Source organism: Dasypus novemcinctus, chromosome 5, assembly GCF_030445035.2.
Source record: "Dasypus novemcinctus isolate mDasNov1 chromosome 5, mDasNov1.1.hap2, whole genome shotgun sequence".
NCBI lineage: Eukaryota > Metazoa > Chordata > Mammalia > Cingulata > Dasypodidae > Dasypus > Dasypus novemcinctus.
The window spans coordinates 108,536,722-108,597,669 of NC_080677.1; the positions used below are offsets into that span (position 1 = coordinate 108,536,722).

General features: G+C 41.4%; 1 protein-coding gene across 1 annotated transcript; it reads right to left on the reverse strand.

Moving 5' to 3' along the window:
- Nucleotides 1–28,631: 28,631 nt before the first annotated feature.
- Nucleotides 28,632–60,372, reverse strand: ZC3HC1 (zinc finger C3HC-type containing 1). The gene is made up of 10 exons (XM_004463244.5): nt 60,155–60,372; nt 58,581–58,692; nt 53,474–53,624; nt 52,829–52,912; nt 35,501–35,628; nt 34,351–34,505; nt 33,382–33,625; nt 31,561–31,773; nt 30,895–31,101; nt 28,632–28,780 (listed from the first exon to the last, which is right to left on the reverse strand). Exons 1-10 carry the CDS (start codon nt 60,298–60,300, stop codon nt 28,712–28,714), a joined length of 1,509 nt encoding a protein of 502 aa, XP_004463301.2. The 5' UTR covers nt 60,301–60,372; the 3' UTR covers nt 28,632–28,711.
- Between the last annotated feature and the right edge of the window lie 576 nt (nt 60,373–60,948).

Below are 60,948 nucleotides of genomic sequence, written 5' to 3' on the forward strand. Positions count from 1 at the left end.
TGGCTGTGGAACTGCGCAGGCAGGTCACGCCCGAAGAGCGCGCCGTCGGCTCAGGCCGGGACCCGCCTCCCCTGGGGCAGCCCGACCTGTGACCGGCCACCCTTTCTGAGAACTTTACCGTTTGTGCCATTTGATCTGTTGCGGGGACAGACGTGGCCTAAGCCTCCGAAAATGCTGTCTGGTGGCTTGGGAGTACGCTCAGGGCTGGAGATAATCCAACCTACTACGGGGAGCTAAAAACAGAACAAGCCGAAAGCCAGCGGGTCAGGGATGCGGGGGGCCCCCCGCGCGGAAGGGCCTCTGAGGCCTCGTTCCCGGGCGCAGCCGCCTTCTCAGCCCCTCCCCTGGCACCCGGGCCGTCCCCAGCACCAGGAAGCCGCGACTCGACCCCAACACGAAGCTGCTCTTGTTCGGGGCTGCCGGGCTCCAGGCCACTGCGCCTGGAGTCAGCTGGCCCCGCGGCTCCCGCTCCCGGGGGGGCGCTATTTCAAGTCCTGAAGGTGGTCCCCATGGAACAGCTGAAGCAAGCGCTCAAAATAGAGGGCCCCCCTTTCCCGCCCCACCCCGCCCCTCACTCACTGCGGCTGCCTGCGCGGAGGCGGGAGGAGCACCTCCCAGTCACTGAGCTTCCACAGCTGCCCAGGGGGAAGAGGAGACGCTGCCCCGAGAAAGCACCGGGAGGGAGGGCGTGGGCAAGGGGCTGGTGTCTGTTTACACACACGGGTGTGCTGGGCCACACGCTCTGGGAGGGGGGGTGTGCGCGCTTTATTTTGGAATACATTTTTATTGAGCTGTACCATCTTTGTAGCTCAATACTAGGTACCCTGAGAAACAAAAGAGGTGCATCCTTGCTCTAGGCTCCCGAAGAACTAAAAATATGGTTGGAAAATTACTGATTCGCTTACTGAGGCTTACCATACAATTTCTTAATCCATTTAAATTTTTTATGGATTTTTTTTTCCTTTAGCAGGCACCAGGAATGGAATCCAGGACCTCCTGTGTGGGAGGTGGGTGCTCAACTGCTTGAGCCATATCCACTCCCCTCCATTAAAAAAAAAAAAGATTTATTTATTTCTCTCTCCCCGCCCCCTCATTGCTTGCACTTGCTGTGTCTGTTCGTTTTGTTTCTTTAGGAGGCACCAGGAACTGAACTGGGGACCTCTAATGTGGGAGGGAGGCACCTAATCACTTAAGCCACCTTCATCCCCTGCTTTGTTGTGTCTCTCGTTATGTTTTTCCTCTTGTGTCTCTTGTTGTATCATCTTGTCAGCTCACTGCGCCTTCCCATTGTGCCAGCTTGCCGTCCTGCTTGTCCTCTTTAGGAGGCACTGGGAACCTCTGCTCCCTGCTGTATTGATCTCTCATTATGTTTTTTCTTCTTGTGTCTCTTGTTGCATCAGTTTGCTGCACCTGCCTGTTGCATCAACTCCAGACGCTGAACCACCTCCCATGTGGTTGGCAAGAGCCCAATCACTTGAGCCACATCCACTTCCCTCCATTTAATTTTCATGACTATCTTAGGAGGTGGTTAAAAGGTAGTTACAAACAATTATTAGTATTCCTATTCTAAAGTGAGGAAACAGAGGCTAAGTCATTTCCCTAGTTCACAGCTAGTGAGGGGCAGAGCTGGGATTTGAATCTAGGTGACTGAGGCCAGAAATTGTGCTGTTCACCAAGGCACTATCCTGCCCCTCAAATATGACTGGCTCAGAATGAGGACTGATAGGGAGTGGATGTGGCTCAAGCAGTGGAGCGCCTGCTTCCCATATGGGAGGTCCCGGGTTCGGTCCCCAGTACTTCCTAAAAACAAAAAATAAGCAACAAGCAAACAAATGAAAAAACCAACTCAGGAGAGCCAAAGTGGCTCAATGTTTGAGTGCTGGCTTCCCACATACAAGTTCCAGGTTTAAAAAAAAAAATAAAGAGGATTGATAAAGTGCTAAGACCCCTTTCTCCTCCAGGGAATTTATAACTATGAAGTGGGAAGATTGTTGTTGTTTTTTCAAAATACAAAAATAGAACCAAAGGCTCTCAAGTTTAAAAGGAACGCAAAGGGTAGAATATAACAACCCAACCATTCTCTGGAACTTGACATTCAAATAACTGTTGTCCTCTTCAACTTTGGGAGGCTAAATAGTGATAGTGTATGGTTCAAAACATTCTTGGCTATCTACTTTTGGGGTTGCTTCCAGAGACAGTTTTTGAGCAAGATAAGAATCAGTCTTCAGAGTCACATTTATTTTACTTTTTACCTAAAATGTTATTAACTAGTTTCATCACACAAATGATCTGCAGACTAATTTTTCAAAGTCAGATCTGCTTCAAACAACTCACAGTTCTGCCACTGAGGTAATCAAAAGATTATGCCTAAGGCTCTATCTAGAAGATGTTTCCCAAGAAAAATGAAAACAAGCAGGGAAATGGATGTGGCTCAAGCAAGTGAGCTCCTGCCTAACATATGGGAGGTCCCTGGTTTAATTCCTGGTGCCTCATAAAGAAGACAGTGAACAGGCATGACAGGCAGGCATGATGAACTGGCACAACAAGATGACACAACAAGAGACATAAGAAGAAAAAACATAATGGGAGACACAACAAACCTAGGAATGGAGGTGGCTCAAGCAATTAAGCATCTCCCTCCCACATTGGAGATCCCACATTCAGTTCCTGGTGCCACCTAAAGAAACAAGGAATGGGAAGCAGACTTGGCCCAATGGATAGGGCGTCTGCCTACCACATGGGAGGTCCGCGGTTCAAACCCTGGACCTCCTTGACCTGGGTGGAGCTGGCCCATGGGCAGTGCTGATGCACGCAAGGAGTGCCCTGCCACGCAGGGGTGTCCCCACGTAGGGGAGCCCCATGTGCAAGGAGTGAGCTCCGTAAGGAGAGCTGCCCAGCGTGAAAGAAAGTGCAGCCTGTCCAGGAATGGTGCCACACACACGGAGAGCTGACAAAACAAGATGACGCAACAAAAAGAAACACAGATTCCCGGTGTGGCTGATAAGGATAGAAGCAGTCACAGAAGAACACGCAGCAAATGGACACAGAGCCAAACAACTGGGGGGGGGGGGGGGGGAGGGGAGAGAAATAAATAAAAAATAAATCTTAAAAAAAGAAAGAAAGAAACAAGGAAGACGAACCAGGCAGAACAAGTGTAAAACAATTAGTGGGGCGGGGGAGGGGAGAGAAATAAGTATATAAAAATAAATCTTAAAAAAAACAAAGTCCTCTAAGAAATGACAAACTTGTTAGAATGGTATGTGTGTGTGTGTGTGTGTGTGTATGTGGAGTCATCTCTTGTTTTGACTTTTTTTTTGTTTAAGATTTATTTCTCTTCCCCCGTTGTCTGCTCTTTGTGTCCATTCACTGTGTGTTCTTCTGCATCCACTAGCATTATCCATTGGAACTGGGAAACTGAGTCTCTTTTGGTGCATCATCTTGCTGCGTCAGCTATCCGTGTGTGCAGTGCCACTCCTGGGCAGGCTGCGCTTTTTTCATGTGGGGCGGCTCTCCTTGTGGGGCACACTCCTTGCACGTGGGGTACTCCTATGCGGGGACACCCCTGCATGGCACAGCACTACTTGTGCTCATCAGCACTGTGCTTGGGCCAGCTCCACATGGGTCAGGAGGCCCTGGGGATCAAACCCTGGGCCCTCCATATGGTAGGCAGATGCTCTTATCAGTTGAGCCATGTCCACTTCCCTGTTTTGCCTTTTGAAGGAGAGTGCTGATTTGGACATTTTTATTCTTTCTGTTAGAAAAATCAGTCTCACTGCCTTATGGTCATTTCTTCCATTAGGCTGTAAGCTATGGAGTGCAGGTGTTTCTCTTGCCCACGTTCCATCTCTAGCACCTAGAAAATGCCTGACTCAGTCATTGCTCAGTAAATCCTTGTTGAATGAATGAATGAAATGACATACTAAGTAATAATAGAAGCAAGGACCAGTAGTCAGAGACTCTAGGCTCTTTTTCCCAGAGTTAGGGTACTCTCAGAACTTGGAGGATGCAAATGAACACATCTAGCCAGATGAAAGAGTATTCCCCCTTGAAATAGGTTTGCAAATGTGTTGCTGATGAAGACTGGGGAACCATCAAGACCATTCAGTTAGTTCAGGTAGATCTGCAACTAAGGGGCTTATAAGCAAACTAATGATTTTGAAATTTGGCTAAAGAAAGAATGTCTTGTCAGGGTATGGAAATAGTGGACTAGACCTGGGGTTTGAAAAAAGGGAACTTGAAGAGCAAAACCCGTCTGGGTGCTCTCCGGTGCTAGGTTCCAGGGAGAGGGTGCTCCGAGCAGGGTATCCAGCAGGGAAGCCATCCCTGCGGAGGGCGAGGGAACCCTAAACCACCAGCCCCTAACAGCACCCACATTTGAGCATCCCCTAGTCCCTGGCCTCTGATTCCACACTCCCTATGGAAACTTTGGTCTACAGTTTGGTTTTCCATGACACTTTCCAAAAATGTGCTTTTGGAATTCTGTTGGATCAGTCTCCAATCAGTCTGATTAACTGGAGTTGATTCCCTTGAGTCTGGTCAACTCCACATGCGCTGACAATGTCATGCTTCTGGATCGCCGTGGTCCAGACCTTGGACCACCCTCCCCTTCTGACATCTATTAAACTTTAACAAAGACAGCAATATGAGAGATATAATAATAGCTAACAACTATTGAGCACTTACTATACATCAGGCATTGTTGTAATCACTTTTTACGTATATAAGTCACTTGATCATCCCATCAAATCCTATATGGTAAATACTATTACTATCCTCATCTAATGGATGAGACTATGAAGTTAGGTAAAATTCCCAAGGTCACATAGCTAGTAAATGGCAGAGCTAGGATTTGAACTCAGAGAATCTGGCTTCAGACCCACATTCTTTTTTTTTTTCCACCAGAGTCTACAGTCATTGTTAATCACTATGGCAGAGTAGAGACATTACAAGATCGTACACGTATATCAAGCAGTGAACGCTGTAGAAGTCCACAGTAATGAATCATCTGATCCATGGTTTGAAGCTGGGATTAGAGCTGCGTCTTGAAGGGTAAATATGGTCTAGTTAGGGAGAGATGCAAGGAAGGACTCTCTATGCCTGGAGGTAGGGCAAGGAGGCTGGGCTGGGTATGGTTTGTTCAGGAAATATATATGTGGACCATCCTGACTGGAGCTGACAACTTATGGGATTTAAACTTACAAAGGTTGGTTGAAATCAGACTGGGAAAGGCCCAATGCCAAAAATAATGGGAAATCATTTGAGAATGCCAATGGCTTGATTAAGCAGCGTTTTAGAGTGGTTAGTCTGGCAGGAGTGTGTGCGGGATGAGCAAGGTGAGGTAAAGTTTGGAGATGGAGCCATCGAACCAGGAGGCCAGGAAGGCCTGGGATAGGGGAGATGCAAGTGCAGAAGGAAACGAGCAAAGCTGGGAAAGATGCAGGAGGAATGAGGCAAGGGTTTAGAGAGGAGACTGCTGGTGATGATGGGGAGGGAGACAACACACATCAAGGATGACTCTGAGGCGGCAGACTTGGCCCAGTGGTTAGGGCATCTGTCTACCACATGGGAGGTCCATGGTTCAAACCCCGGGCCTCCTTGACCCATGTGGAGCTGGCCCACGCGCAGTGCTGATGCGCGCAAGGAGTGCCCTGCCACACAGGGGTGTCCCCTGTGTAGGGGAGCCCCATGTTCAAGGAGTGAGCCCCGTAAGGAGAGCCGCCCAGTGCCAAAGAAAGTGCAGCCTGCCCAGGAAGGTGCCACACACATGGAGAGCTGACACAACAAGATGATGCAACAAAAAGAAACACAGATTCCTGTGCTGCTGACAACAACAGAAGCGGACAAAGAAGACGCAGCAAATAGACACAGAGAACAGACAACTGGGGTGGGGTGGGAGGGTAGAGAAATTTAAAAAAAAAAAAAGGATGACTCTGAGGGGGAAAGGATGGTCTCAAGCAGTTGAGCACCCACCTCCCAAAAGGGAGGCCCCAGGTTTGGTCCCCAGTCCCTCCTAGAAAAAACAAAAACAAAAAAACAAGCAAAACAAATGAAAAAAAACAACTCAGGGAAGCCAATGTGGCCCAGTGGTTGAGTGCCAGTTTCCCACATACATGGTCCTGGGTTCAATCCCTGGCCCCCAGTACCTAAAAAAAACCAACAACAATGATGACTCTGAGGTTTCCAGCCAGAATGACTGGGATAACTATGACAACACTGATAGAAACAGGAAGTGACTTTTGGTCATGCTGCATTTGAGATGACAATAGGCCATCCAAGTGGAAACATCCAGCAAGCTGTTGGAAATATAGGGGAAGAGCTGGGCAAAAAGGCTGGGCTAGAGAGAAAGAAATAGGAAAAATTCTTTTTACAGAGAAAATAAGAGCTCATCAGGGGGAGCCCGTCCTGAGTCCCCACCTGCTGCTCCCATTCGATGCCCCGGGTCTGCCAGCCAAGAATCATCTGTGGATGCACTCTCAGGCCCTCCACATGCCAGCCAAGAATCATCTGTGGATGCTAAATTGGGTGGGAAGTTTGATGAGGAAAAGGATATTTATGTAGTCTCAAAAGATACGTGTGTTACCCTGAGAAGGACACCACATCACTGACATAACAATCCAGTCAAATATGCAACCTTGAAGACAACTGGGACTCAGTACTGATGTTCATATGTGCATTTCCTCACATTATATGTCTATCTTATGCCAGCACTCTTTTAGGCACTGGCTATTCACCAGTGAATAAAAATAATAAAACTTGAAAAAAAAAAAAAAGGGTAACCTGAATTTAATCATAAGGAAACATCAGATCTATCCAAATCGAGGGACATTCTGTAAAATAACCGGCCTGTTAAAAAATGTCAGGGAAAAAAAAAGACTGAAAACAGTTACAGATCAAAGGAAAGTAAATAGGTATGACAACTAAATGTAATATGTCACCCTTGATTCGATCCTGTGCTAGGAAAAAAAAAAGGGTGTCATGGGGACTATTGAAAAAGTTATAGGGTATGTGCTATAGATTAAGTAAAAGTATTACCTCAGTGTTAAATTTCCTGAATTTGATAAGTGTACTGTGATGATGTTAAGAGGATATCCTTGGGAAGTGGATGTGGCTTAACTGATAGAGCATCCACCTACCATATAGGAGGTCCAGGGTTCAAACCCAGGGCCACTTGGCCCATATAGTGAGCTGGCCCATGCACAGTACTGCTGTGTGCAAGGAGTGCCATGCCACACAGGGGAATCCCCCGTTTGGGGGCCCCCATGTGCAAGGAGTGTGCCCTGCAAGGAGAGCTGTCCTGTGCAAAAAAAGCACCACCCGCCCAGGAGTGGCACGGCACACACAGAGAGCTGATGCAGCAAGACGACACAATGAAAAAGAGACACAGATTCTGGGTCCTGCAAGAATGCAAGCAGACACGGAAGAACACACAGCGAATGGACACAGAGCAGACAACGGGTGGGAGGGGTGGGGGAAGGGGAGAAAAATAAAAAAAATAACAAAATAAAAAAATCTTTAAAAAAAGAGGATATCCTTGTTCTTTGGAAATACCCTAAAGTATTAAGGGGTATAAAGTATAAAGGGGCATGAGATATGTAGTCCACTCTCAAATGATTCAGAAAGAAAAAAGTGCGTATGTGTGTGTATAAAAAGAAAGATTATGAAACAAATGTGGCAAAATGTTAAAAGCTGGTGACTCTGGGTAGAGCATATGGGTGTTTTCTTGACTATTCTCATAAGTTTTTTGTAAGTGAAATCACTTCAAAATAAAATTAAAAGAAAAACCCAACCTGACCTGAACTGGTTTAAACAATGAGGTATTTTATTATTGCACATAACAGTGAGTCCCGGGCTGGGCAGGCTTCAGGTGGGTCGACCCAGCGGCTCCAAAATACCAGAGAAGTTACGTTCTATCTGTCTCTTCATTCTGCAGTCCTCAGCAGACGTTACCCTCAGGCTGGTAGCAAACAGGCCCTGCACGTCCAGGGCTCATACCCAGACATGAGCTAACTGAAGGTAGAGGGATTGGTTGCCTCCTGTGAGCAAGACCAACCTCCTCACCAGTCCTTCTTTCTACTCAAACACATTGCTCCTGCAGTTAAATCCCCCTCCTTTGCATCATCACTTTTTCCACCCCTACTGGATCATTCCCATCAGCATAAAAACATGTGGTAATACCTTTTTATCTTGAAACAACAAAGTCCTCTCCTAGCTATCACTCCATTTCTCTGACGCCTCTTATAGCAAAAAACCATCAATGGTAGTACCCATACAGGCCTCTTCTGGAGCTCCAGATTTATTTTCTGAACTGCTTTCTTTTTTTAGTTTTTAATTTTTATTATGGAGATCTTCAAATATATTAAGAAATAGAACAGAAGGATTAACCCCCTGGGCCTACATGCTTTCTTAATGTCTTGCCATGGTTTTCTAATGATATCTCCAATTTAACGACGATTGGAATTAAAACTCTTGACTCCCCCTCAGATATGTGCCTCCCTTCATCTTTCTCCTCTCAATGAAGGGTACAAATGTTCACCCAGCTGCTTGGACCCAAACCCAACAGTTATCCTTTGTTGAATGAAGGGTAAGCAAGGTCCAGAATGTGTAGGTACCCTGATACCCATCCTGCAAAATCCCAGCCCAGAAGCCCACGTGTGGGATGCCTGTTCATCTCTGCCTCTTCTGTCTCAGTCCCTCTTCTTCAATCTCTGTTCCCCAACCCCCAACCAAACAACACTGGTCACACATTGATTGCTAGTAATCTGAGAGCAAGCCACACAGGGTAATATGTATTCTCAATAGATATGAGACCATATAACCCTTACCTTCCAATGCTGGTGAGCAGGATAAACAAGCCTACCCCTGGAGCCAAGAAAATCTAGGTCCTGATGGGAAGAATTGAAAATGGATGCTAGGTGGATGATGAATAGTCCACTATACTTGAAAACTTAGAGAAATATGTCCACTATCAAACACCCTCCAAATACTTACACACAACTCAAATCTTCCCACCAGAAGACAAAATAAGAACAAAAAGCGAAGAAACCAGTTAGGGTTCAGATGAACTGTATCTATCTACTGTGCTATGGAGGAGATGACCTAGATTTGAGCTCTGGCTAAGCCAATTACTGACTATGACTTTGGGCAAACCTTTCCTCATCTGTTAAACAATAACATTCATATAGTATCTCACTTCACTTAAATCCCACAAGGCTGTGATGAAGGTAACAGCAAGATGATCATCTAACTTTTATGGACGTACAAACAGGTTCATTGAGACTAAATGATTTGCTTAACACTGAAAAGCTTAATGGGGCAGAACTGGAACTAAACCCCGGATGTTATGACTTCAAATCTCATGCTATGTTCCCCCCTTCCTCTACTCTCAAGGACTCATTATATACAGCTGGGCACATTGTTGACTACACAAGCAGCCCATGCTCTCCTAGATGGACTACATATGGACCAACAGTAGTCCTGCCTCTATGCTACATCTCAGTGTTTTTTTTTTTAAGATTTATTTTTTATTTCTTTCCCCTTCCCCATCCCTCCCCCCCAGTTGTCTGCTCTCTCTGTCCATTTGCTGTGTGTTCTTCTGTGACGGCTTGTAGTCTTGTCAGTGGTACCCGGAATCTGTGTCTCGTTTTGTTGCATCATCTTGCTGTGTCACCTCTCCTTGTGTGCAGCACCATTGCTGGGCAGGCTGCACTTTCTTTCGTGCCGGGTGGCTCTCCTTACGGAGTGCACTCCTTGCACGTGGGGCTCCCCTACGCGGGGGACACCCCTGTGTGGCACGGCACTCCTTGCACCCATCAGCACTACGCGTGGGGCAGCTCAGCACATGGGTCAGGAGGCCCTGGCTTTGAACCTTGGACCTCCCATGTGGTAGGCGGATGCCCTATCCATTGGGCCAAATCCGCTTCCCTATAACTCAGTTTTAAAAATATTTTATGTATACATCAAGCTCTATGTTTTACAAGGAGCTTTCAATACTACCTTTTCCTTTAAGTCCCTGTTGCAGTGTTATAATAGTGTTAACTCATTTAATAAAAAGTAAAATATAGGTGAGCAGACATGTTTCCTTAAAAAAAATAGCAGAAAGAGTATCCCTGAGTGTGCTAGACCTGGGTTAGAGACCTGCCTCCATTTACTCTCTCAGCAATTCTGAGCCTTAATTTATTCATCTGTAAAAGGAATTTTATTTTTATTTATTTATGTTTATTTTAAAAGATTTTTATTTGTTTATTTTTTTATTTCTCTCCCCTTCCTCCCCAACCCCCCCATTGTCTGCTCTCTGTGTCCACTTGCTGTGTGTTCTTCTGTGACCGCTTCTATCCTTATCAGCGGCACAGGAATCTCTGTTTCTTTTTGTTGCATCATCTTGTTGTGTCAGCTCGCCATGTGTGTGGCGCCATTCCTGGGTAGACTGCACTTTTTTTCGAGCTGGGTGGCTCTCCTTACGGGGCGCACTTCTTGAAAATGGGGCTCCCCTACGCAGGGGACACCCCTGCATGGCAGGGCACTCCTTGTGCTCATCAGTGCTGTGCATGGGCCAGCTCCACACAGGTCAAGGAGGCCCGGGGTTTGAACTGCGGACCTCCCATGTGGTAGGTGGATGCCCTAACCACTGGGCCAATCCGCTTCCCTTATATTTTTATTTCTCTCCCCTTCCTCCCTTGTTGACTGCTCTCTGTGTCCATTCGCTGTGTGTGTTCTTCTGTGTCTGCTCGGATTCTTGTCAGTGGCACTGGGACTCTGTGTTTCTTTTTGCTGCATCATCTTGCTGTGTCAGTTCTCCGTGTGCATGGCGCCACTCCTGGGCAGGTTGTACTTTTTGTGGCTCTTATGCAGCACACTCCTTGCATGTGGGGCTCCCCTACGTGGGGGAAACCCGTGTGGCATGGCGCTCTTTGCACACATCAGCACCGTGCAAGGGCCAGCTCACTACACATGTCAGGAGACCCTGGGTTTGAACCCTGGACTTCCCATGTGGTAGGAGGACGCTCTATCCATTGAACCAAATCCATTTCCCTGTAAAAGGAATTTTAGATGGTCTGTTTACCTACCTCTCTGGGGGCTGGTGATAGGATCAGAAGAGTCACTGGATATGTGTTTTGTGAATGATAAAGCACCATACAAGGTTATTTACCCTTATTTTAATAAAAAATAAACCCAAGCACTTGCACCTAAGTTATCTCATTTACCTGCCCCATGTTGAGAATATCAAGTGAAGTAGAAATGCATGTTATATCAATATTTTCCTGATGTTACCGAAGTCAGGCCACAGACTTGCTGAGGGCACATGGTCCCCGTCTTCATTTCTTTGGCTAAACATAGCCCCAACTTCCTCTTTCAAGGCCTTATAAGTTCCCCTTCCATTCAGGTCTCCCAGATCCCTTCTCAAGGGTCCTTCAAAGGACCAGAATCAGAATAGACCACCTCATTCCTGTGCCAGGGTTGCAAGACAGTTAGCTCTGCCTCTAAACTCCAACACCAACTATAAACAAGTATTAGTTCATTCATGCAAAAAAGATTTCCTGTGCACCTTTCTGGGCCAGGCACTGTGCTGAGTCCTGGGGATACGGTAACAGGAAAAATGCACGTGGGGCAGCGGGGAGTAGGGGGAGCGGGAGATGAAGCAGTAGAAATCCTGAGAGATCAGAGATTCTTTTATGTGGTTTCACACCTTTCAAAGCTCAATTGCAAGCTTCCTATCATTTATTGGTCATACCTTTATGTAACGTGCTTTGCTGAAACTGGGTCCCAAGATTTTCAGTGAGTTCAAGGGAACAATCAAAGCAACTTCTCACAGGAAAGTTTTCAGTATTTCTTTAGGATGGGGCACCCTCTTCCTTTGTTTCAGAAAACAGCACTGAAAGAGCTCCTGTAGCTATGCAAACATAAAAGAAACAGCTTCTTCTGAAACGGAGATATTTGATGTCTCATGGCTCCAAGGAGCAAGAAGTGCCTTAGCGTGCCAAAGGAGAAGGGCAGAAGGAGGATCTTGGTGGCAAGAAGGAGGGCTGAACAGGTATCGCCCATCCCTTCGGATCCTTGGTCTCAATTCAAGCCTCCAAGGCTTGAGGGGTAAGGACCAGAAGTTAACCAAGTGTTGGTAAAAGGCCTTAGGAGGTTGGGACCATGCACTGCAGCTTTGGGACAACATCTGGCACTGAATTGGGGAGGGTGGTTATTGGTCCCACAAAGATAGGAACCCCACTTTCTCAAGGTATCCAGAGCAATGGTGGCTTTGGCTCCCCCGAGTGGCTTCAGGGTGTGTGATGTCAGCCAGTGGGAGTCGAAACCTGATGTACGATGGCCCAGGGTGACTGCTTGCGGCAGTTTGAACTTATTTTATGAATGTCCAAAAGAGAAATATTGTTTTAAATTAATCCCTTCCTATGGGTGTGAGACCCAGTGGGGCATGATTCATGCTGAGTCTCGGCCCTCTTGCTGGGTCCGATACAGAGGGAGACAGAGACTCCGAGGAAAAAGGGAGCTGGCATACTTGATTCTGCAATGGGAGAGAGAACCCGGAGCCCCCAAGAGGCTGGGCATACGCAGCAGCTCAAGAGGAGACCAGTCCTGCTCAGTGCCTGAGAGCTCACAGCTGAACTTGGGAAGAGAGTGGAACAGCTGAGACTGATGCAGGAGGCCTGGAAAGAGACAAGCGCTACACCTGGCTGCTCAAAGCTGAGGTCCAAGCGACCTCTACCGAGACTGACGGCCGTTCTTGCTTCACCAGGCAACAGCAATGCCAGGGTCAACAGTAGCTGACTTTGGTGAGAAAACATGTCTTATGGTGCCTTGAGTTGGACTGTTCATAGTCTTGGAACTATGGGCTTTTACCCCACATAAATCCCCTTTATAAAAGCTATACATTTCTGGTACTTTGCATCAACAGCCCTTGGGCAAACTGAAACACTGCTCATGGTAGACTGGCTTGTGGGCATATATGAATCATCCCTTTGGAACTCCCCAAAAGACCTGGGGATCTTGGGTGTCACTAAACTTCCGCTTGAGCAGTTGATGGGACAAGAAGCAGAAAGGATTCTCAAAGGCTTGTCTTAGTTGCCCAGGATGGGGCAAAAACCTTGAAGTAGTGGCCTGTTCTGCAGAGGTAGTGCCAGTCCTGGCTATCGTCACAGACTGCTTACTTGTGGCTCAGCAGGCCGCTCTTGAGATGGGACACAGCCCTGGAGCCCAAACACCCTTCCTTACTTGGAAGTCCCTGGCACTGATGGCAGGCCTGCAGGAGTCATACAAGGGGAAATGTAAGTGGCTGAGGGAAAGAACTTTCTTTGCCCAGGCCACCACCTGGTCCCCCTCTCTCTTCTAGCCCACAGCCCCAGGAGTTCCTTGTCCTGATTTCTGGGGGATTTTTTCCTTCATCCTTGACTTTTTTCTGCTCTTAGTTGATAGAATTTTAAACTTTTTCCGAAATCTCCCTGGTATGTATCTTGGATTCTGAGCTGCTAAAACAAATACAAGTTGGCTTAAAAATGGGAATTTAGTGGCTCTTGATTTGAAGCTTAGGTGAAGCAAGTTGGTGCTTCCTCCCTGATGACGATGGCATTCTGGGGCTGTCAGCTATCCTTGGGTCCTTGGCTTTGCTGTCACATGGTAATGCACACAGTGACATCTCCTTTCTCATCCAGGTTCTGTTGACTTCCAGCTTCTTCTGATGGATTTCTCTCTCTCAGCCTGAATTTCATTCTGCTTATAAATGCAATAATCTGGACTAAAGCCTAACCTGATTCACTTGGCCACACCTTAACTAAAAATTACATCTTCAAAGGTCCTATTCATAATGACTGCACACTCACGGGAATGGATTAAGAACATGTTTTTTTCTGGGGTACATAAGTCAATTTAATACGACATGTTCTGAACATCAGTGAGTTGTTCTGAATGATAAGTTGAGATATGAGATATTATTACTCCCACTGGGCAGAGAGACTTGCCCAAGCTCACCAAGGTGGCTGAGCCCGAGCTGGGGCACTGGGACAAGCAGGCACTCGATTCCGGCACCACGCACCTCCTGTGTGCTGAGCACTGGGCACACTGGACATAGATATGTGTCCCCAGTTTTCTAGGACAGTACCATTTCTAAACTGTCATATCATCTTCCTGACCTCAGTTCTACCTCTTAGACCACATGTCCCAATTTCCCCTCAGATTATATGGTGATGAGTCTTCTGGAATCCATTCAACTGACATTTACAAATTTAAAATGAGAGTCACTAAGTATACACGTTGAATGGATTTAACAGGGCTATTTAACACAGAGAATCCAGTGGTGGAAGATGAACTATAGTTAACAGGACAAATATGAGAATGTTCTCTATTGAACTATAACAAATAATGTAGTACTAATACAGGGTGTTAATAATCAGGTGGGTTGGGAGAAAAACACCAACTGTAAGATATGGGTTATAATTAGTAGTCATATTTTGATGATGTTCTTTCATAGTTTGTAACAATTGTTTCACAACAATGCAAGGTGCTGGTGGTGGCAATATGTATGGGACCCTGTATGATGATACGTATGTTTCTTTTGTAAGTTTACAACTCTTACTATACACTTATTGTTTACGTATGTTCACGTACGAATGATATACTTCAATAAAATTTTCTTTTAAAAAGTCTTCTGGAGTCACAGGATCAGGTTCTGTCCCAGGGGAATCAAACCATGAGGACTTGTTGAATGGATGGAGAGTGCCAGGCCCACTCCTGGTTACATGAATTCCATGATTGCAGCCTGCCCGCCAAGATCCACAATATCCTTTATAAGGTCATCTTACAGATTGGGGTTGGGAGTTACCCTGGGTTGGCAGGTTAACCAGAAAGCCAGCCTTTATGACACTGAGGTCATGTTTTAGTCAGCAAGGCCAGAACTCGGTCTTCCTCCATCCTCCAGCCTCTCCCTTCCCTTTGGGGATATTCTGTCATCAGCCTTAACCTCCTGCCAAACCAAAAGTTGTGAGGGGTAAAGGGTGGCAGCAGGAGGGCTGAGGCTTTTAATGGGGCACGTATCGCTGGCAGAGGGTGCCAGAGCCATCACCTTTCATTACTTGGGGAGCTCCAGGGGGAACGAGACAAGCAATACCTCCAGCTGCAGGGAGGCAGGGCCTGCTGCAATTCCCCGCTCAGGTCACCCACACCTTCCGGGAAGCAGGCCTCTTGGTAGCAGTTAGTTTCATGGGATTCTTTAGCTCTCTTTCTTGGAGGAGGAGAGAGCCACACTGCCATGACCATAGGAGTAATGCTTTGAAATACAGCTTTCTGTGGCTCTGGTCCCACCCACAGGTGTCCCCAGTCGGGGTCTATCAGGTCCCCTCTTACCAATTGTGCCACAGATGGTCTCTACTGTGGAAATCACCTCTAGGATGTAGACTTCCTTCCATCCCACAGAAGGCACCCCTTTTTTTCCTCACATTTATGTTTTTCTCACCCCGAGTCAGAAAAAGAGCAGGGGATTTTCATTCTCACTTTTTAATACCTTTTAACAAAAGTATTTTCTAATTGTATTTTAAAAACTTTTTACTGTGATATACAGCACCTATTTTCTCCCTTATTTTACTTTTGAAAAACTCAGGTTGAGTTGGTGGAATCTAAGCCCAGGTCACTGCTGACCCATGGGGCTCATCTGGGGAGGGGTGGGCCTTGGCAGGAGTGCCGGGGACACTCTGACGGCCAGGGTAATGCGGGAAGTGGCATGGTGGTGTGGGGATGGAATGGAGGAGGTGAGCAAGTTAAGCCTTTTCCCTTCTCTACCTTTCAGCTTTATCTCTGGGGAAGGGACTTTTCCAGATTCTGAGGACTCGGCTCTCATTCTGCTCACCCCAGAATGGGACTTGGGGCCTTCAGCCTGACAGGTTCTCCACCTAGTTGGGAGCTATTTTTATGGAGCCAAACTGCCTCCACTCACTTTCTGAAGGAAGAACAAGCAGGAATTGCTGGCACTAGCCAGGTTCAGTGTGCAGGTGTTCCAGACTCCTGGCAGCCTGTTTGTCCAGCTCCAGGCCCAGGTGGCTTCAGACTATAGGATGGATGACTCAGGTAAACTGTGCTGGACAAACAAGCCTGTATTCTCAACCCAGCAGGGTGATGACTGTAATTAGCTTTCCTGTCCTCACTGTACCACCACCTTCTGAGGGTGGGCACTCCAGGCCCAAAGCCAAGGCCCAAGGAGACTGGCAGGAATGTGGTTATCTTGGTTTGTGTCTTGTTGCCCAAGATGCTTCCTGATGTTTCTAAAGCTGGGCTTGGAGCCCAGCCAAGGGCCCTGTACTGACTGATGATGTCACTGAGGCTGCTGGACTGAAAGAGCTCCACCCGGATCAAGGAAAAGCCAGTGAAGACATTCTAGCATGTGGTTCTTTCTCCTGATCCTAACATTGTTTCGGTGCTCCCTCCCCTCAGGAGAGTCAGTAGTTCTTAGGACGTGTACATGGAAGTATTATGTGTTCAAGGAGCATGAGATTAGACATGAGGTACACTCAGGTGTTTAGAAGACAGAGAGAGATGGACAGATAACTAGACAGAGAGATGGACTGATGGATGGATGGATAGAATGATATGGAAAACGTGGCAAAATGTTAAAATTGGTGGGTCTGGGTATTGCAGGGCAGTATACTGGAGTTCTTTGTGTGGGGTTTTTGTGTGTTTTTTTGGCAAAATTTTTTAAATTCTTTTTTTTTTAAAGATACATAGACTACAAAAAATGTTACATTAAAAAATAAAAGAGGGGGGGCGGCGGACTTGGCCCAGTGGTTAGGGCGTCCGTCTACCACATGGGAGGTCCGCGGTTCAAACCCTGGGCCTCCTTGACCTGTGTGGAGCTGGCCATGCACAGTGCTGATGCGCGCAAGGAGTGCCCTGCCACGCAGGGGTGTCCCCGCATAGGGGAGCCCCACGCGCAAGGAGTGCACCTCGTAAGGAGAGCCGCCCAGCACTAAAGGAAGTGCAGCCTGCCCAGGAATGGTGCTGCACACACGGAGAACTGACACAACAAGGTGATGCAACAAAAAGAAACACAGATTCCTGTGTCGCTGACAACAACAGAAGTGGACAAAGAAGATGCAGCAAATAGACACAGAGAACAGACAACCAGGATGGGGGCGGGGAGAGGAGAGAAATAAATAAATCTTTAAAAAATAAATAAATAAATAAAAGAGGGGGAAGCGGCTGAGGCTCAATCAGTTGGGCTCCCATCTACCATATGGGAGGCCCTAGGTCCACGTCCTGGGGCCTCCTTGTGAAGGCAGGCTCATCCACATGCCACAGAGTGCCACCAGCCCACAAGCGCCGTGGAGTGCCGACTCAACTAGGTGATGCAACCAAAAGGGAGACAAGCAAAAACGCAGAACATGCAGCGAATGAACACAGAGTGCAGACAGCAAGACAGACACAAAGGGGGGGAGGGATAAATAAATAAAAATAAATAGACACAGAGAACGCACAGCAAATGAATACAGAAAGCAGACAGCAAGCAAAAAGAGTCGCGAGGGGGGGATAAAAAAAATATGTATATATAAAAGGTTCCCTCATACCCACCCTTCCTCCCATATCAACAACCTCTTTCATCATTGTGGCACTCACTGCATTTGGTGAGTACATTTTGGAGCACTGCTACACTGCATGGGTTATAGTTTATGTTGTAGTTTACACTCTCCCCCAGCCCATTCAGTGGGCTAAGGCAGGATATATAATGTCCTGCATCTGTCCCTAGCAATATCATTCAGGAACTCCAATGCCCTGATATCATATCTATTCTTCCCTCTCCTTGTCCTCAGCAACTCCCATGGCCACTATTCTGTGTGGGTTTTTAATTATTTTTACAACTCTCCTGTAAGTTTTGACATTATTTCAAAAATAAAAAGTTTTTGGGGAAAAAAAGACTAGGAAAACTAGAGAAACTTGGCCAGAGAGATGACTAGGGTTAAGCTAATAGGGTGGCTCAGTGTTCATGTACGCAGCTGAGGAAGGCCATACTTGCCTTACTTAAATAATAAAAAGGAAATAGCTACTATTTACTGAGCACTTAGTGTGTGCCAAGCATGGTGCTAAGCATGTCACATGTATTATTTCATTTAATTCTCAAAACATCTCTATGATATAGGTACTAGCATTATCCTCATTTTACAGATGAAGAAACTGAGACACTTAGTAACTGGTTCAAAAGCGCAAAACCAGTCAACAGTGAATCCAGGATTTGAACCCAGGCTTCTAACCTAAAGTTGGTGTTCTTAACTCTTACACAATACTGCCCCTCTTCTGCTCTGTCATTGTGACTACAGCGGTGCAAGAAAAGGCATGAACATGGAATTTCAGGATTCCAGGCCTGGCTCAGCCACAATAAACACTGTGTGATCTTGGCTGTTGCTCCCCCACTCTGACCTTCAGATAACTCAGCATACAACACAGGGTTTAGGCCACGTAGTATTTGCAACTCTGAGTTCCTGGTTTTAAGGCTCTCCCCACATGGATACGACATTGTAGAAAAGTCCTTCCTCCTCCATCTCTGTACAGCCCAACTGAAGTGTTTACCTCTGACTGTCACGGGCAGCTTCACGGGCATTTGAGCAAGGCAGTGATAATTCACAGCCCAGTGCCACTGACTAATGGAGCAAATCTGCGTCCCTACTCCACACCTCAGTTTCCCTACTCAAGTCAGTGGAGATAATGACCTCTTAGAGCTCAATGCTGCCATGATTCAGGGTTAATAAGCATTAGCCACAGGCTTTGGAATCCTCAAAGAAAAGGGTCATCTGCTAGGTTCGGTGATGACACGCTACTCTGGACTGTGTACTAGTGGCTTGCCTAACTTTGTAGAATGGCCCTGGAGTGACCCAGCCCTGGGGCTGGTGCTGCGACCAGGCACGAGGAAAGCCCTCGGGAGCGGAGTGTTGCTTCAGCACTTTGGTCTGTGCCAAAATGGCTGCTAATGGCTTCTCTTCCCTGGGTATCCTTTCAGTCGAATTTCCATTCAACCTGGTTCTTGTCCTTGTTACTCACACTTCTAATCTTGGACATAGAATCCTAACTCTGAACTTAAATTTAGGGGGATATTTTCCTTGCCTGGCTCCTCAATAAATATCTATTCTCATTCTCTCTCCTTTCCCACTATCTCAATGCTTTCAATCTCTTTTTTCTATCACTGTACTAGCCTATGGGAGAAACAAGACAGCTTCAGCCTTCAAGGAGCTTAAGTCTGGTTGGGAGACAAGATTTGTAACAAAATAAGGGCAAAGTAAGGACGCTGCTGAAAATGAGAATAAGCCATTTGACAAAACTAAGTGCTCTATTGTCTGCCTCTGTTGATCTGCTAGTGATTAGCATTAAAGTGGAGAGGCAAGTTTTGCTCGGTCTCACTGTAATCCTGTCTGGGGAAGGAAGTCAGGGATGTGGAACACAGGGGGCATCTAGTGGCTCTAATAGGTATCACCGCCATTACTGCACGACACTATATACCTACCTGGAATCACAAGTGACTCCAGTTTCTTCAGACTTGGGAAGAAGCATGATGCTTCTAGTCACTTAACAGCTGGTCCCATTTTACTTGACATCTAATTTCTTTGGATCTACATTAGAAAGGTTCTCATTTATACTTTCACATTCGTTTCCTTCCCAGATTAGAGAAGTTAAGCTCATGGAAGCCAAGGCCATGACAGACTCAGACACACACACAACTAGGCACGTCAACAGAAGGAAAAAGGGTGATGAATGATGCTGCCAAATCTAGATTAGAAGGATTAAGGGGACAGAATTCAAGTGTGGCCTTGTTCTATATCTCTACAAAGTTGGCAGCAGTAGAAGTGGCCATCTCTTTTTTAATAAATATGAAAGACTCAGTTCAGAAAAGGGGTTAATTCCGTTCTAGGGTGAAAGTAGCTTGAAGGTGACTGGAAGGAAGGAAAAGAGGGCAGAGGTCCCTCTGTTTTTACTACGGGACTTAGAACAGGTAACTTTCCCGTATATCCTTTTTTTTTTTAAAGATTTATTTTTACTTATTTCTCTCCCCTTTCTGCCCCCTTCCCCCCGCCATTGTCTGCTCTCTGTGTTCACTCGCTGTGTATTCTTCTGTGTCTGCTTGCACCCTTGGTGGCACCAGGAAACTGCGTCTCTTTTTTGTTGCATCATCTTGCTGTGTCAGCTCTCCATGTGTGTGGCGCCACTCCTGGGTGGGCTGCGCTTTTTTGACACAGGGCGGCTCTCCTTGCAGGGTGCACTCCTTGTGCATGGGGCACCCCCACGTGGGGGCACCCCTGTGTGGCACGACACTCCTTGAGCATGGCAGCTCTGCGTGTGGGCCAGCTCACCACATGGGTCAGGAGGCCCTGGGGATAGAACCCTGGACCCTCCATATGGTAGGTGGATGCTCTATCAGTTGAGCCACGTTGGCTTCCCATCCTGTCCATCCTTTAAACAAGAAAAATGAACCTTTGATACTCAGTATCAAAAGTTTTGTAGCTCAGTAAGCTACAAAAATATTTCTAAATTGTTTATATACAAAGCATTTACCAACACTAGGCAATATATTACTTGGCAACTTTCAAGGTAAAACTTTATTGTTAGTTTATCTTAATGTTTTCACTTATTGCTATTCCTTGTCTATTGTTTCTCATAAAGGCATACAAAAAGATCAGGAGAAACAATGAAGTATAAAAACTTCCAAAAAAAAAAACAAAACACAAAACTTTGGGACATTGGAAAAGGAGGGAACATAAAGTTATTAAAAATCTTTGCTAGATCAAGGAGACATTCGTTGTTTTTCAGGAGGTACCAGGGATTGAACCCAGGGCCCCGTAAATGTGAAGCAGGTGCTCAACCACTGAGCTACAACTGCTCCATGACAATTTTTAATTCATTGCACAAACAATAAAAAAAATCCAAAGAAAATTATTTATCCTTATTATAATACACTGACTCTTTCCATTTTTCTCTCTCAAGTTTCCTTCTAGTCATGGTTAAATAAATCACAGTAGAGATATTGCATTGTTTGCTTTGGTATTGTTTTCCATGTATTATTATTATTTTTTTCCATGTATTATATCACAGACACCTTTCACATTGTTATATAATAATTTTAATTATGACTTTAATGGCTTAAATTATATTTCACTGACTTATTCTGTAGGTAATTAATCACTTGTCAATTGTTAGATATTAAGGTTATTTTCAACTTATTCCAAGTAACATTACATTAAACATCTTCATGCATATAACTCTTCCTCTTCTGAATTATACCCTCAGCGAGGAGGCAGAACAATATAGAATTAGGACCAGAGACTCTGGAGGCAGATGGCCTGAGCTTGAATTCTAGCCCACTCACCACGCCTGTGAGCTTCAGCAAGGTAATAACTCATGCTTTAGTTTCCTCCTCTGTAAAACAGGGATACTAATAATATCTACCTCATAGGTTTGTTATAAGTTTTAAATAAGATAATATATGTAAAGTGCATAGAACAGAGCTTAGCAAATAGTATATACTCACAATGATAGCAGTTAGTAGTAGTAAAATCAATTTTCAGGGGTTCTCCCATTCAAGACTCTTCCTCTCTCTCATCTCATTAAGAGGCAAATTCTAGCAGCAGTCTTTGCTTCACTATCACTTCAAAATGTCTCAAAATGCCCACCCTTGGGAAGCAGATTTGGCCCAACAGATAGGGCGTCCACCTACCACATGGGAGGGCCAAGGTTCAAACCCAGGACCTCCTGACCCATGTGATGAGCTGGCCCATGCACAGTGCTGATGTGCACGAGGAGTGCCGTGCCAGGCAGGGGTGTCCCCCGCATAGGGGAGGCCCACGCACAAGGAGTGCCCCATAAGGAGAGCCGTCCAGCATGAAAAAAGCGCAGCCTGCCCAGGAATGGTGCCGCCCACACGGAGAGCTGACACAGCAAGATGACGTAACAAAACGAGACACAGATTCCAGGTGCCACTGACAAGAATACAAGCAGACACAGAAGAACACACAGTGAATGGACACAGAGAGCAGACAACGGGGCGGGGGGTGGGGGGCAAGGAAGGGAAAGGGAGAGAAATAAATAAAAAATAAATCTTTAAAAAAACACAACTCACCCTTACACCAAGATACTTTCAGATGCTTTCCCTGCTTCTCCTTTAGTTCTGGACAGAACTGGCTAAGAAATGACCAAAGAACTTAAATAAGATTTTCTTGCCTCTGTGACCTTGGTTTCCTCGTGAGAACTAAGAGGGCCCTGGAGGTGAATCTCAAGAGTTCCTTCTATGTCTCACATTCTACTATAACCTTACTTCTACTTCTTGAAGTCTGTTACTGACCCACTGTGGGAAAGTAGGTCCATTTTTAACCATATCTGCTTACTGGCTGTAGCAGTTTGATATGGTTATGAATTCTAAAAATAGATATTGGATTATGTTTATAATCTGGTCTGTACCTGGGCATGATTAAGTTATGATTAGGATTTTGACTGGGCCATGTCATTAGGGTGGGGACTCACAGATAAAAGGCATCGCAGGACAGAGTTGAGGCATTTTGATGTTGGAGTTTTGATTTGGAGTTTGATGCTAGAGTCTTGAGCTGGAGCCCTGGGAAGTAAGCACACAGAGGAAAGAGAAGCAAGTCCTGGGAAGAGAGGACCTGAGCAAGGAAAAGAGTACAAAGGATTAGAGACAGCTCCTTAGACACGGCAGAAACCCCAGGGAGAAAGATAGAGCCATTCACCTGATAGTCTACAGCTGACCTTGTAGAGAAAACAGAGGACCTGAGCCCAGAGAGAAGCAAGAGGAAGAGAGGAACCCTGGCAGACGCTGCCAGCCATCTTGCCCCAACATTTGGAAACAGACTTTATTGAAGGAAGTAACTAATGCTTTATGGCCTGGTATCTGTAAGCTTCTACCCCAGATAAATACCCTTTATAGAAACCAACCCATTTCTGGTATTTTGCATTAGCACCCCTTTGGCTGACTAATATACTGGCATACTGATAAGAGAGTTGATAGAAGTGAGTACAGACAGCTGAAAAGTATATATAAAAATGGTCTGAATCTTTGGATAAACAACAAAGTCTCCATGACTTACCAGTCCTATCCAGAGGCTTCTGTAAGTTCCACTTTCCCTCTCTTCCTAATTGGCTTCAGCTATATGCCAGCATAGCAAGAATAGCCATGCCACACAACCAGAGAGGCACTGTGGAAAGAGACAATAACCACCACCACAACTTGAGCCAAGACGCAATCAGAGAAAAGAACAAGGGATAAAGATGGAACGAATAATCTCTAATTAAACGGCTCAAACACAGTATTCACTTCTGAGGGCAGGGGTCAAATGACCCAGATAGCAATTTAAAGCCAAAGAAAACTCAGAATAGGAATACATTTAAAAATAGAACAGGAAAACTGAGGAGGAAGTGTTTGTGCTTCTGTTGTTAGTTGAGCTATACACGCAGCTGTTTTTGTTGCTAAGATGGAACAGGGTGGAAGGGATTTAGAAGCTGGTCTTGGGCCAGCTGCAACTGTTCTAATAGTTTGGTGGGTAAACAAGAAAAGCCCCCAGAGAGCATTCTACCTCCTAAGTCTATTAAAGTTGGCTAAAATTTAAAATACAAGCAAACAAAAAACCCAAAGAGCCAAGAAAAGACTTGTATTGGAATACTAGTATCCCATGAATAGTTGCAAAATATCTCAACTTTGCTTGAGAAAGGGAGATCATAAAATCACAGTGCTGAAAGATATTTGCAGCTGTATTATAATGGAAAGAACAGAAAGGTTGGGAAACATGGATTTAAGTGCAAGTCGGCCACATTCTAGCCATAAGACTAAGAGCTAGTTTTTAAATAACTTTGAGCTTCAGTCTTTCTTTCTGTAAAAAACAAAAACAACAAAGGGAAATGCAACCTTTGTTAAAAAAGAATCCTAGAGGCCTCAGTGGAGAAAATAGTGAAAGAAGAATCTGAACACTGGGCAGTCAGCCAAAAAATGTGTCTGACAGGCCTTGAGGAGCCGAGGGTCTTCAAGAGCCCATCACCTGCCCTGGGACCAAGGACCCCAAAAGAAGGCTTTGACCTGGGAACTAGAGAGGAAGGAATTGGAAGTTTTATTTGACAAGATACAACAGGACACAATTACTACAGAGATTATTAAAGCATTCCTATATGCTACGGAGTGTGGCTAATAAAAGTGGGAAAATTCCTTAGAATGCTGATTTACTATCCCACCTTTGTGGATAGTCAAGTAGTAAAAATGAAATTTTAGGCAGTTATCTTCTTTAAAGAGATTTGAAAAAAAAAAAAAATCAAATAAAGGATCAAATCAGGAAGATGGGTTCCTAGAAAGACCAAACCAAAAACTTTTACAAGTAACATACCACAAGAAGAATGAACAATAGCTTTGGGTTTAAATGATGTCTGGATGTGTGGAAGAGAAGAATAGATGCTCTGGGAAAGGAAACTCATGAACTCAATCCACTGAGAACATCCCATTTTTGTTTGAAAATATATTTAATCCAGTCTAGCAGCATATTCACCAGTCTGACCAGTAAACTTGAGCCCTCTGGTACAATGTTAAATAGGCCAGCATTAAGATATTTTGTGAGAAGTAAGTAGGGTTGATAGCCTCATTCTCTGTGGCTATCTGAGCATTTGAAGCCCTGATGTTCAAGTCCAATAAACCAATCTCCCAAACTCTAGAACACCATTTATAGAAAGTTATTTTCACATCTGACTCAACTCAATGTTAAAAATAAAACTCAGCTCTTGATTAGTTAGGCCAAAAACCTCAAGATCCTCCTTGATTCCTCCCCTCTTCCTCATGCCCAAATCAATCCTATTTGAACTCTTCACTGACATTTCTATCAAATAATCCCCCATTTCCACTGCCATGGCCATTGCCCGTATATATTCCCTAAAGTGTTCCCATCTCCCCTAATGCAGGCTATACAGACACCAGAATTATCTTCCTAGGCACATTTCCTTGCTCAAAAAAACTCTTCCTACAGCTTCCCTTTCCCCATAGAATAAAGTCCAAACTCTTCAGTATAACGTACAAGTCTCCAATGAGGCCCAACTTCTATTCTCTTATCCTCTCTCTTCCACTACTTAATGCAAAGCTCTAGCCATAGCTGAAAATCTGCTTTTTCAGGAAAACATCTTACACTCTGTTCATCTGCTAATAATGTTCTTTTAGCCTCAAATATCCTTTTATTGGGCAGCTCAAGTGGTTGAGCGCCTGCTTCCCATGTATGAGGTCCCAGGTTTGATCCCCAGTACCCCCTAAAAACAAATGAAAAAACCTATTCTCATTGTTGAGTGGATGTAGCTCGGTAGCTGAGCATCTGCCTCCCATGTATGAAGTCCTGGGTTCAATTCCTGAAACTCCTTTAAAAAAAAGTCCTTTTATTAAATGTCTACCATGTGCAAGGTGCTGTTTTTTTAAATGTTAGGAGTATAAAAAGACAGACAAGGTCCCTGTTCTGCCACAGTTTGTATCTTCCACTCATCTCCAAGATTCAGCTCAAAGCTACCCCTGCCTGGAAATTGTCTCCAGTTCTGTACCTGAGAATCAACGTCTTCCTCTTTTAGACTTCTCCTAATGTATTTAGCACTGTTTGTCTTGTGCAGCACTCAAGTATTGTCCAGCCTGGACAATAAATTTCTTGAGGTAGTCAATCATCTTTCCATTATATTAAGGCTTGCATACTGCCTCACACATTTCTTGAATTACTCTAAGTCTATTCCAATCTACTTCCATTTATGATAAAAAATAATAAAAATTGTGGATCTTTACCTATTTTAAAGAAATGTAAATACTTCTGGAGAGGTTATAAATTTAAAATTATAGTGGAAAGACTTAAAAAAAAATACCCACATTATTTGAACCTGAATCTTAGAGGCATATAGTCCATTTGAATGCTCTGTATTAAATCTTTTATATCACTCTTTCTCCCCTCCCCCACCCAGCACCTTTTTTATGAGGCACCAGGGATTGAATCTGGGAGCTCTTACATGGGAAGCAGGCGCGCAACCAAGTGACACCCACTCCCCACTTCATTTTTGACAAAATGTATGCCAATCATGTCTGAATAACCAAAATTTGCCAGTCATTCTTTAAAGGAAAAATGGTGTTCTAAGAAAATAGCTAATTCAGCTTGCAGCTCAGTCACCATGTGTGCTTTTCTCAAGACCATATTTTAGCAAGCAGAAGTATAGATTTTCCATTTCATCATTCATTAAAAGTCAAATCTTTACTTGGGTCAATATTTAATAGTTTTACTGCTTTTATAAGGACACTTTCAAGTAAAATTGGCTTTTAACACTGCCTTGATTTGTGCTAAGATGCTACCATTCCTTTTTCATTAGTACAAATGTCAATAAAGTTGTTTAGGATACACTGTAAGATTTAAAAACTTATTCAGTACTTTATTTCATGGTAAGTTATGTTTATTTGCCAAGCTTTTCACCTAAGACTATCTTTGAAGATCAGTTGATGTTAATACGAGACAAGTACAAGCCAAGTAAGTCCAGCCACATTTGTAGATTCATCCATTTGTAAAACAATACTATACTTCTACTTATGAGATATGAACTCAGACCTCATGTTTGCACACAAACCTTTAATATGACAAATTACTCTATCAATAGAAAGTAGCACTACTATGGTCTTTACTTTTCATCCAGAAGGCATTCAGCAATGTCAACTGTGTATGGCTTTTTTAAAGTTTTTTGGCTATTATGTTTATCCAGCCAATATAACACAATAACTTACCCTTTAAGAGACTTTAATCGTTTTTTTCATTTCTGATTTGTAAATCTGGAATAGTTTTTGGATTTTAGGGAGCTTATCAAATCTACATCTAAAATAAGAACTTGGGGAGAAAAAAAAAAAGCTTGGTTTCAAAATTACACCAGCACATAGATGGCAACAAAACACTCTTCAATGTTATTTACTGCATAAAATACAATAAGGTAAATTGTGAGCATTTCTAAAGCCATGGGAAAGGTAGCTTTCATATTTTTCATTTGTTATTTCTTTAGAGTTCACTTCCTTGCCATGTGTTAGACAACTATGTGATGTTTCACCTTTTATTTAAGCAGTTTTAGACATGGGTGTAGCTGTGAGTTGAAAAAGTTCTCTAACCTCTTCAGCCAATGACTCATTGTTAAATGTAAGAAATACATAAATTGTTTTAATAGCTAAAAAAAAAAAAAAAAAGAAATTGTGACCTAGCAGCTATGAACTTCTAGAAAGTGGACTTCTAATTTACTTAGTCACCAGTCAGCAAATGGCTTCCCATTCTGGGCCACAGGCCTCCTTTCTGTAAACATTAGAGAGCTGCTCATTAGTCCCCATCTAAGTGAGCATGGAGATTGGCAATGAACAGAAGAGCCATCTTGCCAAAGGCAAGAGAGCAAACTAAGAAAAATAACTGGGAAATAGCCTCTATTTGGCCTCATCTACTGACAGAGGCACAATTGAAGAGTGCTATTAACACTATTTACTCTTTCAAAAATCAGGAAAAATGACAAATTTAAAATGCGACATGCTTGAAAAAAGTGATTGTCCTTTAGATTAAAGGGAGTTAGGAGACCCATGAATCTGAACAAATCAAATACAAAGAAATACTGGAAACAATTAGGAATTTTGAATATGACCTAAGTATTAGATGATATCAAGGGATTATTAATTTTGGGGTTGTTGCAATATATAGGAAAACTGTTTTATTTTTTAAAGACATAATTTACCATACAGTATTTATAGGTGGAATGTTATGATATGTTATTTTCTTTAAAATAATTCAGTATAAAATGATATATATAAAACATTAGTTAACAAAAGAAAATATGTCATGTCAGAGAATAGTTATTTTCTAGACTTCATAGGTCATGGTCACTTTATCAGTGAGTTTTCTTATTTAGATGGGGCAGATTCAAGGTCAGTCTTCACCACCAGGGAGACTAATGCTCCCTTCCAGCAATGAAAGACTTGGGGAGACTCAAATGGGGACAGCATGCATTAGAAAGCATATGGAAAGGGACCTCTTATGTAGTGCCCTCCTCCCCTTGTTATAGTTTCTGATTCTATAGCTATCAAGGTGAAGAGAGAAAATGATCAACTTATCATTCACTGTAATACACAGGAGATCTCCTGGTTACATAATAAAGATCATGTTGCTTCTGATTAAGGAAAGATTATATCTCTTTTGCTGGAATTACAAATAAATTTTAGGCTTTGCCAAAATTTGAAAAGCCAAAATTTTAACTTTGTTGACTATTCCACTGAAATTTTCTCAATGTCTGCATTCTTTATATCAGCTCTCTAGGTGGTGAGGGAAAACTGTTCTCCAGAAGTAAGAATCTTATCAAATATTTTATTATATTTTATGTATTTTATATCCTGGGACATCAGAATCCTCGAAACATTGCCCCATTCTAAGACACTGATATGGGTGCTCACATCCTTCATATTCCAATTGGTTTCATAAACCCACACTCCTTTAACAGGACCAGGTTTCCTGGTATCTTACCCTTGCCATATCCCCACATGGAAATGGGGTTTCCCCTTACTCTGATGCAAATGTTTGACATTTATTGTCTTTGCAAAGGCAGGGATTCCTTATGATTAAACCAGAATGGAGAAAAACAGCATCAGCTGACCAAAAGGGAATTCATACTTTTATTTTTCAAAAAGTTGCTCTCATTCCATTCTCTGCAGGAAAGGGATGGGGTATCTTCAGGATGAGCATAAAGATTCCCACTGCCGGAATATTCGGAATACCTTTCTTGACTTCTCAGAGAGACTCTATAAGTACAAAAGCTCATTATTAGAGATTTAATTGTTACAGAGACAAAGGCTGGGTATTAGCTCATAGGCCTGGACTGCAAATTTCTCCCATAATGATCCAGATATATAAAACAAATTACATTTTATATTGTGCTACAAATAACATATTCCTAAAACCAGACTAAAAATCAAGAAGCCTGTGTTCTATTGTTAGAACTATTGCTAATACCAGAGTCTCTAAAATACTGCTCATACCCTCCCTCCAAGCATCTATATGTGTCCTTATTTTTATATCTGACCTACCATTAGTGTAATACATATCTTGCACTGGTTTCTCATCCATGATGTTGAAATAGCCATAATTCTTTATTTCTTGTGAATAAGAATCCACATCTACATGATATCTAGCTAGGGTTAACAATATAATCTAAGGTCAAGGAATAAAACAAAGTGAAATGATCCTCAAGAGTTTAAACTATGACCTTGACCTTCTCAGCTTCAAGTTTTAGACAATAGAATAATAAGAAAATCTCATTGCTATTTGATTGTGCCTATGAAGTGATCTGAGATCTTGAGAAATGGTGTTATAGAGAAACAAAGCAATTGCTAAAAGGTGAAGTTCCCAGTAAATCAGAACACTTGGTTTTCTGCCTTTGAAGGTCCAATGAAGAGCACAGATATTCAACACAGAGAGGTTTTCCGTGAGAGCACAGATAATATCTAGCAAGATAATCTGTAAGATGGCTCTTTCACTGTTTCCTTATCCTTTTTGTGGATGAGTGTCTCAATAAAATAAAGTTCCAGGAGGGAAAATGAGTTCTTACTAATAACTGAGGGGAATTTAGTTAATAAAGTTACAGAAATCAAAGGTAAAAGAAGTGTAAGTTTAAAAAGTAGTATAAAATTTTCCTTAAAATCAAGATCCTTTACCATAGTCTCATGAAGCTTTGTATTTTCCAATCAGAGCAGCTCAAAGAAGGTTAAAAGAAAAACTACCAAGCAGAGTCTTAAGAGTCCTAAAATCCAGGGCCAATCAGAAGACCAATTTCTTCCACCACGAAAAAGCCATGTGGGGTTTCTTTTTAGTATGACAGTGACAAAGGGAGTCTTAATTAAAACTGCTAATATACTATTTCATGCAGATCTAGGTAGAGAGCATTTGTGTGCAAAGATAGCATTAATCTCTCAGTTTGGGCAGTGGGTCAAACATTTGCCTTCAAATAGCTTTATGTAGTTTCAGAAGATTTTTAAGTTGGGAAAATGCAGATTTTTTCTGCTAAAACTTAAGAAAACTTTCATCTGCATATTTACTAAGGGCACTAATGTACATTCTTGGGCTACTTCAACTATCATTTCCTCGAATGAAATCCTGTGGCCCTATAAAATAATGGATCTGGGAATGCTTCTTGGAAATACCTGCTGGCAAGCATTATTTTACTTTGTCCTCAGGGGACCTAGCGGTTAGAAATTATATTCATACCAGGCTACAAGGTAAATTTGGAAGTAAGCAAGCAAAGGAAAGAGAACACAGTTTTCATGAATCCTTAATGCTTCTCCTATAACTGTCATCCTTTACATAGAGCAAACACTTGACTTGTTTCCTCAGTTGTCATAATAGATTTGAATTTACCCACATTTGTAGCAGAAGCAGATATTGCTGAGCCGGCTAGCTGAAAATAAGTGCAAAAGTCTGGGGCTGTGGAATACAGGAAAAGACCATTCTCTGTGTAAGGAATGAAATCATAATCTCAGTGTCAGAGCATGGTGCACTGAACAGTTAATTTAACTGGCCAGGTCCCAAATGCAAGTGAAGGCAACTCATGGGAAAAACAGCTGTTTGCAATGTGAGGCCAGAATGCCTGCCTATTCACGCATTTCTGTTTCTGTATTCCTTCTTGACTTGGAGTCATTTTAGTTGGGAAGACAACTTACCAGAATTTGATGGGATGCCCTACGCTAAAAGATAGAAATATTGAATTGGTTCCCTGACTATTCTCTAGGATGAAACCACAATGAGTCTAACAACTTATGAAAGCTGAGGGCAGGCAGGGTGCTAATTACAGGACCAGCCTCTGCTCCCCATCCCATAAACAGCAAGTGCTGCACACATACAGGGCAACGGCTGATCTCACCATGGAGTCTGTTTCAGCTGGCTGGTTAGACTGTTTGTGGGCCAAGAGGACATTCAGCACTGCCTTCCAGCCTGGCTCTGCCTGGGTGCTGGCATCTAACTCAGTTTCACCATCCTCTCTGATTTCTTTGCCAAGTGTGATATTCACCCAAGGGCACCAGTCTCTATGCTGAGAGGTAGGATCAAAGAAGCTTCGAGAAGATGTGTCCTGGAGGAGAAGGAAGAGAAGTATTGTTAATGAAAGGGAAGTGCTATGTAAATTCAAGGAGACCTGCTACTAGTTGTCAAGACCAGAATCTCACACTACCTACATTTCTGATTTTCGTGCTGTCCTTTAAACTTTGCCTGTATCTTTTCCCCTCATTTTCTTTATTCTTTCACAACTTTTGTCTTAGACAAACTATTTTAAACCTCCCCCACCCCTGACTGCTGCCACTATTGCCTGAAATATTTATTATCTCTCCAGAATCCATCCCAAAGGAACAAAAGGCAAAACCTTACAATGTTTCCCCCATTGGTAACTCAACTGTCCTACCTTTATACTTATTCACATGGTCTTTTAGCCACAGGACCAGGAAAGGGCTTGTGCCTGCTTCTCTATATTGCATAGTGAGGGCTTAGTGTGTTCTATGTGCTCAGTGACTTTTACATGCAAAGGTGGACTCACTGAGCTGCTAGAAGAGCAGAGGCGCACACGCTTGGCTTTCCGGAGAGGGCTAGATGGCACTTCCAGGCCAGAGGTGTCTCCTGTTCCCATGCTTCGGGTCACTGGACGGGTTCTGGTGGTAGGGCTAGCAGCCTCCAGCTCAGGACGGTCAACAGGACTGGAAGAGTCCCAGCTCCGAGTTCGGGAGACGATGAGACCTGGGCTCTTTTCGGTCTGAAGAAAAGGGCAGATAACAGAAGTCCACATATCATATTAATGATTACAGTCAGGAGAAAGATTTCTAGAAGGATGTGAAAGCTAATTTATAATTTATTTGTTTTGCCATTTTACAAATTGGGGTACAATATACCTAACATAAAATTTACCAGCTTAACCATTTTATTTATTTATTTATTTCTAAAGATTATTTTTTATTTTTCTCCCTGCCTCCCCCAGTTGTGTCTGCTCTCTGTGTCCATTCGCTGTGTGTTCTTCTGTGACCGCTTCTATCCTTATCAGTGGCACCAGGAATCCATGTCTCTTTTTGTTGCATCATCTTGTTGTGTCAGCTCTCCGTGTGTGCGGCACCATTCCTGGGCAGGCTCCACTTTTTGTCCCGCTGGGCGGCTCTCCTTACGGGGCGCACTCCTTGCGCATGGGGCTCCCCTATGTGGGGGACACCCCTGAGTGGCACGGCACTCCTTACGCGCCTCAGCACTGCACATGGGCCAGCTCTACAAGGGTCAAGGCGGCCCAGGGTTTGAACTGTGGACCTCCCATGTGGTAGGTGGACGCCCTATCCATTGCGCCAAGTCCGCTTCCCAGTTTAACCATTTTAAGTTTACAATTCAGTGGCATTAAGTACATTCACAATGTCATGTAATCATAACCACTATTCATTTCCAGAACATTTTCATCACCCCAAACAGGAACACTGGTAGCCATTAAGCAATAACCCCCTAATTTATAGTTTAAACTATAAGAATTTAGTTTCTGAACTGCCTATATGACTAAACTCTTCAAAGAATAATCGGTTTCTAAACAAAATAATGAATTTAGGTTCTCCATTGTAACTGGTGAGTTGAAACATTACATGGTATTCTGATCGATGTGGTTAGAAGTGAAGCCTGGGAAATGAATGTGGCTCAACCAATTGGGCTCCCATCTACCACAAAGGTCCAGCATTTGATGCCCAGGGCCTCTTGGTGAGGGCAAGCTGGCCCATGCGGAGTGCTGGCCTACACTGGAATGTGGCCCTGCGTGGGAATACTACCCCACGCGGGAAAGTCGCCCTGTGCAGGAGTGATGGCCAATGCGGAGAGGTGGCGCAGCAAGATGATGCAACAAGAGACACAGAGGACAATGGATGTGTCACGATGATGGGAGCAAGTGTTGCTGTGGGGGGTGGGGGCGGTGGGGTTAAATGGGACCTCATATTTTTTTAATGTAATTTTAAAAAATAAATAAATAATTAAAAAAAAAAAAAAAGAGACACAGAGGAGAGAGAATAAGAAGACATAGCAGAGCAGGGGAGCTGAGGTGGTGCGAAAGAGTAATCACCTCTCTCCCATTCTGGAAGGTCTCAGGATCGGTTTCTGGAGCCACCTAATGAGAATACAAGCAGACACAGAAGAACACACAGCGAATGGACATAGAGAGCAGACAACAGGGGGAAATGGGGTGCAGGGGGTAGAGAAATAAATAAAAATAAATCTTAAAAAAAAAAAAGAAAAGAAATGAAGCCTACCTACCACCTAGGTTAATTTTCACCTTTTCCAACATTTTGGCAAGTGTTGGATTACAAAAAAAAATCTTCCCCAAACAAGCCCATTAAGTCCATACCTGCTCTGAGCCTGGGGAAGATGTGGCATCCTGGCTACGAGTCATCATTCTTCTAGGAGATTCTGGCACCAGAGGGAAGCGCTCTGGTCGCCCGTCAGGGCCTGGGATGGGGGAGCTGGTCAGGCCAAAGGGTACATCCAGGTCGGTCATGGATGACTCAATCTGCTGGAAGCCCCAGAGTCCCACCTTCCTCATACACTGTGAACATGTTATCAGGGAGAGCTGCAGAGGCTCCAAGGAAGAACTAGGCATGAATAGAAAATAAAGTAAGTTTTCTCAAAGGATAACATTTCCAAGTGACTAAATATAATGATTTGAGAGTATTCTTTATCTCAGCAAACAAAACTTTGGAACAGACCAGTGGACTGTGAACAATGTCCTCTCAGAGACCTCCTCCTCCAAACTTAGGATGAACTTCATCATATCTCACACATTTCCTGTAGGAAAACCTATGGGTCTTGGACATGCTCTCGACAGTAAAACTATTTTGAAGGCAAGTTTTTGCCCCTCTCAAACCTTTTTCCTTTTAAATGAAAACATTCTTTCAATGCCACTGTTCTGACAATCTTCTGTCTCAGAAGGAGTTGATGCCAAATTAAGCAGCTGGAATGGAAACACCAACATGGGGGTCCAGAGGATTACAACTTATGTTTCCTTTGGTAGCTGTCATCAATTAAACTGACTTTGTTTTTTCCTTTCTAAAAAATAGAGAGGAATTTCACTGTTTATGGAACACAAATTCCTAACTAGAGAGTGATAGTACAACAAATGAAGTTCAGGTATGAGCACCAAGAAATCCCAAGTTCTAATTCTGGCTCTGTTATGGATTCTTTCTCTCCCTCCAGTCTCTTTGTCCTTGTTTTTCTCATAAGAAACACTACGTGATTTCCATGTAATATTGGTGAGTGATCTACATGGGTGTGAAGTGTTTTTACAGCTCAAATTCCCAGGCAAAATCAAACTACTAACCTACATGCCCAGCCACACAGAGACAGAATACAGGCAGTGACATGGACTTGGATGTCTGAGCCTAATTTGGTTGTAGTTCTTCTCTCTTCAGTTCGGTGATCAAGTTCATCTTCAAATAGGTGTATGAGAATGCTAATCTTGTCCTCTGTCAAGCACTACAAAGAAACCAAGGTTAGAAACTTAAAATTTCAACTATTATGAAAAGAAAAGTTATATATACTGATGTGCCTGAATGGTACAAGATAAAAATCATGACAACAATGATAAACATGAAGACAACTTCATTAAAGAAGACTTACTTCTAAAACAGGGTTAAGATATCACACAGAAGCTATCTGATCTGCAATGGATCTGCTGATTGAGAATAGTGGTATTTTTCCTGGAACTATCAAATCTGTTTTTAGTGCTAAGTTATTTTCAGTATCAACTCCAGATTTCCTCTGAAATCTGCAATCTTCAAACCCAAATACTGAAAACATTACTGTTCATGTCTTGACATGACAATGAATTTCTTTCTGACAGAACAGGGCTTGCCATCATCTTTATTTTTGCTTTAAGAATATTAAAGAACTGTGACACAGTAAAAAAAATTGTCTTGGCTAGGGGCAGGGTGAAATTTATAATAAACATCACAGATTAATAGTTTGGTGCTAAAACCCATAACAACCTTAAAAAGCAAAATAATCAGTGGCTATTTCCTTCAGTAAAGCTTTGTCTTTACTGAATATCCACAGGGTGCTGAGGTGGGATAGTAAATACTCAAAGTACAGAGCATTTCAAAACTTCTATTCATAAGGGTGAAGGAAGTGAATAACTTCTCTAGTACTGTCTTTGGAAAATGGAATGCAATAAACTCACGAAATCACATTTCAGGAGCTTCTGTTAAGTAGTTTTTAAGTAACAAATCTAGATAAAATTGAATTTGTATCATTTGGTTTCATTCAAAATCATATCTAAAAGTGCAAGTGAAAGCCATTTACTCAAACCCTCAAAAATATCTTTTTGGTGGAGACTGAAAAAGATCAGTTGAGAGACAAACAAGTAGTTCTCTTCGTAGCACTCTGCATCCTCTTGCCATTAAAAGAAATGCTTCATGTACAAATGCTCGTGACAACTGGAGAACACTGTAGCCTCATCAAGAAAAACTCACCATAGTTTTCAAGTCCTCTGGCCTGAGAGAAGGAAGCTGGAGGTCTAAATGACAAAGACTTTGAAAACGATCCAGGAATTCACTAAGAAGAACAGCAGGCTCGTCCAATGGCAACATTCCAAATCGATCTGTGGAAAAATTAAACTGGAAGTTTATATTGGTACAAATTATAAAAAAAAATAATTAAAAAAAACATAGAATGATTGGGGAAATGTAAAATCAATGAGATATTTGATATTAAAAAAACTGTTGACTGTTTTTGGATGGGACTGTGATGAAACTGTTGTGATTATGTTTAAAAATTGGAGTCCTTATCTTTTATAGCTATGTCTTGAAATACTTAGAGATGAAATAATATGATGCCTGGGTTTGAGCTTCAAAACAATGGATAGGGGAGGGGAGGTGACAGGAATATAGAGGAAACAGGTTTGACCATAAGCTGATAATGGCTGAAGTTAAGTGATGGGCTAGGTTTTATTATGTACTACTGCCTACTTATGTGTATGTCTGAAATTGTATTAAGAAAAAAGGAAAAAAGAAAACAAAACAGAATTACCATGAGTGGAGGCTTGAATAGGTGACAGGAGTTAACAAACCAATAAAAAAACAAACAAAACAAAACAAAAACCCAGTATTTTATAACAACTTGTTACTTTATAACAAGAAGTAAGATTTATCCAGATAATAACAATCTGGATAAATTATGAGTTAAGAATAAAAACAGGCCCTCACATTCCCAATGTTTATACAAGAGATTAAAAAGGCTTACATTATAAGGTGAAACAAAACAGGGTATTAGAGCAGTAAAAGTATAAACTTAGGAAGCATTCTTATTATACCTAAGTTGAGAAAGAATCTGTTTGAAAACCGATTAGTGCAAATCAATTGATCATATAGTGTAATTGTCTTTGTTGCTACCTGATTCTTCTCTTGGATATTTGGTACACTGATTGCAAATACAAATTGTGAGAAAGGTCCTGCTGAGTTACTTCCTAAGGAGGTCTATCAGGCCTAGAAAGATAACTGAATGGAAACCACAATGAATCAGCTTCAGTAAGGAATGGAAATACATTTTAGAAATGAGAGATTTCTTAAGAAGAGAGAACATGCCATTCTAAGTTGGGAACTAAAAAGGAGGGAGCCACTCCCTCCTTTTGGTAGCCTTCTCAGTCTTGAATTAACATTCAATTGCTGAGCAGCCACAGTCACTATAAGCCAGGCCTTTAGACTCCGAAGACCCAAGACACATTCAGGACCCTTAAGTTAAATCTAATACGGGAGGCAGATAAGCAAGGCCATTATAGTGTACAAGTATTATTACGACAGTAAATAGAGAATATTATGGGCATCCACAAGTGGACGTAGTAGGTACTGTTATTTGCCCACCCAAGAGCTATGCCTGCTCCTGCCTTGCTGACAGAGCCTGGATTTTCTCTGGTACCAATTTTTTGCTCTAGTGACTCATGGGTAAATCCTGATTTGTCTCCCTTAATTATAATAACAGCATTCCTCTTAGCAGCGACCAACTGCTGTTAGTAAGGGACATTTAACCCAATCCTGGTCAACAAAAGAGGAGAGATGTCTGCTGGGGGATTCTGTGAATATAGGAAGGAGGCCTCCATCCCTCCACTGGATGGTGTTGTATCTACATGGGAATCCTGAAATGTCTGCCTTCATGTAACCATGAGGAAAACTAGTTTTAGAGTGAAATGACAAGCTTCTTGTAAGAACTGGGCCCATGGTAACATCATTGAGTCAATGAATTAACCAACACTGGAGCAATCCTACCATAGGACTTTTTGTGATGAGATATAACACATTTTCATATTGTTTAAGTCTTTACTTTTGCTTTTGCTGCCTTCCTTCTTTCATTCCTCCTACCTTGCTTTATTTGGGGGGGGGAGGATGAGGGGGGGTTGAGGGGGAAGCTTCCTGACATTAAGCTAGGGTTGATTACGGTAGGGGAGTTCTCAGGAAAGGCTTCTCAGAGGCAGTCGGGCTAAGCTAAGTTTGAAATTCCAACAACAGTGTGCAAAGACAAAGGGCCAAAGGATGGCACATTCTAGAAATTCTAAATAGTTTCACAGGGGTGGGACCCACTGTGCCTGTGGGAAGAATGACAGGAGATAAAGCCAAAATGTAGACCGTGGCCAGACCATGATTTTATTAATGTATGTGTTGAAAAACTACTGAAAGATTTCTTAAGGGAGAACTGATATTAAGAGATAGTGAGCAACAGTTTAGAATGGAGGCAAAGAAGTAAGATTAGAAGACATTAAAGTAATAATCCCTGTAAGAAATGAAGACGTGGGTGGCTTAAGGGTGGAGAGAAGGAGTATCGCTGTGGTAAAACACTTAATGATCAACAAAACCTCATATTATAAGAGAAATAGGGTACAAGAATATATAGAGCATTAATCTGGGAAAATAAATACAAACTCATGATGTTAAATAGAAATTTCACAGTGATGGTTTCACGGGTTATACTATGTCAAAACTTATCAAATTAGATATCTAAAGTGCAGTTCAGCCTATGCCAAGTATACCTCAATAAAGTTAGTTAAAAAAAATCTCTTTTCTAGTTTTGTTACTAGAAGTAGTTATAGTAACTAGAAGTATTGTTACTATAACAATAGCAGTTTTACTCACTACTAATTAGACGTGCATCCTTAGCAGCCAGATTTTGGTTTCTTGTAAAATTATTCTACTTAAAAGGATCTGGTTCTTTGGAGTGTTGCTAGTTACATGTCTTGTTGGGACAGGGAAGAAAATCAAGTTAGATCCAGAAAATTTTGTTGTTGCTAGAAAGCAAGAATACTTTTAAGAATATCATAGACAATGCTAAAAGAATAGAATAGTCAGCTTAAAGGAGGTCCTTAGTCCAGTTGTAAATATTTGAAATTCAAATAAAAGAATAATTAAAATTAATTAAATAAGATGTTTTGGAAAGGTCATGAGTTTACAATAATATGCAAAAAAATACAGGAGGAGCAATGGCAATTATTTTTTAAAATTAATTTTACTAAGAAGGGGAACACTGACATGTTTATGAGTATTTAGGTTGTTCTATCAAGTACATGACTATTTATAAAATACAGCTGTATGTTGCAAAATCTGTATAGAATAACATCAGCAGAAATGGCAAAGTAAGGACCTGTGAAAATTTTTTCCTCCATAAAAGCAAGAGAATACTGACAAAAAGGGGCAAAATAAACTTTTTCAGAACTCTGGAAATTAACCAATTTCAATGGAAATTAAACAATGGCCTGAGCCATTGTTTGCCTGGGGATCCAGCAGGGAACTAGAGCTATCCAATTCTTACAAACACCCTCCCTACTGACCAGGACTGGTTGCTGAGGACGCAGAAAGAGAGGAATTATTTCCTACCCTGGGAAAAGGAGGGGGCTGCTGGCAAAAGCTGCAGAACAGTCTTGGAGAAAGTTTGATCTGAATAGCCTTGAGGCAGGAGCCTTTGTCACTCTGTTGCAGTCAGTGTTGCAGGGAACACACGCCAGCCAGGGTCTGAACTGAGGGCTGCTGAAGAGCACCATCTGCTGGCTGACCAAGGAAGTGCAGGTGAGGAAATTAAAAGTAAAGAAGAGAGGCTTTCCCTGGCTTTTACAGCCTCCCTCCCCAAGGCTCTTGGAAGTGGGTTTGTAAACTATTACTGGTCCATGGCCTGTATTTGAGCAACTAAACAAGCACAATCCTAAAGACCTAGAACACATTTAACCAAGAATCAAAGAACAGTAGTTACAAGCAGCTCTAGCCACTAAATCCTTACACAAGACAGGGAAATTGAACATCAGCGTAAACTCACCATCATAATCAGATGCTAGGCATTAGCAAAAATTTACAAGCCATACTAACAAAATGGAAGAAATGGCCCAAGCAAAGGAGCATTCCAAACCCCCAGATGAGACACAGGCTTTGAGACAACTAATCAAGGAGGTTCATATAAATCTCCTAAATCAAATCAACAAGTTGAAAGACAATATGGCTAAAGAGATAAAGGACATCAAGAAGACCCGGGGCTAGCACAAAGAATAATTTGAAAACCTGAACAGAACAATAACAGAGTTTATGAGAATGAAAGACATAACAGGTGATATCAAAAACACATTAGAAAAATTTTTTTTAAAGATTAAAAAAATACCAAAAAAAAACCCCACCAAAACACATTACAGGGGATCTAATATGGTTCAAACAGTTGAGACCCTGTATCCCACATTGGAAGTCCCAGGTTCGGTCCCTGGTGCCTCCTAAAAACAAAAAAATAAGCAAGCAAACAAGCAAAAAAATCAACTTGGGGAGCTGATGTGGTTCAGTGATTGAGCACCAGCTTCCCACATACAAGGACTTGGAGCCCTGGTACCTCAAAAACAAAAACAAAACAAAACACATTACAATGATGTCAGAGTAGACAGGCATGGCTCAACTCTCAGAAAAACAAGGGAGAAAGGGCCAAAAGCTGTCCAAGTGTCCTGCTTTGAGGGTCAGCAGACAGGACAGTGCTAAGCAGCCCCCAGGAGGTGAGGGACAGAAAGATGAAGAGCCTGAAACAACAAACATGAGTTACAAAACCCCTGCAGTGGCTGGGAAAGGCGCCATCCTGCACGCTCAAGACATTAAGCCTGGATAAAACCCCCGGTTCACTACAGCTGAATCAGAGGGGAACAAATGTCTTCTTCCCTGTCAGCTGTTACAAGAGAACAGTGAGGGGACATCAGAGGGCAGAGAGTGGCTTCTCTTCAGTGAATTCAGCCAGTAGAGCCTACTTTGAATCTTGGCTCTGGTCAGACCAGAAATGTGGGAAAAAACACCTCCCTGGAAAGGCTTGTCGACAAGCACCATCTGCTGTCTAGCCAAGAAACTGTGAGGAGAAAAACTGCTTTTAGGACTCTCTTTAGTTCCAATTCCTGGGAGAAAATCTGTACCCCATTAGTGAGTTCCTGGGCCCACTTTTCTTTTTTTTTTATTTTTAAGATTGAACCTAGGACCTCATACATGGGAAGAAGACACTCAATCACTGAGCTACACCTGCACCCCCCCCTTTTTTTTCTTTTCTTTTCTTTTTTCCTGATTTTGGTAACTTAAGCTGGGCAATTAAAAAAAAAAAAAAGGCCAGTAAAAGGTTTTTTTGAGAAATGAGAAAGAGTGAGAGTACACACCTGAGACATGGGTGTGAGTGTGCTACAGGGTAAGACACATAACATGGGGCACCCTGAGGTAGGTATTTTTAAGGCCTTTCCTCTGCCCTCCTCTCCATATTAAGGAAGGATCTCAAGCTGGGCAATTTTAAAGACTCATAATAAATTGAACCAAAAATCAAAGAAGAGATATGGGGGAAAAAAAAGACTAGGTAAGAAATTGACCATCAGCGTAAATTCACCAACATATTCAGATACCTAGACATCAGCAAAAAATTACACATCCTTGTGAAAGACATAAATATCAATATCTAAGAAGGACAACGCATCTCAAACAGAATAAATCCAAAGAGACCTACTCTGAGACACCTATTCCAAATGACAAATATCAGAGATATAAAGAAGATTCTGAAAGAAGCCAGAGAAAAGCAAAGCATCACATACAAGGGAAACTCAGTAAGATTAAGTGCCAATCTCTCATTAAAAACCAAGGAGGTGAGTAGAAAGTGATATAAAGTATTTAAGGGACTGAAAGAGAAAAACTGCCAGCAAAGAATCCTGTATCCAGCAAAACTGTCCTTCAAAAATGAGGGTGAGTTTAAAGCCTTAAGATTCAAACAAAGACAGGGAGAGTAGGTTATCAAAAGACCAAAATTACAAAAGACACTAAAGGGAGTGCTGCAGCCTGAAAGGAAAAAAAAACAAGGGTGAGAGACTTAAAAAAGGGTATAGAAATGAAGATTATTAGCAAGGATAAATTAAAGGGTAAAAAGACAGACAACAGTAAGATGTGACAATGGAAAGCCACAGGATAAAACAGTAAGTAATGACTTTACAGTAATAGCATTGAATGTTAATGGTTTGAACTCCCCAATCGTAGACTGATAGAATGGATTAAAAATATATGAGCCATCTATACGTTGTCTATGAAAGACTCATCTCAGATATAAGGACACAACTAGGTTGAAAGTGAAAGGTTGGAAAAAGATATTCCACACAATTAGTAGCCCCCTCAAAAAAGAGCTGGATTAGCAATATTAATACTGGACAAAATAGATTTTAAATGCAAAACTGTTATAAGGGATGAAGAAGGTTATTATATATTAATAAAAGGGGCAATTAACCAAGAAGAAATAACTATAATAAGTATTTATACACCTAACCTAGGTGCCCCAAGGTACATGAGGTACATGCGGGCAAAACTGAAGGAAGAAATAGATTTCTCTACAATAATTTTGGAGATGTCTATATACCGCTCTCAGTATTGGATAGAACATCTGGACAGAGGATAAACAAAGAAACAGAGAGCTTGAATAATATGATAAATGAACTAGATCTAACACATTTATAGAGCATTACACTCCAATACAACAGGATATACATTCTCTTCAAGTACTTAAGGATCCTTCTTCAGGACTAACTAGGTTGGGTCACAAAACAGTTCTCAATAAATTTAAAAAGATTGAAATTATACAAAATGCTTTCTCTGGAAGCTGGAAGTCAAAATATATGGAAAAATGGAAAATTCATAAATATATGGAGATTAAACAATACACTCAATCAGTGGGTCAAAGAAGAAATTGCAAATAAATTCACTAAATATCTTGAGATGAATGAAAATGAGAACACAACATATTAAAACCTATGGGACACAACAAAGGCAGTACTGAGAAGGAAATTTATAGTTCTCAGTGCTTACATTAAAAAGGAAGAAAGAGATAAAATTGAAGATCTAACTGCACAGCTGGAAGAAATAGAAAAAGAACAGCAAACTGATCCCAAATCAAGCCAAAGGAAAGAAATAAAGATCAGAGCAGAAATAAATGAATAAGACAGCAAAAAAAGAATAATGAAGAGAATCAACAAAACCAAAAGCTGGTTCTCTGAGATGAACAAAATTGACAAAGCCTTAGCTAGACTGACAAAGAAAAAAAGAGAGAAGATGCAAATAAAAATTTTAAAATAAGAGGGGAGACATTACCACTGACCCCACAGAAATAAGAGAGATCACAAGAGGATACTATACTATGAATATTGCAGCCCAAAAAACTAGACCATGTAGATGAGAAGAATAAATTTCTAGAAACACACAAACAACCTACACTGACCCTAAAAGAAAAAGAAGACCTCAGCAAACCAGTCACAAATAAAGAGATTGAAACAGTCATCAGAAATCTCCCAGGGGGATTGGATATGGCCCTACAGTTGAGCACCTGCCTCCCAAATGGGAGGTCCCAGGTTCAGTTTTCAGTGCCTTCTAAAAAAATAAAAACAAACAACAAGCAAAAAAAAAATGATAAAACCAACTCAGGAAGCCTATGTGGAAGTACCGGCTTCCCACATACAAGGTCCTGGGTTCAATCCATGGCCCCAGTACCTCAAAAATAAAAATAAAAATAAATCTCCCAGTGGGGCAGAGTAGCTCAAGTGTTTGAGTGCCTGCTTACCATGGTTACCCATGGTTACCAAGGGCCCAGGTTCAATCCCCAGTACCTCCTTAAAACAAACAAACAAACAAATGAAAAAACCAACTCTCACTGGGGAGTGGATATAGCCTAATGGTTAAGCACCCTGCTTCCCAAGTACAAGCTCCCGGAATCAATCCCTGGTACCTCCTAAAAACAAATGAAAACGCTAACTCTCATTGGGGCGCAAATGTAGCTTAGTGGTTAAAAGCCTGCTTCTCATGTTCAAGGTCCTGAGTTCAATCCCTAGTACCACCTTAAAACAAAAACAAAAACAAAAAAAACTCCCAAAGAGGAAAAGCCCAGTACCAATTGGCTTCACAGCTGAATTCTACCAATCATTCAAAGATGATCAAATACTAGTGTTGCTCAAGCACTTCCAAAAACTTAATCAGGAATGAACACTACCAAACTCATTCTATGAAGCCAATAGCACCCTAATAACAAAACCAGATACAGTACGAGAAAAGAAAATTACAGACCAATATCTCTAAAGAATATAGATGCAAAAATCCTCAACAAAATACTTGCAAATATAATCCATAAGCATATTAAAAGAATTACACACCATGCTCAAATGGGTTTTATCCCAGGTATGCAAGGATGGTTCAACGCAAGAGAATCAATTAGTGAATAAGCCACATTAATAAATTGAAGAAGAAAAACCACACTATCTTTTCAATTGATGCAGAAAAGGCAATTGTCAAAATACCTCATTCTTTCTTCATAAAAACATTCCAAAAGATGGGAAGAGAAGGATGCTTTCTCAATATGGTAAAGTGCAAAAACCTACAACTAGTATTGTACTCAATGGTGAAAGACTGAAAGCTGAGATAAGGAACAAGACAAGGATGCCCAATGTCACCACTGTTATTCAACACTGTGCTAGAAGTTCTAGCTAGATAAAGAAATAAAAGGCACCCAAATAGGAAAGGAAGAAGTAAAACTTTCACTGTTCACTGATGATATGATGTATACATAGAAATCCTGAAAAATCCACAACAAAGCTACTAAAACTAATAGATAGCAAAATGGAGAGATACAAGATTTATATGCAAAAATAAAAAGCATTTCTAAACATTACTGATGAACAATCTGAGGAGGAAATCAGAAAAAAAAATTCCTTTATAATAGTGACTAAAAGAATCAAATATTTAGGAATAAACTTAAGTAAGAACATCAAGGACCTATATTCAGAAAACTACAAAACATTGCTAAAAGAAACTCAAGAAGATTTAAATAAATGGAAGGACATTCTGTGTTCATGGGTTAGAAGACTAAATATCGTTAAGATGTCAAGTCTTCCTAAAATCATTCATGGATTCAACACAATCCCAATAAAAATCCCAACAGCATTTTTCACAGAAATGGAAAAGCCAATATCAAATTTATATGGAAGGGTAAGAGGCCCTGAATAGCTGAAGATGTCTTAAAAAAGAAGTTGAGGGAAGTGGATTTGGCTCAACAGATAGAGCGTCCACCTACCACACGGGAGGTCCACAGTTCAAACCCAGGGCTACCTGACCCATGTGATGAGCTGGCCCAAGCGTAGTGCTGATGTGCGCAAGGAGTGCCGTGCCACATAGGGGTGTTTCCCACATAGGGGAGCCCCACGTGCAAGGAGTGCACCCTGAAAGGAGAGCCGCCTTGCATGAAGAAAGCGCAGCCTGCCCAGGAGTGGCGCCGCACACCAAGAGCTGATGCAGTAAGATGATGCCACAAAAAGAGACAGAGATTCCCAGTGCCACTGACAAGAATCCAAGCAGACACAGAAGAACACACAGTGAATGGACACAGAGAGCAGACAACTGGGGGCGGGGAGGGCAGGGAAGGGAAGAGAAATAAATTAAGAAAATAAATCTTAAAAAAAAAAAAAAGAAGTTGAAAGACTTTTGCTTCCCACCTCTAAAGCATATTACTTGGAGTATTCCATCTTTTGCTGCAGTCAGAGGAACATCAAGCCACGAGCTGAGCTACGACCTAGAGCTTGATTCAATCATTATATGCTTGATTCAATCATTATAAATTGTAGTTTTGAATAAAACAAAATATTTAATAAACTGTAAAATAAAATAAAGCATATTACTTAGCTACAGTGGTAAAAACAGCATGGTACTGTCATACAGAGAGATTTAGCATTGGAACTGAATCAAGAACTCAGAAATAGACCCTCATATCTACAGTCAAGTGATTTTTTTTTCAAGTACCAGGGACTGGGGATTGAACTGGGGACTGCATATGTGGGAGGTTGGTGCTCAACCACTGAGCCACAATGGCTCCCCTTAGTTGTTTTTTTCGTTTGTTTTGCTGTTGTTTAGGAGACATGGGAACCCAACCCAGGACCACCCATATGGCAAGCAGGCACTCAACATCTTGAGCCATTCCCCTTCCCTCAGGTGATTTTTGACATAGCTGTCAAGCCCTCCCAGCTGGGACAGAGAAGTCTATTCAATAAAACGGTGCTGGGAGAAGTGGATATCCATAACCAGAAGAATGAAAGAGGACCCCTATTCATACCATATATAAAATTAACTCAAAATAAATCAAGGACCTAAAAATAAAAGTAACAACCATAAAACTCCTAGAGGAAAATGTAGGAAAACATTTTCAAGATGTTGCGGTAGGCAATAATTTCTTAAACCTTACACCCAAATCATGAGCAATGAAAGAAAAATAGATAAATGGAACCTCCCTCAAAATTAAACACTTTTAGAGGAGAAGATGTAGCTCAAGTGGTTGAGTGCCTACTTCCCATGTAGAAGGTTCCAGGTTTGACCCCTGTTACCTCCTAAAAAACAACAAATGGAAAAAAAACTCTCACTGGGGAGCAGGTATAGCTCAGTGGTTGAGCACCTGCTTCCCTTGTATGAGGTCCCAGGTTCAAGCCCTTTCACCTCCTAAAAAAAAATTAAACACTTCTGCACCTCAAAGGACTTTGTCAATAGGGTAAAAAGCTGCCAACTCAATGGGAGAAAATATTTGGAAATCACACAGGCAACAAGGGTTTAAAAATTCATGATCATAAAGAGATAATACAACTCAACAATAAAAAGACAAACTACTCAATTAAAAAATGGGCAAAAGACTTGAAGAGACACTTGTCTAAAGAAGAAATACAAATGGCAAAAAAACACACGAAAAAATGCTCAACATCACTAGCAATTAGGGAAATGCAAATCAAAACTACAGTGGTATATCATTTTATACCTTTGAGAAAGGCCTCTATTAAAAAGTTGCAAAACTACAAGTGTTGGAGAAGATGTGGAAAGATAGGAACATTTATTCACTGTTGGTGGGAATGCAGAATGGTACATCCACTGCGGAGGACTATTTGGCAGTTCCTAAGGAAGTTGAACACAGACTTGCCATGAGACCCAGCAATACCATTTCTAGGTATATACCCAGAAGAACTGAGAGCAATGACACAAACAGACATCTGCACACTGATGTTCATGGTGGCATTATTCACAATTGCCAAAAGATGGAAACAACCCAGGTATCCACCAACCGATGAATGAATAAACAAATTGTGGTATAAGGAAGTGGATGTGGCTCAAGAGTTGGGTGCCTACCTACCACACGGGAGGTCCTGGGTTCAGCTTCTGGTTCCTCCTAAAGAAGAGCAAGACAGCAAGCTGACACGATAGGCTGGCATGGTGAGCTGACGCAACGAGATGACACAATGAGATGAAGGAAAGAGGAGAAACATGAGGAAACCCAATAAGCGGATGTGGCTCAAGTGACTGGGTGCCTCCCTCTCACATGGGAGGTCCTGGGTTTGGTTCCCGGTGCCTCCTAAAAAGATGAGCAGACACAGAGAGCAAACAATCAACAGAGAGCAGACAGGGAGCACAAATAATGGGGGGGCTGGGGGGGAATAAATAAAATAAATCTTTAGAAAATTCTTTGTAAAAAATTATGGTGTATACATGACAGAATATTATGCAGCTGTAAGAAGAAATGAAGTCATGAAGCATATGACAACATGGATGAACCTGGAGGACATTCTGTGGAGTAAAAGCAAGACAGACAGAAAAGGACAAATGCTGTATGGCTGCGCTATTACGAATAAACTCATGGAGTTAATAACTAGAATAAAGGTCACCAGAAAATATAATGCGGTAAGAGAATGGAAAGTTGAGGTTTAATCTGTGTAGAATTGGTAAAAAGGTTGTTTGTAAATCTTTGGAAATGAATAGAAATGGTGAAAGCACATCACAGTGTTTGTAAATAGAAGAGCTATTCTATGGGTAAGACAGTGGTCGCAAGGGCAAGTCTAAGGACATGTATATTACTAGAAAGAAATCTAACAAATATAACAGGGGACTGGAGAACATGGTGAAACCTCATGTGAAATATGAATATGGGTAATAGTGCATATGTAAGACTGTTTTTACAAAATATAAATACAAATAAACTAGAAAGTCAGAAACAGAATTGCAGCTATGTATGGCAGAAGCATAGAAAGACTGAGAGGCAATGAGGGTTTTTTTGTTTACTTGGTTTTTAAATAATTATTACAGGAATAATGAAAATGCTCTAAAAATGACTGAAGTAATGAATGCACAACTATGTTATTATATAGAATACCACTGATTGTACACTTCAGATTTATGCTTTATTAATATGTTATTAATAAAATTTCTTTAAAAAAAAGAAATGTGCACACTCAATCTAAACATAAAATGGATCTTACTGGATTAAACCACCTTTCTAGATTTACCCTACCTGGTTCCCCAGGGTAGTTTACTCTAAAGGGGAAGAAAAAAACTTGTTTATTTAAAAAAATAAGACTCCAGAAGGTCCCAGGATCAGTTCCTAAGCCACCTAAAGAGAAGACAAGCAGACACAGAAGAACACACAGCAAATGGACAGAGAGAGCAGAAAACTTGGTGGGGGGGGGGGGCGGGGAACGGGGACGGGGGAGGAAACAAATCTCTTTTAAAAAAGATTGAAAAAATAGAAGAAACTATTACTGAGAAGACTAGACATTGAACTTACTTGAAGGCTTTAAATCAGGTACTTTAAACGTGTTCAAAGAACTAAAGGAAACTGTCTAAAGAACTAAAGGAAAGGATGATAATGATGTCTCACCACATTGAAAATATCAGTAAAGAGAGAGAAAATATACAAAAGAATCAAATAGAAATTCTGGAGTTGGAAAGCATAATACCTAAATGAAAAATCCCTAGAGGGTTCAACAGATCTGAGCTGGCAGAAGAAAAATTAAGCAAACTTTTGGATAGGTCAATTGAGATTATCCAGTCTAAGGAACAAAGAAAAAAAGAATGGAAAAAAAAAAAAAAGAACAGGGGTATGGATGCAGCTCAGTGGTTGGGCACCTGCTTTCCATGTATGGGGTCCTGGGTTAAATCCCTGGTACCTCCTAAAAAAAGTATTTTAAGTCAAATGCTTTCCCCTTCCTTGCAATGAACAAACAAAACAATAAAGTAAAAAGACAAACAGCAAATTCATTTATAATAATAAATACAAGCAGAATGAAGTTCTTTAAAAAAAAAAAAAAAAAGAACAAAGCCTCAGAGACATGAGGGACACCATCAAATGTACCAATGTATTGCATAATAGGAATCCCTGAGAGGAGAGAGAGAAAGAAAGTAGAAGAATATTTAAAGAAATGATAGCTGAAAACTTCCCAAATTTGATGAAAAACAATCGACATATCCCCAAAACTCAAAATCTAGTTAAGTAGAGAAGAAAACTGTACATATGTTAGATAGAACTAGAATAAGTAGGAACTTGTACCAAGAATAGGAAGCACCAAGAAAAGGAAGGCTTGATCATCATCTGTGATGATACATAATTAGGTAAAAAGGGTGTTTAAGCAAGTCAGATACAAAAATCATGTAGACAGAAGGTATGAGAGAGGGTCCTAAAATGAAGAGTCAGCCTACCAATGGTAAGAGCTAAATGGGCAAACTCTCTACCTAATTTCTTAGGAGAATAAAATTTTAGATGGTCCTACTTTTTATAAAGCTTCAAATATAATACATGTGACAACATGGGTTAATCTCAAAAAAGTTGGGCAAAAAAAAAATCTTGTAGAAGGATATATACAGTATGATAATATTTATAAAAGTTTTAAAATAAGAAAAATAGTGCTACATATATTGCTTATGGATGCATATATACATTGTAGAAGAGAAACCATGTAAACAATGATGAACACCAAATTCAGGACTGTAGATTATAGTTAATTCAGGATAAGAAGACAAGGGAATAAGATTTAGAGAGGGATCCACAGCTTTATTTGTAATACTTCTTGATTAAAAGAAAAAAAGCAGGTGGGGTGGTTTTGAAACAAGAATGGTAAAGTGCTGGGATTTGATGGGGTGGGTGGTAGGTCACAAATGTTTCTTATATTTTTATTTATACTTTTCTCTATACTTAAAATATTCCAAATTTTAAAAAATTACTTAAAGTTGAAAAGAAAACAAAGGGATACCTTCCATTCAGAGACAAAAAAAATGGTCTTTAACAGCTTCTTAAATATTTAAAATCGTTAAAAGTAACCAATTATGTAAAAACACAATTATTGATTTAAAAAGATGAATCATTTTGTCAGAAAAGACAGGTTATAAAAAACAAAAATTAATGGGAAAGGTGTGGATTTTTAAAAATTGAGGGTTATATGGGAATTCTGCACATTAAGCATAAGGTCAATGGCTGTTTAATCCCAGTGACTGTATGTATACCATTCCCCACCCAGTTTTCCTAAGACCACTACAGAGATGTTTGATATAAAGGCTTGGGCTAAGTATGTTGTAGAATGGGCTGCAGCAAAGGACCCATATGGCTTCCTTATGACAGTGATTTTGGCTCCTACTCCATTGTTTCTAGGAAGTGCTGTACTGTCCTGCAAATTGGCCAAGATGATTAAAGAATAGAAGAAGAAACAAAAATGTCAAGAAAATATTGCAGAAGCCAAATAACTAAAAAAGATTGAAGAAAAGAACAGGGTCTGCAACCAGAGGGAAATAATTTGAAAAATTATGCAGCTTTGGGAGGACTCACCAAGGTTTCTTCTTTGGATTTTACAACACTATTGTATAGTAAATAAAGTGTGACCGTATGGAAGAATCACATCAGTTATGACTTCACTACTGTAGTAACTTAGGTTTAGGTATAGAAGTTTGTTGGCATTTGTGACAGCTACTGGATAAATTAGCATTTATTATGCTACAAAATCTTAGCAGCATATTTTGTAGAATATCTACTGAAACAAAAATATCCTCTGGAGAAAAAAATGATTTAAGATTATCAACTATATTCAAATAATCGCTTAAATTGGAGTCCTGTTCTGGACAAAGAATGTAAAAGTCAGGACTGTCTTCTATGAGATGAAGAATGTGTTTGGGCTTAAAAAACATAGAGTATATTAATCATATCTTTAGTGTCATTATTGCTTATTTCTTAGAATATAATCATTTCTGGCTTTCTCAAAGCAAAATAATATTAATCAATTAATGCTTTATCTTCTGTATAGTTTTCTGATTTTTAGCATAGCCTTTATACTGCTAATATAATTATCAGATATTCTGCATTTTTTAAAACCTAATTGTATAAAGAATTGTCTTGTCTTGACTAGTAGACTATCTCCTGTTGGATATAACAATTTTTTTTTTTTTAAAGATTTATTTTTTTATTTATTTAATTCCCCTCCCCTCCCCGGGTTGTCTGTCTTCTGTGTCTTTTTGCTGCGTCTTGTTTCTTTGTCCGCTTCTGTTGTCGTCAGCGGCAAGGGAAGTGTGGGTGGCGCCATTCCTCGGCAGGCTGCTCCCTCCTTCGCGCTGGGCGGCTCTCCTTATGGGTGCACTCCTTGCGCGTGGGGCTCTCCTACGCGGGGGACATCCCTGTGTGGCAGGGCACTCCTTGCGCGCATCAGCACTGCGCATGGGCCAGCTCCACACGGGTCAAGGAGGCCCGGGGCTTGAACCGCGGGCCTCCCATGTGGTAGACGGACGCCCTAACCACTGGGCCAAAGTCCGTTTCCCGGATATAACAATTTTTGAGCACTACCGATTTCTTAGAGATGACTTTTTGAGCAGAATAAAATTATAATTTAAACTTTGCAGTACAAATGCCAAACATCATAGTATTTTGGAACCAATTTATTCTTGCTTGTGCTAAGTTAAAATTTTTATCAGGTAATTTGCTTATTATAGATATATACCACTTTTGTTATTTACATCATTTTTGTTTAACTTATGTGGTAGTGATGTGCTATACTTTTTTTTTTTTATTTTTTAGGAGGTACTGGAGATTGAACCCAGGACCTTGTACATGGGAAGCAGGCACTCAACCACTGAGCTACATCCACTCCCCAATGACAGTTGGTTTTTTTGTTTTGTTTTTAAAATGTTTTAAGGTGAAACAAACAAACAAACAAAAAACTTAATAAACGTAAGCATTAAAGTGTAAAGAGTTGTGGATTTTTTTTTTCCTCCATGTGAAAGCCTGTGGATATTAAAGAACCAAACCAAGGGACCATATAGTTGGAAGATCACATTTGAGATCTATTTTTTCTGGCTTGGACAACTGGATGAGGAGGTCAGTGCCATTTCCCAAGATGGATAAAATATAGGAAGAGAAGCAAATTTTAGGTATAAGATGAAGAGTTCAGTCTTGTATATGTTGAGTTCCTGGTACCTGCATAATATTAAGTGGAAATATTCAGAAAGTAGTTCAGAATATGTGTCAAACTCAAAAAGAAAGGTCTGGACAGGAGTTAGTGGTCTGCAAGTAGATTGTAGTTGCAGTGACGCTCTGTACTGTAAGGGTTAATTCCAGCAGGCATGGTATTAGCTGAGCTGTCCTACTGAAATAGAAAATATTCCCACACTGCGCTGACCCCTGGTTAAGGCATGAAATACATGGATTAATAGGGCTGCTTTGTAATCCTGGGGCTGAGGAACTTTGTACCTAGTCTGTTTGAAGCTCCACAGGGCTCTGCTGTTGAAGCTGATCACAGAGCAGGAAAATGACGATATGACCAGCAAAACATAAAAAATACCTGGAAACAATGTTTTGGGTTCTCTATTTCTGAAGTGTTCCATGCACACATTGCTGGTTCCTGGTTCAGGAGAGTGCATCCTACCATGGCCCTTAAAGGGAACAACAGGAGCTTATACGGCCTCTCCAGACCCCTTTGTGAGGCAGCATTTGGCTGTGATAGCGTCACTTCCATGCTATTGTTATATGGTATACTTCGCCCATAAAAAATTATAAATTTGCAACCATTATAACTTGGGTGCTGTTACAGGGTTCTTTAGCAACTGAACCCTGTTTGCCACTGATTAGTGCTGCCAACATACCCTGTAAAGGAAGCCTGCATAGAATGTGAGACTGCTCAGTATGATGGAAAAAGCAGATAAAACCATTGTTATGGCTCCTCATTAGTTGGTTGTAAGACCTCTGATTCTCAGTTTGCTCACCTAAAAAAAACTGGGTTGATAATATATATCCCCTTGAGGATTAAATGAGATAATGTGTGCCTGGTTAAACAGTTGGCCCTGCAAATGCACTTAATAAAATTAAGTAACAACATAATAAACACAAATTAATTCTTAAAAAGCACAGATAGAAAGGAAGAAATGAAACTTCAAAGACTAGCCCTTCACAAAGAAATAGACAATATTAGAAACCAATGACCAAAAAAAAACCAACAGTAAACAAGAAATCTCGGAAATAAGTACCTGGAGAGGGGCTGTCTGGCCAGAAACAAAACTTCTCATGGGCAGCACACAAGGCTTTCTTCAGCTCAGCACATTGTTTCTTATCTGAAAGCAACATAGGTAACAACCCTTATGAAATACTAGATAAATTCAAAATCCTATGGCCAAGAACCTTTAAGAATATGGATATAATTAAAAATACAAATAGGGAATTAAAAATATACAAAAATATTAGCAACTACATCATCTTAATATTTACCACAAAACAAGCTCTAAATTAAGATTCTAAGATCAAAAAAGGAAATGCTATGTATCTTATATGGTAGGGCATTCCAAAGTGTGACCCTTCACAAAAGTACTTGATCTCTCTTTGCCTAAAAGTTTATATTGTCTAACCATAAAGTAAACATACTGCTATTAGTTACCTAGAATACATAAAGTTCACTCTTAAAGCAGTTTAGTTAAAAGAAAGATGTATCAAGTGAAGCTAATAATTAGGGTGAAGACAATCATAAGTTTACCTTGTTATATAGAGTAGTACACATTCTTTGATCAAACCATACGTAGCTAATTTTTTTCAGAAAAACTAGTACTGTATATCTTTAAAAAGGAAGGCAGTACAATCAGTGAATATGAAGAAAATTGTAATTCATACTTTACACTTACATCTGTCAAAGTCAAAAGCTGGCTGTAAACTGGCACAGAGAAAAGCTTGACAGCTGGAGCACTTGAGCATATCACATTCAACTGTGACCCAGCCATACTTGGCACAGATAAGTGGAGACAGCTCAGGGGGCTTACCTGCCCATTTCAAAGAGTGTTCACATTAAGAAAAACAACACTACAAGTACCTTAAAATGATTAAGTCAGAAATTAAATTTTCCACTCATTCTTTATGTTTATAGGAATAAATGTATTAAAATATGGGAGGGAAGCGGACTTGGTCCAATGGATAGGGTGTCCACCTACAACAAAGGAGGTCTGCGGCTCAAACCCCGGGCCTCCTTGACCCGTGTGGAGCTGGCCCATGCGCAGTGCTGATGCGCGCAAGGAGTGCAGTGCCACACAGGGTTGTCCCCCCACGTAGGGCAGCCCCACGCACAAGGAGTGCGCCCCATAAGGAGAGCCGCCCAGCGCAAAAGAAAGCGCAGCCTGCCCAAGAATGGCACCGCACATACGGACAGCTGACACAACAAAAAGAAACACAGATTCCCGGTGCCACTGATAAGGATAGAAACGGTCACAGAAGAACACACAGCGAATGGACACTGAGAGCAGACAACTGGTGGGGGGGGGAGAGGGGAATAAAAAATAAATAAACAAATAAATCTTAAAAAAATATATGGGGAAAAGCAATAAGAAAAGTGGTAAGAGAAAAAACGCATTTTTAAAGCGCAGGCACATACTTCACAGAATAACAAACTATTCGTTTTTTACTTACTATGAAATACTAGGATTTTTTTTTTTTTAGGATGCAGCAGGGATTGAACCTAGGACTTCGTACATGGGAGTGAGGCACTCATCCACTGAGCTACATCCATTCCCCTGAAAAACTACAAATTTTGAAGTGCTAATCAAAGTATTAGGACATGTCTAAGCAATGAGTGGATGGTGAAATTAAAAGAAGTAAGGATATTTTCCACTACTCATTTGTGCTCATCTATTGTACTGCATCCAATTGTACAGTCTGAAGCAGGGGTTTTTAACAAGGGGTCTGTGAGTTTGAACTGAAATTCAAAAAAACATTATTCTTGTGGAGACATGTTGGTGCAGGTGTGATAATGTTTATTAAATAATACATAGTATAGTATGGACTTAGTAAGGGGTTCGTGGTTTTCACCTGACTGGCAAAAGGGTCCATGGAACAAAAAAGGTTAAGAACCTTACTGGTCTAAAGGAATGGAATAAAATTAATTATTTCCATCCCCCTAAAATTTAACATTATACAGTAATATGTGTGTAAGTATACGTGTTTTAAATAAGCTGAGACCACTTTAAGTGTGTTCAGGAAAACATGTATTGATCCTTAATAACTAACACTCAGTTTTTAATATTTTGCCTAAAGAGCTCCCAAGCATGGGAGGGAAAAGCATGCAGGAAAGCTCCCTATTTTAATAAGGGATATGGGAATTTGAAAAACCTTCCAGGGGAGGAGATGTAGCTCAAGTGTTTGGGTGCCTACTTTCCATGTATGAGGTCCCAGGTTTGATCCCTAGGATCTCCTAAAAAATAAATAAATAAATAAGTTTAAAAAGCAAAACATTCCAACATTAGCAAAAGAAGACATAAAGGTTAGAAAACAGGACTTAGGTACAGGACTTAGGAGTCAGGATTATCTAGATTGAAAGTAAAAGAATCACTTAACCAGCCTCAGTTAAATAATGATCATATTCAACATGGTGATCAATTTATATCTGAATGAGAACAAAAGGAAAGGATCTAAATACTCTGTCAAAATCAATAATTAATCCTAGGAAGAAGAGTAAAGGATGATTAAAATACCTTCCCCTTCCTGAAGAATTTAGTTCTAAAGCCATTGGAGGGGGTGGCTATGGCTCAAGCAGTTGAGAGCCCACCTCCTACACGGGAAATTCTAGGTTTGGGTCCCGTGCCTCCTAATGAAGACAAACAGGGAAGCACACATGGCTCAGGCAACTGGGCTTCTGCCTACCACATGGAAGGTCACTGGTTTGGATCCTGGTGCCTTCTAAAGAAGACAGAGAGCTCGTACAACGGGCAGGCATGGCAAGATTATGCAACAAGAGACCCAAGGAGGAAAAAACATAATGAAAGATACAACAAAGCAGGGAGTGGAGGTGGCTCAAGTGATTAGGCACCTCCCTCCCACATCAGAGGTTCAGGGTTCGGCTCCTGGTGCTTCCTAAAGAAACAAGCTCCTACACTCTGGTTTATAGGACTTACCCCACTCAGCTAACATGGAGTTGAAGGTCAACCATCACACCATGGAGCCAAGAGTGCCTACAACTGAAAGCAGGATTGCATCCAGCATCCATGTGGAATCTAAGCCCCCTCCTGTTACAGATGTGGAGTAGACACAACCATTCCAAGTTCCACAGGATGGAGGAATAGAGTATGGATTAGAGTGGACTTACTGATATTCTATTAATGAACTGTTGTGATTAGTAATTGAAGAAAATGTGGCATTGGTGTGGAGAAACTGGCCTTGGTGGCTGCTGGGGGTAGGGAGTGGGAGGAAGGGATGTGATGTGGGGGCGTTTTCAGGACTTGGAGTTGTCCTGGGTGGTGTTGTGGGGACAGTTACTGGACATTGTATGTCCTCCCATGGCCCACTGGGTGGAACGTGGTAGAGTGTGGGCTATGATGTGGACCACTGACCATGAGGTGCATCGGTGCTCAGAGATGTATTCACCAAATGCAATGTCTCATGATGATGGAGGAGATTGTTGTTAGGGGGGGAGGAGTGGGGTGAGGGGGGTGGGGGGGTATATGGGGACCTCATTTTTTTTAATATAATATTAAAAAAATAAATAAAGACAAAAAAAAAAAAAAAAAGAGTACTTCAAAATGGATCAAAACAACAGAGAACAGGGCAGATTTGTTATCCAGAGAGCAGTATGAAAGAACATGGTGTCCAGGCATCTAAGAGAACTATACCATTATTTTCATGGAAATGAAGCACTGAAATGAGGGTAATGGGAGGCAATAGGCATACAAAACTATATTACCTGCAAAGAAAGCCACCCTGCACAAAAAGCACAGCCCAACCAGGAGTGGTGCCACACACACACAGAGCTAATGCAGCAAGGTCACACAACAAAAAAGAGATACAGATTCCTGGTGCCACTGAGAATGCAAGCGGACACAGAAGAACACACAGTGAATGGATATAAGAGAGAAGACAATGGGGTGAGGGGGGGAGAAACAAATAAAATAAATCTTAAAAAAAAAAACAACAAATGAGCAGGGAGTGAATGTGGCCCAAGCAACTGAGTTCGCACCTCCCACGTGGAAGGTCCTGGGTTCGGTTTCTAGTGCTTCCTAAAGAAAAAACAGACAATGAGCAAGACAATGAGCACAAACAAGGAAAAAACAATGAGCAAAAAAGATGAGGGAGCCATGGGGGCAGGGTGGGAGGGGGAAGGGAATAAAGCCATTAGGTAGTGAGCAAGGAAGACATCTGAGCCAGGAGGGTGGGGGGAGGCAGTCCAGTGTAGTATATCAGAACCCACATAGGGAAAAGAGGGAGTCCACACAGAAGGGAGGCCCACCTTGGGATGATGGAACCATGTGGCATGTGAAGGGCATCCACAAACCCAGGGTACAGTGCTAGAGCCCAAGCGGGGTAAGGAGGGCATCTGTGCAGGGAAGGAGATGATAGCAGAAATGGTAGATGGAATACATACAGGGAGACTGAACAAAGAAATAAATACATCAAGGATAATTCGTGTTAGATTTCACACTGTTGAATAAGGGAGAAACACGGAAAAGGAGAAAACTAGAATGAACTCTGTGGTATAGAACTGGAACCGGAGGTAACAGTGGGAACTCATAGTTTTTAATATAGAAAGATACAGATATAAATTTAGATGTAGCAAGGAGCCGAGGGAGGTCTCCAGCCAATGGCCAGTGTAGAATTGAAGGCCTCAGTCCAAAAGCCATGAGGAAATGAATCCCTGCAACAACTATGTAGGCTTGGAAGTAGATCCTTCCCTAGTCCTGACTTGAGATGACTGCAGCCTGGCTGATACCTTGATTGCAGCCTGGGGCAGACCCTGAGCCACAGGACCAAACTAAGCTGCACCTTGATTCTTGAGCCACAGAAACTGTGAGATGTTTTTTGTTTTAATCCTCTAAATTTTAGGATGACTTATTATACAGTAAGAGATAACTAATACACAAGGGAAATATGGAAAGAGAGAGGCAGTATAGTACACTCTCAAAAAACATTAGGTTTGGGTGCCAAGAGCCCTAGGCTCTGCCATTTACTAGCAGGTTGACCCTGGGCAAATCACATAACTACCTGAAGCCATATCCTCTTCTATAAAATGAGTATAATACTAGTACATATTTTAATAGGTTTAAAGTGAAGATCAAATATGATAATATATGAGAAAATAAAATATATACAAATGTTAGTTATTATTCCTACTCCTCTCAAGCTCTTAGGTTTTTTTTTGTTTTGTTTCTATAAAAAGAAAGGGTTAGATAATCTCAAATGTCTCTTTGAGGGATAACATAAAATTTTTTTTACCAAATTTTGATTCTTAAGTTTAAAACATCAGAATAAAAGGAGCAATACCCTGGAGGAATAACAATTCCAGAAGCAAGCAGAAAGCTCAACTCACATGAACTAAAAAGGATATAGGGAAGTGGACTTGGCCCAATGGATAGGGTGTCCGCCTGCCACATGGGAGGTCTGCAGTTCAAGCCCCAGGCCTCTTTGACCTATGTGGAGATGGCCCATGCGCAGTGCTGATGCATGCAAGGAGTGCCCTTCCATGCAGGGATGTCTCCCGCGTAGGGGAGCCCCACGCTCAAAGAGTGTGCCCCGTAAGGAAGCCGCCCAGTGGGAAAGAAAGTTCAGCCTGCCCAAGAATGGCGCCGCACACGAGGAGAGCTGACACAAGATGATGCAACAAAAAGAAACACAGATTCCTGGTGCTGCTGCTGAGGATAGAAGTAGTCACAGAAGAACACACAGCGAATGGACACAGAGAGCAGACAAGTGGGGGGGGGGGGGGGGAGAGGAAGGGGAGAGAAATAAATAATAAATCTTAAAAAAAAAGGATATAGTAAATGTTTCCACTCGGCTAAAGAAGGCTTCTTTGCTTGTAGATTCCAAAGGAGGTTGTTCTGTTTGGGGTGATCCATTAGCTGACTGGAATGTGGTAGATGTGTCCTTTCTAAAATAAAGTGGCATAACTGTTGGTAATCCTTTTATGATACCACTCAGCCTGGATGTTTTATATCTAGCTTCTCTCCACATTATATCATCAATCACACCAACAATGGATTTTAAATACCCCCAAAATATCATTTCAGTCATGTCATTCCTCTGCTTGACATTTCCAATGTTTTCTTATTATTTGCTTAATTAAGATCCAAATCCTTCAGCCTGGCTTCCAAAACTGTTTACAGAGTAGCCATACCTAAATTTCAAGTAATTTCTAGCTCTACAGTTCTCCACTAATCCTGTACTGGCAAACCGTTCTCTAAGCTCACTCACTGTTTCCCAACAGTGTTTTGTGTAAATACAAATAAGACTCAAAGCTTTAGCTATGTACTATAAAATTTTAGGAAAAAAACAATTGATATTTCTACCTAGATCAGCTCCTGATACCTATTCAACTTCCCCCCAAAGAACTAATTTTAAAAATTCAAATCCAAGTAAAGACTTTAGGTAATTTCAGGAAAAAAAATTCTGGGAGGAAAAAAAAATCAACAAAACATTTTTTTCATTTTCAACGGAAAATATTTCAACAGCACCTCAGGGGCAGGAAATCCTGAAAGACAGGAGCCATTTTAATAGAAATAGGATTAGGAGTACATCAACTATCATAACTGGAAAAAAACAAATTGATGCTATGAATCTTTTTTCAGAGTCACAGAGAGCCAGGAAATGTGATTCTTGAAAAATTTTCAAAGGATCTATAAATCTTGATATGAAAAAACTGATACTTCACTAAACTCTAACTAAAAATTAGCATTTCTTTCACTTATGAATGAAGGTTAAAAAAAAAATACCCAGAGTAGTATTAGCAGTATCTAATTTCTCACTAATAGAAATCATAGGTATTTTCTCACCACTTAACGGTTCTTGGACATTTTTCACATTAAAGTTGTTATAAAACATTTATGCTCATCGATTGGCTTCGAAATTACGGTAGATAACAGATATACTGCTAGATGTTATTTAACTCTAAAGAAGCACGTTGCTGCATCACTTTTTTTAAAAAAAACCCACCTTGATAAAAGCATTATTTTATAATCTTATGTGTTTTATGCGTTTAAAAAAAGCATTCTGAGAAGGGTTCATTTCAACCAGACTGTTAAAGGAGCCCAGGACACAAAAAAGGTTGAGGACCCCGCCTGTGAGAAGTCAGGATGTGCACTTTCAATTAGCAGTTTATCTTAAAAAAAAAAAAAAAGACTATAGCGAAATTCCGCTTTGGTGCCAAGTCCGGTACCCCCCGAGGAGAAGATCGAAACTGTACAAGCGTAGTAGCCCCGGTCCCTCTCAGATCTCGGGAAGAAGCTATCTCAGGAAGAAGCTATCTCCACAGCCATAGCTGCCTACCAAAAGGATCCACCAACCCGCCTCTCCAGTTTGCCGGCACAGGACCCAGGGCTGACTCACGAACTCACGTGTCCGCGCCCCCCTCTTCCGGGGCAATGCCCTCGTCTATGAGCTGCCGTATTTTCTGGGGGGTCCTTTCAGGGGAGCGAACAACCGCACCCCAATTCTTTTCAACCCCCGCAGCAGATGCGGACGTCTCACTGGGGGCCGCCATTTTGGTCCGTTGCGGAGTTGCTTCCCGACAGGGTTGGAGGGTCAAGAACTTCCGTTCTGGGGGACTAACATCGTCCTCGAGAGGCGCCCTCTAGCGCCTTCGGGGATGTGATACCGGGAGAAGGACGGTGGGGCCCACCCTTTCCCGGCCAATCTTACAGGGAAGGCTTTAAGGGGCCGGTGGTGTTTAGCTCTGAACCTAAATTAATTTTTTCCTTTATGAAGGGATGTGTTTCGATTCAATCCCTGGTGCCTCCTTAAAAAAAACAAAAACAAAACTTCATTCCTTTTTACGCTGAATAATATTTCATTGTATGTGCATACCAGATCTTGTTTATCCATTCAACTGCTAATGGACGCTTGGGTTGTTTCTATCTTTTGGTTATGGTGAATAATGCTGCTATGAATATTGGTGTAAAATTATCTGTTTGATTCCTTGCTTTCGATTCTTTGGGGTATATACCCAGGAGTCGAATTGCGGATCATATGGTGGTTCTATGCTTAACTTTTTAAGGAACCATCAACCTGTTTTTTACAGTGGCTATATCATTTTATATTTCTTTTTTTTTTTTAAATTTTATTTTATTTAGTCATTTTAAAAAAAAATATTACATTAAAAAAATATGAGGTCCCCATTCACCCCCACCTC

Excerpts from the sequence above, each read along its gene's own strand:
- ZC3HC1 (XM_004463244.5), bottom strand. The coding sequence starts at position 60,300 with ATGGCGGCCCCCAGTGAGACGTCCGCATCTGCTGCGGGGGTTGAAAAG. Across the intron at positions 53,625-58,580 it reads GCCGAGTGGAAACATTTACT|TCTTTGAAATGGGCAGGTAA; the intron begins ATATCCTTTTTT and ends TAATGTGAACAC. Across the intron at positions 35,629-52,828 it reads GCCAGACAGCCCCTCTCCAG|ATCGATTTGGAATGTTGCCA; the intron begins GTACTTATTTCC and ends ATTTTTCCACAG.